We start from the raw sequence: 56,158 nt of genomic DNA on the forward strand, positions 1-56,158 counted from the left end.
AGGCAGGAGAATGGCGTGAACCCGGGGGGGGGCGGAGCTTGCAGTGAGCCGAGATCGCGCCACTGCACTCCAGCCTGGGGCACAGAGCAAGACTCTGTCTCAAAAAAAAAAAAAAAATTAGTATAAAATACAGCAATGTAATCAAAACAGACCCCTAACACACTTTTCTACGCAGGGCTTATGCAATGGGGTTTGGCAGTTGTGGAAAATCACAGTGAACAAAACTGTTCTCTCCAGTGCTTTTGAATTACAGTAAATTTAGGGAAATTAGCATAATAAAAAGAACACTGGATTGGAATCAAAGGTCTTGGGTTCAAGAACACACAAGCAGTGTCACCTTGAGGAAATCACAGCTTCTCTACACCTCATTTTTTTTTCATTATACTTTAAGTTCTAGGGTACATGTGCACAAGGTGCAGGTTTGTTACATAAGTACACATGTGCCATGTTGGTGTGCTGCACACATTAACTCATCATTTACGTTAGGTTATATATTACGTTACGTTACATTTACATTAGGTATACCTCCTAATGCTATCCCTCCCCCCTCCCCCCATCCCACGACAGGCCCCAGTGTGTGATGTTCCTTACCCTGTGCCCAAGTGTTCTCATTGTTCAATTCCCACCTTTGAGTGAGAACATGTGTACATCTCATTTTTAAAAATATGCAAAATGAATATAATACTAACTCTATTAAAAAGTTATTGCAGGCCAGGCGCAGTGGCTCACGCCTGTAATCCCAGCACTTTGGGAGGCCGAGGTGGGCAGATTACGAGGTCAGGAGATCCAGACCATCCTGGCTAACATGGTGAAACCCCCATGTCTACTAAAAATACAAAAAAAGAAAAATAGCCGGGTGTGGTGGTGGGCACCTGTAGTCCCAGCTACTTGAGAGGCTGAGGCAGAAGAATGGCATGAACCCAGGGGGCAGAGCTTGCAGTGAACCGAGATTGCACCACTGCACTCCAGCCTGGGTGACAGAACGAGACTCCATCTCAAAAAAAAAAAAAAAGTTATTGCAGGCGGGGTGTGGTGGCGCATGCCTGTGATACCGGTACTTTGGGAGGCCGAGGCTGGCAGATCATGAGGTCAAGAGATCGAGACCATCCTAGCCAACATGGTGAAACCCTGTATCTACCAAAGATACAAAAATAAGCTGGGCATGATGATGGGCACCTGCAATCCCAGCTACTTGGGAGGCTGAGGCAGGAGAATAGCTTGAACCCGGGAGGTGGAGATTGCAGTGAGCTGAGATCACACCAATGTACTCCAGCCTGAGCGACAGAGTGAGACTCCGTCTCAAAAAAAGTTACTGCAATAACCTTTAAATTCATGTGTGCATATACCTAGCAGAGAGGGTACTCAATGTTGTGTGAGTGTTGTCATCAACTCATTTTTTTACTTTGTCTTAAATATCACGACCTCCTCTAATAGCAAAAGCAGAGAGGAGTGATAAGCAATCTTCAGGGACTTTGTAGAACTTTATAGTAATCGGGTTGGGGAAAGAATCAATTTAATGACCAAATATATATATAACCAAGTTCATGGGTCCCAGGTTTCATGTCTGTATCCAGTGCCCTATAAACCACTGACCATCCATCTGATCCGAGGTAATTTGGGACCCAGGGCACATTAGCTTGCTAATTCTACCCCTAGAAACAGCCCTAAGCTGATTACAACCAAGGTAGCCTCCAATTCTCCAGCCTTCTGGTGTAACCCTTTAATATCCAAGAAAAGTGACCCGAGCCCCATTCCTGGTACTGCATAAATCCCGGTGCCCTCTTTAACGTGTCAGGATTTCTAAGGCATGGGATGAGGTCTGCACTCATGTTTTCCATCATTGCCCATTAAAATTTCTGCTCTCAACTCAATTGCCTGTTCACTGCTTCCCATCTCTTCTTGACAAAGCTGCTGTTTCCTCTCTGGTCTGATTCTCCGTGGCATGGGCACTTACTGAAAGTTGGGGGAATAATGGGAATAATTACAGCACAGAGCTGAAACATCTGCATGGCTTTAAATCCAGATGTTTCTTTTCCCTGAAACTTGTCTCCCCTCAGTGAATAGAAATTTCTCACCAACTATATAAATTTACATTCTAGACTGCAGCCAGGTTGCAGGGAACCATTCTTTCCAACTCTCCTTAGACTTTCTTCTTCTCTTCTCTTTTCCACAGCTACCAGCAGAGAAGCTCTAAATTCCTGTGGTATTAGAGAACTTTGAGTCCCTTTTTCATGCTCCCCCATCTAGACTGACACCAGGACCTTTAGCCCACTATTCATAGTACAATTAAGGTATTTTTTGCAGCTGAGGAAATTGTTCTCCCTAAGGAGTACAGTTTAAACAGAAGAAAGCTTTGCAAAAAGAAAAAAAAAAAAGAAAGAAAGAAAGAAAAAAAAGAACACACACGCACAGAAACACATACACACACATACACACACACACACACACATTCTTCCTACTTCATAGAATTTTGGGTAATATACTGTCCTATTATCACATATAGATAGAAGCCACTACACTAGGAGCCTCTGCCAAGGGAAAACATCCCTGGCAAGAAGATGGAATAGAAAGATTACAGACAAATGTTTTATTTAGCTTTCATTTTTTTGCAGAGGGAGAATTGTCTTCAAGGTTTTCCATTATCTCCAATACATGTTAACATTTGACGTTATGAAGAGCCCACAACCTAAGCCCAACCTTGGCAGTAGTGATAAAATGGAGAGCTAGAGATCTCTGAAAAAGGAAGGAGTCAACAAGTATCTTCCAGAGAGTGAGGTCCTGCTTTGCCAGGCAGCTTTTGAATAATCCAGATAAGTCTTTGCAGACCCAAAGTCGATTGGTTTTAAACTCCCCATGTCCGGAAGCCAACATGAAGAAGGCAAAAATAAGGAAAGCTATAGAAAACTTCAGCTATTTCTTATGCCATCTGGAGTTCCAATATGGGAAAAAGGTAATATTCTACTTAAGTATGGGAGTTGCTATAGTGGCCTTCATGAAATATCCCTAAACCTGACCAGGTATTTGCTGAAAAAATCTGATCACTCTCTCAGCCCTGGAAACCCGGCCACTTCTTTTCACTTCCACCGTTACCTTTCTAGTCAGTTGCTACGAACTTTCTCCCAGAGTTCTGCAATCATCTTTTATCTAATCTAACCACATTCAAACTGGCGCCCCTCCCATTTGTTTTTCAAACTGTAGCCTGTGTCATCTTTCTAAATTTTAACTATGATAATATAATGTCAGCCCCACTGCCACCTCCCTGCTAACAACTAAAACAGCTTGCTTAAAAACTTCAGTGACAGCCGGGTGCAGTGGCTCAGGCCTTTAATCCCAGCACTTTGGGAGGCCGAGGCGGGTGGATCACGAGGTCAGGAGATCGTGACCATCCTGGCCAACATGGTGAAACCCCGTCTCTACTAAAAATACAAAAATTAGCCAAGTGTGGTGGTGCGCACCTACGTACTACTCAGCTACTCTGGTGGCTGAGGCGGAAGAATCTCTTGAACCCAGGAGGCAGAGGTTGCAGTGAGCCGAGGTCACTTATTGACTCTTACTCTTTCTAAAGATGATAATAGAGATATCACTTTCTCAGGGAAACCTTCTCTCTATCCTCCTTGAAGGATCAGATGCTTCTAGCATCACAGTGGCAATTTCACTTTCATATAGGTGTTTATTTCATAAATTTCTGACCTTCTATTAGACTGTAAACTTTATGTAGATGAAGACAATGTCTGACTTTTTTTTTTACCATTATATTCCCATATCAAATGAAGAAGTGATTGAGTGAATCCACTTATTAATCAACAGACATGTTTTATGTACCTGAAAAATTAAGAAATATTCTAATTGTTTAATCACTTTTCAAATACCCATAATTTATGAAGCTCTTTATCATGAATAGAGGAGTGCTTTGAGTATAAAGATTAGTTATGATTTGGTTTTTTACTATTATCATCATTATCATAACTGGTTTATTGTCAGTATAATTGCCTTTGTAGCTCAGCACTTTATAACTATTATGACATTCTTGAATTATTTAGATTTTATATTTTCATTATTTATAAAATGTTTTCATGAAAACCAAATCCCATTGAAAAGAGAGCATACAAAGACTCCAGAAGTCCCATACTGTGGCTGGAGGATAATTTTAAAACTAAAGGTTACCTGTAGATTTATGGTAGTATTTCCAGAAGGTACAGGCCATTTGAAAAACTAAGGCCTTGAGAAAGATCAAAGCAACATTTATAGCCACTTAAGGAGTAACATTTTCTAATGATAAACTCATCATATTAGACTTGAATGGGACCCTAGAGGTCATTTACCCACATTTCTTATTTTGCACATAATAAAGCTAAGATTGGACTTCCATGAGGTCTTAGAGCCAAGGCAAGCCCTGGATCTATTTTTATGCAGCTCCTCTAAGACTATCATATTTCAAATTAACTGCAAACCTATCAAAATTGAGGGTCCTAGCTATTCATAGCCCACTGTCATGGAGCCAGTTGGGATGTAAATAACCTTCCAGGTTTTAGGACTTGAATTCCATATAGATGGACACTCATCTTTGCCATTTAATGCCTGTCTATATTTAGAAACTGGCTTTGTTATGTAATTCTATACGTGAAGATAAAGATACTTCAAGGTCATTTATATAAGTCACTTTCTCAAAGAAGGCTTCCACCTTAAATTAGAAATGTTCTGCCACTATGAAAAGGGTGAATTCCACTGTCACCCCAAGGTCAGTTTCTGTATCTGCTGTTTTCATCCACATCCAGATGCAGAACTCAATACCTATTTGATCTCACCCAAAAGAAGGTATTCACTCTAATGTTAATAAGCAACGCAGCCTTTATTGAAAATACGTAGGGGAGGAACAAAGGGCATTAATTCTCAGTTATCTCTGCAAACAACTCGAAAACCTTATCAGAAATTTCTATTCTTTTAAGTCCCTGCTCAGGCAAGCTGCTCCAGAGGTTTTGATTTTTTTTTCTCTCTCTTTTCCTTTGTAAAGAATACAACCTAATTTCTCCCCTGCCCCTTTCCACATTTTCCCTTTCCTCAAGAACATCTTCCCAGGCGCGGTGGCTCATGCCTGTAATCCCAACACTTTGGGAGGCCAAGGCAGGCAGATCACTTGAGGTCAGGAGTTGGAGACCAGCCTGGCCAAACTGGAGAAACCCCATCTCCACTAAAAAATACAAAAATTAGCCGGACGTGGTGGCACGCGCCTGTGATCCCAGCTACTAGGGAGGCTGAGGTGAGAGAATCACTTGAACCCAGGAGGCGGAGGTTGCAGTGAAATTGTGCCACTGCACCCCAGCCTGGGCAACAGAGTGAGACTCAGCAAAAAACAAACAAACAAACAAACACAGAAAACAAAAAACAAAAAAAACAAAGTGGCCAGGCGCGGTAGCTCACGCATGTAATCCCAACACTTTGGGAGGCCAAGGCGGGCGGATCACAAGGTCAGGAGATCGAGACCATCCTGTCTAATACGGTGAAACCCCGTCTCTACTAAAAATACAAAAAATTAGCCAGGCGTGGTGGCGGGCGCCTGTAGTCCCAGCTACATGGGAGGCTGAGGCAGGAGAATGGCGTGAACCCGGGAGGCCGAGCTTGCAATGAGCAGAGGTGGTGCCACTGCACTCCAGCCTGGGCAGCAGAGCGAGACTCCGTCTCAAAAAAAGAAAAAAAAGAAACAGAGAGAGAGACACCTATTCCTTTCCGACTTATTCTGTATTTTTTTCAGAGCAATGCATCTCTATCTTAACTACTATCTTTAAACTTTCATATCCAACTCATCAAAGAATTTTACAAAACAAAGGGACTTCTGGTTAAAGGTAACCACTTTTTAAAAAGCCATTTAGGGCCGGGCGTGGTGGCTCACATCCGTAATCCCAGCACTTTGGGAGGCTAAGGCGGGTGGATCACCTGGCTCAGGGGTTGGAGACCAGCCTGGCCAACATGGTGAAACTCCACCTCTACGAAAAATACAAAAATTAGCCGGGAGTGGTGCCGTGCTCCTGTAATTCCAGCTACTCGGGAGAATCGCTTGAACCCAGGAGGCGGAGGTTGCAGTGAAATTGCTTCATTGCACTCCAGTCTGGGCAACAAGAGTGAGACTCCGTCTCAAAAAATAATAATAATAATAATAAATAAAATAAATACATAAAAAGCCATTTAGATATTTTGTTGCTTGAGTGTATGTTTGTTTGTTTGTTGTTGTTGTTGTTGTTCTTTTGCCAAACACACACCTAATTCTCCCCTGGAGGAATACTGGCAATTGAAATACTCCCCATAGCAGTAAAAAGAAACTTTCCTATAGTGATCTGAGCTGATTCCTCCCAGGGCATGTTATTATCGTAAGGAGGTTTCCTAAGGTATTTTTGTTTTTAATGAATGTTGTAAAAATTTTAAAAATTCTTTAGAGGGAGAATAAAGCATAACAAAATATCTCCAATTTTTTCCAGTCCTTTGAATTCCTAGGAATTGGTGCCCACTGGGGGAAAAAATTCAGTGAGCCTCATAATTGAAATATGAAAAAAGCGATGGCTTTTCCTTCAGAAACCTCATTCTTAGAAAATGATCATAAAAGTTCAAAGTGGAGGCCAGGCAAGGTGGCTCATGCCTGTAATCCTAGCACTTTGGGAGGCCGAGGTGGGCAGATCACCTAGGTCAAGAGTTTGAGACCAGTCTGGCCAACATGATGAAACCCCATCTCTACTAAAAATACAAAAATTAGCCAGGGATGGTAGCTCATGCCTGTAATCCCAGCTACTCAGGAGGCTTAGGCAGGAGAATTGCTTGAACCCAGGGGGTGGAGGTTGCAGTGAGCCGAGATCATGCCACTGCACTCCAGCCTGGGCGACAGAGTGAGACCCCCCCTTAAAAAAAAAAAAGAAAGAAAGAAAGAAAAGAGAAAAAGAAAAAAAGTTCAAAATGGAAATACTTGTGCCTGGAATACAGAGACAAATTTGTTTCTGATTTCTTGTTTTGTTTCGTTTTGTTTTGTTTGAGAAGGAGTCTCACACTGTCACCCAGACTGGAGTGCAATGGCACGATCCCAGCTCACCACACCTACGCCTCCCGGGTTCACGCAATTCTCCTGCTTCGGCCTCCCAAGTAGCTGGGATTACAGGTGCACACCACTACACCCAGCTAATTTTTTGTATTTTTAGTAGAGACGAGGTTTTACTGTGTTGACCAGACGGATTTGGAACTTCTGACCTCATGCCCGCCTCTGCCTCCCAATGTGCTGGGATTATAGGCATGAGCCACTGCACCTGGCCTATTTCTGATTTCTTTAAGATATTTTTCCCTTAATGAAATGATTAGACCAGGTACGGTGGCTCAGATCCCAGCACTTTGGGAGACTGAGGCAAGTGGATCACTTGAGGTCAGGAGTTCGAGACTAGTCTGGCCAACATAGTGAAACTCCATCTCTACTAAAAATACAAAAAATTAGCCAGGTGTGGTGGTGTGCATCTGTAATCCCAGCTACTTGGGAGGCTGAGGCAGGGGAATCGGGTGAACCTGAGAGGCAGAGGTTGCGGTAAGCTGAGATCGTGCCATTGCACTCCAGCCCTGGCAACAGTGCGAGACTCTGTCTCAAAAAAAAGAGAAATGATTAACCAATTATCTTATACTTCTCTTTGCAAGTGGCACAGTGCAACACCAGCCGCCTTCATCCCATAACTTGATGACTATCAGATCCCCAAACCCTGGTGACACCATATATCAGGCCATCCAGAGAGTTCATGATAAAACTCGGAGGGAAAAAATATTTTCAAGCAAATGGTCTGCTGGCAATCACTGCAGTTAAAGAACCTTCTCTCATAAGTGTTCATGCGACAAGAGTAACAAGAAAAACAGATGATATCTACAAAAAGAGAAATTGTTTTTCATGCTGCTTCTGAAGAATTTTTGAATTCTAAACATTTTTGTTAAAAACAAAGTTACCTCTGGAACTCCTTTCATGCGATGTAAACAGTGCCGTCAATATTACTGTTTTCAAAAGCAAAGGGTAGGTCTCATGGAGTTTTAAAAACTGGGAAAAAAAATAAGTTAGATGACAAAAATTCACAAGTACTATTTTGTGCCACTCTTTTTCAAAATGTTTTCCAATATAATATTTTATTAGACAAGAAAATAAACAAATATTAATAATTTATGAAGATAAAAATAAGACCTGACCAGGTGCAGTGGCTCACGCCTGTAATCCCAGCACTTTGGGAGGCCAAGGCGGGGAGATCACAAGATCAGGAGATCGAGATCATCCTGACTAACATGGGGAAACCCTGTCTCTACCAAAAATACAAAAACAAAATTAGCCAGGTGTGGTGGCGGGTGCCCGTAGTCCCAGCTACTCGGGAGGCTGAGGTAGGAAAATGGCTTGCGGTGATCTTGTCACTGCTCTCCAGCCTGGGCAACAGAGCGAGCAACAGAGCGAGACTCCATCTCAAAAAAAAAAAAAAAAAGACCTGTTTATGCTTTACCTTCTTGTAGTTTAGAATTTAATATTGGAATATTTACATGTGTGTCCAAATATTTTAGAAAACTTGAAGATTATCGAGATTTTAAATTAAAAAATTTTGTTTGCTTCTGTTGATATTACTTCTATTATGGTACTTACATATAAATGAATCAAGTTTTCTTCTTTTTCTATGTAGAAAAGTAATTTTAAAATTTTATTTTGAGACCAACCTGGGCCACATAGCAAGGCCCCGTAACTATGATTTTTTAAACTTCTGTTTACTTATTTCTTAAAAATGTATAAGATTAAAAAGTATGATTTTAAACATTGAAAAATTTGAAATTCCAAACAAATTAAGTAAACATATCTTATTTCTTTATTCCAAGTAAATTAAGTAAATATATTTTATATATAAATCTCCAAAATAATAATATTTTGCATATTTTAAAAACCTTTGTTTCAGTGGTTTCTTATAGCATGACATTATTTCACAGTACCAAAAAACCTGAACGGGCCAAATTTGTTGATCAAGCAGAATAGCTCATTTGAAATGAGTCCTAAAGGCTTCAATATTCTATCCTCTGTAGCAACATAGGGTCATTCCTATTTAATTAGGTAAGCCAATGTATTTGCCAAACAATTAAGAACACAATTTAATTTGGGGTTTGGTAAACATCTAGGGATTCATTCTTTATGACCTCCACACTGAGTTTACTTTGTAAAGCAGTATAAAACTAATCACTTAGAACTATAAAATGTAAGACCTTTTTTAAAAAAAGATGTGTCTGGTCTTATGCATTACATGTACCTTCCATGTTGATGATGACTCTGTTTTACTGTCTTTCAAAACTCCGGTTTGAGTGAATTAGCTAAATTACAGCAGCAATGGCCGGGAGTAACCGACAAGCCCTGAGTGGCCATGCGGAGGGAGGTGGAGGAGATGCTAGGCAACCCTTGCACACAGCTGTCAGCACGTCCCAGCCGTCACTAATCTGTAACCCACCTGCTGACCCAGTACTGGGATTTTCCGCAGGAGAAACAATCATCATGTGATTTGAATCAAACTATTTAAAATATGTGTTGTTTTAAACCAGGGAGAGAGCAGGAAACCAACCCACCACAAACAATCCACTGCACTAGACTCATTTTGAGACAAGATGTTTATGTAAACCCCCAGGTCAAGATGCTAACTCCTAGTGAATTAACCTGTGATGTCACCTAGCCCCTCATATTGATTAGTCATTATTTTTACCCAGCGAAATGAGAATATGGGTCCAGAGGCCATGCACTTTCATACCCTGAGAAAAAGTCAAGTGTCCTCTTATTCTCAAATGCTTCCCAGACTACTATTAGCATCAGAGCATTGTGAAAAAGAGATGTTTTCAAATGACAACTGAAATGGACATTTCAAATTGGCTTATGTCTCTGAACCAGATAACAGAGTTAGAACAACAATCCGTGAAGGTGCATTTTGAATTTAAGTGCCAGATAGCTTGAAAATGCTATTAGATAGTTAAACACCACAAGTATAGATTCTAATATACCATCCTGAATGAATGGACATATTTTATTTCTTTATTTTTTCTACTGAGTTTAAGACTGATGGGGTAGGTGAAAACAAGCCTTTCAGAAATAAAGACTAATATGTTTAGAGAAGAAAGTCTTCCAGTACCTTATTAACACATTGCCATATACCCCTAGATGATCAGTTTGTGTTTTGAAGTGCTTGGTGTCACTCTTAAAGTTTTGCAACTCAGCTTTAGAAATGTCACCTATTTTGCGTACTGATCACATATATCACTCTAGTATACTTCCAAGGAAACTTAATGCTATCAAAAAAAGAGGGTTTAAATGTTTGGCTTTACTTTCAAACATGGTTTGGTTGGGCTATAGCAAACATAATCTAGGATACAGAATGTGTCCTATAGTACCATACCATTATACCTTCATGTAGCATCATTATCAGATCTATGAGCAATTCCTCATCGTCTACAGTCATACACATAGAGCTGGCACCTACAGGGCTATGGGCTTTATATTTCTACATACACACATTGGAATGTGAATATTACCTGTATTTGTGTGTATAGAAATTCCTCATTCACCCAAATTGTCTTTGTGAAACAGGCTTGTCTATTTAAAATAGAGTCAAGAGCCCAAACATATGCCACTAGACAGCAAGTTACATAAGTTTAGGGACTTTGCCTTACTGTCCATTGCTGTATTTTTTTAACCCAGAATAGTGTCTGGTATGTGATAGGAAATTGCCAAATATTTGTTTAATGAATGACTGTTATATTGCATATGCACAAAAGGTCATGCAATTTGCTCAGAGGAGAGTTCCCCAGGCCCAAATCTGGAGACTGCTTGTCTTATGCAAGATTCTAACAAGTTTGGTTATCTTGTTTCCTAGGCCACCAAAAATAAAAAGCAGCAAATTACAGGGACATGGGGGAGTACTGCTAGAATCAGGCATACTCAACATAATGAAAAATGCAAGCTAACATTCTATAAACTGGAAAAGAGAGAAAAACTATAAAATTTAGCTACAAGTCCTCAAAGAAAACACAAAAAAGTTTGTTTATATAACATTTGATTACCTCAGTGTTCCAGTATACATATAATGTCTGTATATTTCCAAACAAAACTTCTGTTTACTTTTGACATGCTTCTCAATGTTCTATAAATGGAATCATATTGTACAAAGTCTTCTGAGACTGGTTTTTATTATTCAAAATTATCTTTGAGATCAGTCTGTTTTGATGTGTCTACTTTGTTCTTTTTTTCTACTTATAGACCATCATTTATCCATTCAAATACTGATACACATTTAGATTATTTCCAAATCTTTGCTATTTCAACCAATGTTTCAATGAACATTCCTAAATATACATGCTGCATGTATGTGGTACAAGCACTATATATGGATACACCTGTATATGAATGTACCTATATATGGTGCAACAGATTCTCTAAGGTTTCTACTCACAAGTGGAATGGCTGGATTATAGAAAGTGCACATCTTCAGCTTTACTAGGTATTACCAGGTTAATTCTCTAAATGGTTGTACAACTTTTTACACTCATACTAGTAGTAGAGTTCAGATAATTCCACATTCTTGTCAAATTTTTTTAATTATCCAATTTTTAATGTTATCCATTTTGTGGGTATGGCATAGCTTCTCGTTGTGGTTTTTTTAATTTTCCAGGTTGTTAGTGAGATTGGACATCTCTTTGTATACATATTAGTCACTTTCTTTTCTCTTTGTGACAGGCCTCTTGTCATGTTGAGTACTTTTATATTGAGTAGTTAAGCTCACTTTTATTGATATATAGGAGGTCTTTATTGCATATTAATCCTTGGTGATTAATATTGTTTTTCTAAACGGTGCTCTTTCTTTTCACATTTTATGATAACATTTCTAAGCAGGAGGTTTTAGTTTTTCTAAAATACAATTTATCATATGCATACCTTCATGGTATACAACTTTTGTGTCCTGTTTAAGAAATCATTACTTACTTAAGGCTGGGCGCGATGGCTCATGCCTGTAATCCCATCACTTTGGGAGGCCGAGGCAGGCGGATCACGAGGTCAGGAGATCGAGACCATCCTGGCTAACACGGTGAAATCCCGTCTCCACTAAAAGTACAAAAAATTAGCCGGGAGTGGTGGCGGGCACCTGGTGTCCCAGCTACTTGGGAGGCTGAGGCAGGAGAATGGCGTGAACCCAGGAGGCAGAGGTTGCAGTGAGCCGAGATCGCACCACTGCACTCCAGCCTGGGTGACAGAGCAAGATTGTCTCAAAAAAAAAAAAAAGAAAGAAAGAAAGAAAGAAAGAAAAGAAAAAAAAGACAGAAAACATTGCTTACTTAAGTCATTAGATAATTTTTTTCTTCTAAATATTTTAGAGTTTTGCCTTTTACATTTAAGACACTGGCCCATCTACAATGGATTTTTATATATTGTATTAAAGAGACTTCACAGGGTTTTTTAAAAATAAACTTTTATTTTAGAATAGTTTTAAATTTATAGGGAGGCAATAAAGATAGTACAGAGAGTTCTCATATATCCCATACGTGGTTCCTCTATTTTTAAAATCTTCAATTAGTATGATACTTTTGCCACAATAAAAGAACCAATATTTGTATTTATTAACTAAAGTCAACATATGGTTCAGATTTATTTAGTTTTTATCTAATATCCTTTTTCTGTTTCACAATTACATACAGGATGGCACATTACATTTAGCCTCATGTTTCCTTAGGCTTCTCTAGATTCTAACAGGTTTTCAGACTTTCCTTGCTATTGATTATCTTGACCGTTTTAGGGGTGATGGTAAGATATTTTGTAGAATATCCCTTGATTTGATTGGTATAATGTTTTAGTTCCGATTAGTCCAAAGTTGTGGGGTTTGGAAAAGGAAGCCACAGAGGTAAAGTGCCATTCTCATTACATCGTACTATGAGTACATCCTATCAATATGACTTACCACTGATGATAATTTTGATCACCTGGCTGAGGAAGTGCTTGTCAGTTTTCTCCACTATGAAGTTACTCTTTTTCTTCTTTCCATACTGTACTCATTGGAAGAAAGTCACCATATGCAGCCCACACTTAAATGGTGGAAATTATGCTCCACCTCCTTGATAGAGAAGTGGCTACATAAATTATTTAAAATTCTCCTGCATGGAAGAGGAAATATCCTCTCCCATTGATGTATTTATTCAATATTTATTTATATCAGCATGGATTCATGGACATTTTTATTTTATATTTTGGGTCAACTATTTCTTCATTTTGCTCAAATTATTGTATATTTGACCACTGGGAGTTCTTTCAGTGAGCTGTGGTTTGGTGTCTGTCATTAATTTCTGAAAGTTCTCTGCCATTTTTACTTCAGATATTTCTTCTGTTTCATTCTCACTTTGTTCTCTTTCATATATTACAATTGTACTTATGCTGCACCTTTTGATAGTGTCCCACAGTTCTTGAAGGTTCTATTTTTTCTGTTTTGTTTTGTTTTTCCCTTATTTCTTCTCCTTGCATTTCAGTCTGAGAAGTTTCTGTTAACCTATCTTCAAGCTTATTTATTTGCTCCTTGGTCATATGTTGCATTTCCCTTTGATTCTTTCTTATAATTTCCATCTGTCTGCTTATGTTATCTATCTGTTATTGCAGGGTGTGGGGGAAGAGGAAAGTTCTGTAAGTTTCTCATAAAGACTCAATCTTTTAGTGGGTTTGTGACCCAGTGCTGTGGCCTTCACAAGTATTTCTGTCCCTCCTCCAGTGCTATAGCTTTCCTCACATCAACCTCTTTCTTCTCTGGATGCAATGTTCCCAATCCATGTCCTTGAAGCAATGCCCCTTGTTGACCACATCATATTTTGTTGTTGTTGTTTTAAGATTTGTTTTTTATCTTAGATGAGGGGTGTCCAATATTTTGGCTTCCCTGGGCCACATTGGAAGAAGAATTGTTTTGAGCCCCACATAAAATATACTAACATTAACGATAACTGATGAGCTGAAAAAGATCACAAAAATATCTCATAATGTTTAAAGAAAGTTTGTAAATTGGTGTTGGGCTGCATTCAAAGCCGTCCTGTGCCGCATGTGGCCCACAGGTCACAAGTTGGACAAGCAGGGATAGGTGTGAGGAAAACTTCCTTATTTGGGATAAGATTTCAAAATTGTGCTCTAGAAAATTCCTCTCACCTGGAGAGCAAGACTTTGGTATGAAGAATGCTGTGGGTATGTTTTAGAATAGACACTCTTTCCCTCTTTCTGCTAGTGCCATAAAGGGATGTTTCTTGGATCATCACTGTGAGAACTGTATGTACATTGTCATACAACAGATCTCTAGAACTTTTTATCTTGCAAAAGTAAAATTCTTTATCAGTTAAACAGTTTCCCCTTTCTCCCTACCAACAGCCCCTGGCAACTACCATTTTACTTTCTGCTTCTAACAATTTGAATATTTTAGATACCTCATTTAAGTGGAATTATGCGCTATTTATCTTTTTATGACTGGTGTATATCACTTATAATGTTCTAAAGGTTCATTCATGTTGTAGCATATGACAGAACTTTTTAAAAGCTGAATAATATCCCATTGCATGTATATAATACAGTCACTTTATCCATTCATCTGTCATTGATGTCATTAGTTTGCTTTCACCTCTTGGATATTGAGAATAAAGGTGCAATGTACACGGGTGTGCAAATATCACTTCAAGATCCTGTTTTCAATTCTTTTGGCTATAGATTTAGAAGTGGGATTGTTTGATCATATGATACGATGATTTTTAATTTTTCGAGAAACCTCCATATTGTTTCCCATTGCAGCTCTACTATTTTACATTTTCACTAACAATGCACAAGGATTCCAATTTCTTCATATCCTCTGTAACACTTGTCATTAACCATTTGTTTGATAGTAACCTTGTAACAGGTGTGAAGTGATATCTCACTGTGGTTTTGAGTTGCATTTCTCTGATGATTAATAATGTTAAGCATTTTTTCATCTTCTTGTTGGACATCTTTTTCAAAATTTTAAATTATTGTTTTTAAGTGTTTATGGGTGCATAGGAGGTGTATATATCTATGGGATACATGAGAGGTTTTGATACAGGCATGCAATGTGAAATAAGTACATCATGGAGAATGGGGTATCCATTCCTTTAGGCATTTATCTTTTGAGTTACAAACAATCCAATTACATTCTTTATTTTTAAGTATACAATTGAGTTATTATTGACTAGAGTCACCCTATTGTGCTATTAAATAGTAGGTCTTATTCATTCTTTCTATATTTTTTGTACCCATTAACTATCTTCACCTCTTCCCAGATCTCCACTGTCCTTCCCAACCTCTGGTAACTATCCTTCTACGCTTTATGTCCATGAGTCCACTTGATTTTATTTTTAGACCCACAAATAAGTAGGAACATGTGATGTTTGTCTTTCTGTTGCCTAGCTTATTTCACTTAACATGATGGTCTCCAGTTCAAACCATGTTGTTGCAAATGACTGGATCTCGTTCTTTTTTATGGCTGATTAGTACTCCATTGTGCTTATGTACCACATTTTCTTTATCCATTCATCTGTCGATGGACACTTAGGTTGCTTCCAAACCTTAGTTATTGTAAATACTGTTGCAACAAACATAGTAATACAGATATCTGTTCCATATACTGATTTCCTTCCTTTGGGTATTTACCCAGCAGTGGGATTGCTGGATCATACAGCAATTCAATTTTGAGTTTTTTGAGAAACCTCCAAACTGTTCTCCATAGTGATTATGCTAATTTAAATTCCCGCCAACAAGTGTACAAGTGTTCCCTTTCTTTCTTTTCTTTTTCTTTCTTTTTTTTTTTTTTTGAAGTGTTCCCTTTTTCTCCATGTCCTCTGCAGCATTTGTCATTGCCTGGTTTTTGAATAAAAGTCATTTTAACTGGAGTGAGATGATATCTCATTGTAGTTTTGTTTTGCATTTCTCTGATGATCAGTGTTGTTGAGCATCATTTCATGTGCCTGTTTGCCATTTGTATGTGTTCTCTTGACCAATGTCTATACAGATCTTTTGCCCATTTTTAATTGGAATAATTAGATTTGTTTTCCTGTAGAGTTGTTTGAGCTCCTTATATATTCTGGTTATTAATCCCTTGTGGGTAGGGTAGTTTGCAAATATCTTCTCCCATTCTGTGGGTTCCCTCTTCACTTTGTTGACTCTATACTTTGCTGTACAGAAACTTTTTAACGTGATGTGATCCCATTTGTTCATTTTTGCTTCAGTTGCCTGTGCTTATGGGGTATTGCTCAAGAAGTCTTTGCCCAGACCAGTATCCAGGAGATTTTCTCCAATGTTTTCTTGTAGTAGTTTCACAGTTTTAGGTCTTAGATTTAAGTCTTTAATCCATTTTGATTTGATTTTTTATACATAGCAAAAGATAGGGGTCTAGTTTCATTCTTTTGCATCTAGACATCTAGTTTTCCCAAAACCATTCATTGAAGAGACTTTCTTTTCCGCAGTGTATGTTCTTCATACCTTGGCAAAAATGAGTTCACTGTAGTTATATGGATTTGTTTCTGGGTTCCCTATTCTGTTCTATTTGTCTATATGTCTGTTTTTATGCCAGTATCATGCCGTTTTGGTTATTATAGCCCTATAGTATAATTTGAAGTCAGGTAATGTGATGCCTCCAGTTTTGTTCTTTTTTGCTTTGGCTATTCTGGGTCTTTTGTGGTTCCATATGTATTTTAGAATTTTTTTCTATTTCTGTGAAGAATGTCATTTGTATTTTGATAGAGATTGCATTAAATACGTAGATTATTAACCCTGTGGGCATTTTAACAATGTTGACTTTTCCAATCCATGAACATGGAATATTTTTCCATTCTGTGGTGTCCTCTTCAATTTCCTTCATCAGTGTTTTACAGTTTACAATACAGATATCTTTCACTTCTTTGTTTAAGTTAACTTCTAGGTAGTGCCTTTTTGATTTATTTTTCACATTGTTCAGTTTTGGCATATGAAAATGCTACTGATTTTTGTATGTTAATTGTGTATCCTTTAACTTTACTGAATTTGTTTATCAGTTCTGATAGTTTTTTTGTGGAGTCTTTAGTCTTTTCCAAGTGGAAGTTCATATCATCAACAAGCAAGGATGGTTTGACTTATTTCTTTTCAATTTGGATGCCCTTTGTCTCTCTCTTGTCTGATTGCTCTAGCTAGGACTTCAAGTACTATGATGAATAACAGAGGTGACAGTGGGCATCCTTGTCATGTTGTAGATCTTACAGGAAAGGCTTCCAGCTTTTCCCCATTCGGTATGATACTATCTATGGGTCTATCATACATGGCTTTTATTATGCTGAGGTATGTTCCCTCTATAACCAGTTTTGTTTGTTTGTTTTTGTTTGTTTGTTTGTTTGTTTTTGACAGAGTCTCACTCTGTTGCCCAGGCTGGAGTATAGTGGCGTGATCTCGACTCACTGCAAGCTCCACCCCCCAGGTTCACACCATTCTCCTGCCTCAGCCTCCCAAGTACCTGGGACTACAGGCGCCCACCACCACGCCTGGCTAATTTTTTGTATTTTTAGTAGAGACGGGATTTCACTGTGTTAGCCAGAATGGTCTCGATATCCTGACCTCGTGGTCCACCCGCCTCGGCCTCCCAAAGTGCTGGGATTACAGGCATGAACCACTGTGCCCAACCTGTTGAGGGTTTTTTTTTTTTTTTTAATCATGAAGGATGTTGGATTTTATCAAATGCTTCGTCATTATCAATTGAAATGATCATATAGTTTTTATCCTTCATTCTGTTGATATAATCTATCACTTAATCGATTTGCATGTGTTGAACCATGCTTGCATCCCAGGGATAAATCCCACTTTTTCATAATGAATGATCTTTCTAATGTATTGTTAAATCTGGTTTGCTAGTATTTTGTTGAGAATTTTTGCATCAGTATTCATCAGAGATACTGACCTATAGTTTTCTTTTTTTGATGCGTCTTTGTCTGATTTTGGTATCAGGGTAATATTGGTCTTATAGAATGAGTTTAGAAGTTTTCTTTTCTGCTCTACTTTTTGGCATACTTAGAGTACTATTAATTCTTTTTAAAATGTTTGCTAGAATTTAGTAGTGAAGTCATAAGGTTCTGGACTTTTCTTTACTAGAAGACTTTTTATTATGGCATCAGTCTCCTTACTTGTTATTGGTCTATTCAGGTTTTGAATTTCTTCCTGGTTCAATCTTAGAAGGTTGTATGTGTCTAGGCATTTGTCCATTTCTTCTAGATTTTCCAGTTTATTGGTGTATAGTTTCTCATAATAGCCACTAATGATCCTTCAAATTTCTGCATTATCAGTTATAATGCCTCCTTTTAAACCTCTGATTTTAGTTATTTGGGTCTTCTCTCTCTTTTTTTTTTTTTTTTCCATAAGCTAAAGGCTTGTCAATTTTGTTTAACTTTCCAAAAAACAAACTTTTTGTTTCATTGATCTTTTGTATTTTTTTTTTCAATTTCACTTATTTTTGCTTGGTCTTTGCTATTTTTTTTTTTTACTACTAATTTTGGATTTTGTTTGCTTTTGCTTTTCTAGTTAAGATACATTATAAGATTGTTTATTTGAAGTTTTTCCTCTTTTTTGATGTATGCATTTATAGCTATAAACTTCCCTTTTAGTGCTGCTTTTGTTGTATCCCATAAGTTTTGGTATATTTTATTTCCATTATCATTTGTTTCAGGAAATTTTTCAATTTTATTCTTAAATCCTTCATTGATCTACTGGTCATCCAGGAGCATATTGTTTAATTTCCATGCATTCGTATAGTTTCTAAAATTTCTCTTGTTACTAATTTCTAGTTTTATTCCATTGTGGTCAGAGAAGATGCTTGACATTATTTCAATTTTTGAATGTTTTAAGACTTGTTTTGTGACCTAACATATGGTCTATCTTTGAGTATAATCCGTGTGCTGAGGAAAAGAATGTGTATTCTGCAGCTCTTGGATGAAATGTTCTATAAATATCTATTAGGTCCATTTGGTCCATAGTGCAGATTAAGTCCAATTTTTCTTTGTTGATTTTCTGTCTGGAAGATCTGTTTTTGGACATCTTATAAAGATCAGCTATAAGCTGATTTGGAGAAATCTTTATTCAAGTCCTTTGCCTATTTTAAAATTGTATTGCTTCATTTTTGTTGTTGAGTTGTAGGAGTTCTTTATATTTTCTGAATATTAACTCCTTATCAGATATACGGTTTGCAAATATTTTTCCCATTCCATATGTTGTCTTTTCACTCTCTTGGTTTCTTCCTTTCTTGTGCAGACTTTTTCAGTTTGATATAGTCTTATTTATCTATTCTTGCTTACACTGTCTGTGGATCTAATATGCAACAAATCAATGCAAAATCCAAAGTCATGAAGTTTTCGCCTATGTTTTCTTCTAGGAGTTTTATAGTTTTATGTCTTACATGTTGGTCATGTATCTATTTTGAGTTAATTTTTGTATGTTGTAAGGAGAACAGCCAACTTTATGCTTTGCATGTGGATTTTTCAGTTTTCCTAACAGCATTTGTAGAAGAGACTTTTTCCCACTGTGTAACCTTGATCCCCCTGTTGAAGATTTTTTGATCATATATCCAAGGGCTTATTTATGAACTCTCTATTCTGTTCCATTGGTCTGTATATCTGTCTTTATGCCAATACCATACTTTTTATTACTGTAGCTTTGTAATATATTTTGAAATCAGGAAGTATGAGACCTGTAGCTTTGTTTTTCTTTGTAAACTTGTTTTGGCTACTTACAATTCTTTAAAATTCCATATAAATTTTAGGATTTTTTTCTACTTCTGTAAAAAAAAAAAACTTCACTGGCATTTCGAAAGAAATTACACAGAATCTGTAGATTACTTCTGGTAGTATAAACATTTTAACAATATTAATTATTTCAGTTAATGAACACAAAATATATTTTTCATTTACTTATGTTTTTTCAAATTTCTTTCAGCAATGTTTTGTAGTTTTCCATGTATACATCTTTCACTTCTTTGGTTAAGTTCAATTATAAGTATTTTATTATTTTTGATGCTGTTATAAATGAAATTTCCATGTATACATCTTTCACTTCTTTGGTTAAGTTCAAAGTATTTTATTATTTTTGATGCTGTGGTAAATAGGATTGTTTTCCTAAACTCCTTTACTGATTATTCATTGTTAGTGTACAAAAACACACCTGATATCTGCATGCTGATTTCATATGCTGCTACTTTGCTGATTTTTTTTTTTTTTTTTTTTTTTTTAGATGAAGTCTTGCTCTGTCACCCAAGCTGGAATGCAGTGGCCTGCTCTGGGCTCACTGCAAGCTCTGCCTCCTGGGTTGATGCCATTCTCCTGCCTCAGCCTCCCGAGTAGCTGGGACTACAGGCACCCACCACCAAGTCCAGCTAATTTCTTTTGCATTTTTAGTAGAGACGGAGTTTCACCATGTTAGCCAGAATGGTCTCGATCTCCTGACCTCATGATCCGCCCACCTTGGCCTCTCAAAGTGCTGGAATTACAGGCGTGAGCCACCATGCCCGACCTCGTTTATTACTTTTAACAGTTATTTTATAGAATCTTTAGGGTTTCTATTTATAAGATCATGTTATCTGTGAACAGCGATAGTTTTACTTTTTCCTTTACAATTTGTATGCCTTTATTATTTTTTCTTAATCAACTGATCTGGCTAAGACTTCCAGTAATATGTTGAATAAAAGTGGTGAGAGTGGACACTTTTGACTTGTTTCTGAGCTTAGAAGGAAAGGTTTCAATTATTCACCATTAAGTATGAAGTTAGCTGTAGGCTTTTCATATATGGCCTTTATTACACTGAGGTAATTTCGTTCTGTGCTCATTTTGTTAAGTGTTTTTATCATGAAAGCGTGTTGAATTTTGTCAAATGATCTTTCTGCATCAACTGACATAATCATATGGTCTTTGCCTGTTATTCTGTTAATATGGTATATCATATTGATTCATTTTCATATGTTGAACTATCCTTGCATTAATTCAAGATAAATCCCCCTTAATCATGATGTATAATCCTTTTCATATGTTGTTACATTTGGTTTGCTAAGATTTTGTTGAGGTTTTTGCATCTATATCCATCAAAGATATTGGTCTACAGTTTCCTTATCTGAAAGTATTTCTGTCTGTTTTTGGTATCAGGGTAACACTGGGCTCTTTGAATAAGTTTGAAAGTGTTCACTCCCACTCTTTCATTTTTTGGAGGTTTGAGGAGTGGTGTTAATTATCCTTTAATTGTTTGGTAAACTTTTCCAGTGAAGCTATCTGGTCCTGGGTTTTTGTTTACTGGAAGGTTTTCATTACTAATTTAATGATCTTGTTGGTTATAGTTCTATTCAGATTTTTTATCTCTTCATGATTCAGTCTTGACAGGTTGCATGTTTCTAGAAATGTGTTTATTTATTTTAGTTTATCCAATGTGTTGGCATACCTAAATAGGCTTTTAAAACCAAAATTCCTGCTACTGGCAATATTTGAGATTATTTTTACCATGACATCATCAACTTTTTATATTTTACATATTTATTTTTACTTTTATATTTTTTAATTTTTACAGTTTTAACTGATGAAAAAAGTAGTAATTTTGTGACACTACTTTGAGCAAATGTGAACTGTTTTTTTGGTTTTTTTTGAGACCAAGTCTCACTCTATCGCCCAGGCTGACTTGCAGTGGTGTGATCTTGCCTCACTGCAAACTCCGCCCCCCAGGTTCACGCCATTCTCCAGCCTCAGCCTCCTGAGTAACTGGGACTACAAGTACCCACCACTATGCCTGGCTAATATTTTGTATTTTTAGTAGAGACGGGGTTTCACCATGTTAGCCAGGATGGTCTCGATCTCCTGACCTTGTGATCCGACCACCTCGGCCTCCCAAAGGTTTTTTCTTAATATTTGCTCCAAATGTCCTACATGAAAATCATCACTTTATATAGAAATGAGAGAATGTGATAATGGTGCTGTACACATACCAGGAAATGGCTTTTGAACAGTGCTTAAAAACGTATTTTTTGGGTATCAAATTTTCCTAAGTTACCCTCATCGAGTGCACTTTCTCAAGAATGCTTTTCCAAGTAGAAGTGAAGCAGAAAAAGTGGCTTTCTGGCAATTAAAAGGTGAATTATGACATAACAGATAACACAAATCAAATAAATTTCACTTGCTCTTAAATTATAGACACACATAAATTTATACACAGTAAACTCCTTGTCTTTAACTGCGATGCACTTTTGTTAGAATTCTTTTGTCTGAGTCAAGAGACCTAACTAGGCAATATCAGGAATGGAGTCACTATGGATCATGCACAGAGTAGATAATCCATAGATGATCTTTTGAAAACTATGTTTATACACTTAAATAAATATTCATATACAGAAAGAGAAGAAGGAAAGTAGAAGGCACATCTTTAAAAGTACATATTTATAAATTGAAAATATATCTTCAGGTCTAGGGGAAACTACCAACTATGGTAGCATGAGGTCAGAGAAATCTTCTCTTCATAAAGCAAGTATAAAACAGGACAAAATTCTTTGTCTCTACTAAAAATATAAAAATTAGCTGGGTGTGGTGGTGCACACCTGTAGTCCCAGCTACTCGGGAAGCTGAAGCAGGAGAATTGCTTGAACCAGGGAGGTGGGGGTTGCAGTGAGCTGAGATCATGCCACTGTACTCCAGCCTGGTGACAGAGTGAGACTTTGTCTCCAAAAAAAAAAAAAACAGACAAACAAACAAAACAACAGGACAAAATTGTCATAAATAACCTTATCAAGGATCTGTGAAGTGACCGAAAAGCAGACTACAAATTGAGAAACATTTATTCTAGAAAATTTCTAGAGCTCTTGGTTAAAACAATTGGTGCTTGTGAAGTTCTTGCCTGAGGATATTTCCATCCATGTTCTTCTCCCTGACTCATTTGATGATCAAAGCAGGTTGAGCAGAAAATCAGCAGCTTTAGCAAATATTATAAAGAAAAACAAGGAAAGCCCACAACTTTACTAGTTTGAGATAATGGTCTTATTTGGGGTAAGAAGTGCACAGACAGATATTTATATGGGGAGATCCTGGAAAAGAGAGCACCATTTACAGGCTATGGAAATGTTCTGACTCCTCATGTTTGGCTGGGAAACTACAGGTATGCACAGGGGAAACCTGAGAGAGCCTAGTTAGAAGTTAAAACAAAAAATGACTTGAAAAAGAGCTGATTTCGAATATGATCCCCAAACCACATGCATATTGATTTTCAGAAGGTAAAACTCTCATGGACTGGGGGTATTTGAGTACAACCTTTACCCAAATCATTGGCTGACCACAGACACAGAGATGACCCCTAGTCTAGTAATTTAGGATTAAAAAAAGTATAGTTTTAAAAAGCAAAAATAAGAATAAAAAGCTAACTAGAGATATCAGCAGCTCCCCATTTGGGGAGACATTTTGTATTTTAAGTCCAGACAAGGTACAAAAAAAAAAAAAACTGAAAAAAGCAGAAAAATCAGAACTCAGAGTTGGTATATTATCTATTACAGTCTATAAAATGTCCAATTTTCAACCAAAAATTACTAGACAATCCAAAAAACATGTGACCCACACACATGGGAAAAAAGTGGTCAACAGAGGCTGACTCTGAGGGGCACAACATTATCACAACAATGACTCAGTGAATAGGGACTCTCAGTAGAAAAATGCATACTATTTTAAAAAGAGGAATTTTAGAAATCTAGAATTAATAAAGAAATAACCAAAATGAAAAATGCCTAAGATAGGCTCAACAGCAGATTGAAGATGACAGAACAAGAATCAATAAGCTTGATGATCAATTAATAGATATTTATTCTAAAGAATAGAGAGAAAAGTGAATACAGCCTCAGAGACTGGTTGGTAATGTTGAGCATAACAGCATTCATTTAATGAAATTATTAAAAGCATAGGAGAAAAAGAAAAAGGCTGAGAGCCCTGCCAGTTTATTGAAGAAATTGACAAGTTGATCCTAAGAATTATATGGAGATTCAAAGGACCTAGATTAACAAATCAATTTTTAAAAATAACAAAGTTGGAAGACTTACACTAACTGATTTTAAAACTTTCCATACAGCTACAATAATCAAGATAGTGTTGTATTGGTCTATGAAGAGATATAACAATCAATGAAACTAAACAGACAATCAAAAATAAACTCTTACTTCTATGACTAATTGATTTTCAACAAAGATACCAAGATAATTCAATGAATAAAGTGTAGCCTTTCCAACAAATGGTGTTGAAACAGTTGGATGTTTATATGTTTAAAAAAATGTAAATGTAAACCTTAGATAAAAGTTAACTAAAAATGTAAGAGCTAACACTATAATCTTTATGATCTTTTGTTAGGCAAAGACTTCTTAGACATGACACCAAAAGCAAGATCCACAAAAGAAAAACATAATAAACTATGATATCAACAACTAAAACTTATTTTTCAAAAGACACCATTAAGAAAATAAAAAGACAAGTCACAGACAAGCTACAGATATATGATTTGATTATGTGCAAATTATATATCTTATAAAAGAGTTTTATATATACAGAAAACATAAAGAACTCTTGCAACTCAATAATACAAAGAGAAAAAATAGTTTAAGATTCAAGTAGATATTTTAACAAAGAAGACATTCAAGTGACTAATTAGCTCATGAAAAAATGCTCAACATCATTAGTCATTAAAGAAATGCAAATTAAAACCACAATGAAATGCACTGCACATCTACTGGAATGGCTATAATCCAACAGACTGATAATACCAAGCATTGATGAGGATGTGGAAAAACAGAAACCCTCATCGATTGCTGATGGGAAACTAAATGGCATAGATGCTTCAGAAAATAGTTTGATAGTTTCTTAAATAGTTAATCACATTTACCATATGCTATGATTTAAGTGTGTTGTCCAGAATTCATGTGTTGGAAATTTGGTCCCCAGTGTGGTAGAGCTGGGAGGTGGAGTCGTTAAGAGGTGATTAGGTCATTAAGAAGGATTAATATGGCTGCACACGGTGGCTTAGGCCTGTAATCCCAGCACTTTGGGAGGCCGAGTGATCGGATCACGATGTCAGGAGATTGAGACCGTCCTGGTCAATATGGTGAAACCCCAACTCTACTAAAAATACAAAAATTATCTGGGCGTGCTGGTGCATGCCTGTAATCACAGCTACTCGGGAGGCTGAGGCAGGAGAATCGCTTGAACCAGGAAGTCAGAGGTTGCAGTTAGCTGAGATTGTGCCACTGCACTCCAGCCTGGCAACAGAATGAGGCTCCGTCTCAGGAAAAAAAAAGGACTAATACAACTCTTACAAGACTAGATTAATTCTCAAGGGACTGAGTGAATTTGACGGACAGGATTAGTAACCACAAGAGCAGGTTATTATAAAGTGAATCTGCCCCTACTGCTTTTTCCCATTTACATGTGCCCACTTATCCTTCCTCTTCTCCATCATGTTCAATGCAGAACACGGCCCTCATCTAAACCTGACCAAATGTGGCTACCCAATTTTGGATTTCCCAGCTTCATAAACATTAGCCAAAATAAATCTCTTGTTGTTTTGAGAAATTGCCCAGTCTCAGATATTCTGTTATAGCAACCGAAAATAAACTGACACCATATAATCTAGCAAATTTCACTCCTAGATACCTATCCAAGAGAACAGAAGGCATATGTCCACACAAATACTTATATGTGAACATTCATAGTGGCACTATTAATAATAGACAAAAATTGGAAATAACATAAATGTTCATCATTTGGTGAACAGATAAAATATGGTATATCTATACAATGAAATACTATACAGCAATAAAAATGAATAAACTTTTGATATATCTACAATATGAATAAACTTAAAAAAATTACAAAAAGTGAAAGAAGCCATGTACAAAAAATATATAGTGTAACACTTATCTTATATAAAATTTTTGAAAAAGACAAAACTATAGAGACAGAAAGCAGATATTGGTGGCCCGAAGCTTAATTTTGGAGTGGTGATTGACTACAAAAGGGACTAAGATATTAACAATTTTTTGATGATAGAAGTACTTTAAAACTGAATCGTTGGCTGGATGTGGTAGCTCACACATATAATCCCAGCACTTTGGGAGGCCAAGGCCAGTGGATCACTCGAGGTCAGGAGTTGGAGACCGGCTTGGCCAACGTGGTGAAATCCCACCTCAACTGAAAATACAACAATTAGCCAGGCGTGGTGACACACACCTGTAATCCCAGTTGCTTGGGAGCCTGAGGCAGGAGAATCACTTGAACCTGCCTGGGAGGCAGAGGTTACACGCCACTGCACTCCAGCCTGGATAACAGAGTGAGACTCTGTCTCAAAAAAAAAAAAAAAAAAAAAAACTGAATTTTTGTTATGGTTGTACAGTTTATAAAATTCCTAGAAATCACTAAGCCATACTTACAGTGAGTAAACCTATACAGTGAGTAAATGATGTATTAAATTGTGTACTTCTATAAAGTTATGTATATACAGTCAGCTTTTGAGTAACATGGATTTGAACTGCACTGATGCACTTGCACAAAAGTTTCCTATAAAAGTTACACTGAGTGTGACTGCTCCTCCTGCCTCCCTTCCCACCTCCTTCAGCTCTTCTGCCTCTGCCATCCCTGAGACAGCAAGACCAACCCCTCCTCTTCCTCCTCTTCCTCAGCCCATTCAATATGAAGACAATGAGAATAAAGACCTTTATGATAATCCAGTTCTACTTAATGAATAGCAAATACATTTTCTTTTTCTCTTCCTCATGATTTTCTTAATAACATTTTCTTTTCTGTAGCTTACTTGATTGTAAGAATGCAATATATAATACATACAACATACAAATATTTGTTAATGGACTGTTTATGTTATCAGTAAGGCTCCCAATCAACGGTAAGCTATTAGTAGCTAAGTTTTGGGGAAATCAAAAGTTATACCCTTATTTCTGACTGCACAGGAGCTTGGTGTCCCTAACCTCTACATTGTTCAAGGGTCATGTGTGTGTGTGTGTGTGTGTGTGTGTGTGTGTGTGTTCATTGTTTGTTAATGATCTTTTTGTTTTTACATTATCTCAAGGTAAATTTTAGAAATTCTACACCCTGCACTTCTAATTCTGTGTCTCAACCCCTTTCAAAGACTCATGACAATAGTCATCACTATAATCTTCCATTTCTCTACTGCTTGATCCACTTCTTGCACTTTAAAGTTGAAGCATCGCCCTTGCATAAGAAAAAGGGGATTCACCTACTACCTGAAAGACAATTTGAGTATTAATATTTTTCCATGTATTTCTGATATTTGTAGGATGGTATCATCTTAGCACAGATTTGAAAAGGTCTTAAAGAAGTATTACCTAATTTAATCTATAAACAACAATGAGTTTAGTGAGTAACCGAGGTTATATTAAAATTTGGGTCTATCTGACTATATACCTCTTGCTCTCAACCAGTGTCTTATACAGCACACTCCTCTTCCTCTTTTCATGTTTTGCCATGATCTTACTTGTATTTTCCCACGTCAAAAGAAAGATGAGAGAGAAAATTTTTCATCTAGAAACCCACAAGGTTGTAGCCTCACTAACCTGCAAATAATAGGAAATACCCTGAACTTTTTTTCAAATAGTTTTTTTATAAATAATGTATTAAGGCTGGGCCCAGTGGCTCACATCTATAATCCCAGCACTTTGAGAGGCTGAGGCAGGCAGATCATGAGGTAAGGAGATCGAGACCATTCTGGCTAACACGGTGAAACCCTGTCTCTACTAAAAATACAAAAGATTAGCCTGGCGTGGTGGCAGGCATCTGTAGTCCCAGGTACTCAGGAGGCTGAGGCAGGAGAATGGTGTGAACCCAGGAGCTGGAGGTTGCAGTGAGCAGAGATTGCGCCACTGCACTCCAGCCTGAGCAACAAACAGTACGAGACTCCGTCTCATAAAATAAAAATAAAAACATAAAAAATAAATAAATAAATAATGTATTCAAAGATTTTGAGCCACTACATAAATAAGAAAAATATACAGATTTTCTTATACTCCTTATACTCCTTAAGAAAAATATACAGATTTTGATAAGAGTTTAAATTCTGAGAGATTCAAGCCTAATGCCAAGCCTTTAGATTTCTACTGCTTCAATTCCAAAAAACTAGTGGATGGCAATTTTAGTGTACCAAACTCCACTGTGCTGTATGGTTTCTTTTCTCCTGAGTCAGAAATCTTTATTCTGCTTCATTTACCCTTTCTTTGCTCCTTAATGAATCTTGCAATCCAGTTTCCAGATTTTTTTTGTTTCCTTTAATAGGAAGCTTCACAACCATTTCCTGAGGACTTTTGCAGATGAAAACAAGTGGAGAACATGATTCTTCACTGATGTCTGGAAACTGCTCCTGAAATTGCCTCTGAAACAAGCAATTAGGTCCAGACAGCCCAAAAGACAACCTGATGGATAGTCACTGGGGAATTCCACATCTTTCCCATGAAGAAGATGATACCTAACCTGGAGTTCTGAGACTTCTTGAAGGCAGAGGGAGGTTTTAGCTACGACTGCTATCCAAAGTTGTCCTCTGTGGGAGATATACCAGGATCTGCACTCCATCATTTTCTAATCCCTCTAACAAGCTGAGAAACCCAGGGCTGATGTATAGAGAGACATGAGCCACTGTCAAACCTCCCTGAAAGTCTTGACCCTGGATTCACAAGAAGTACTGAAATGAGTTGAATTCCAGTCCCAATCCTGCTGAATGGAAAGCCTTCTTCTGTGAGGCTGCACCTGCATGGTCAACCCACTGGGGAGGGGACTGGTATGTGCTAAGATTTACCAGAACTCCCAAAGGCTCTTCAGGAGATATATAAAATGGGGTCAGTGTCTCGTTCAAGGTTTCCTTAGCAATTGCCTGTATTGTCTCGTCTAGTCTGCTGTGATATTCTGCTAATGGATTTTCTTCTTCCAGGATCTTCCTGCTGTAAACTCAATGGTGACCTTCTTAGAGAGTTGAGAGGCATGTCGAAGTTCTCTCAGCTCCTCTTCTTGCTTCTCATTTGGTTTCCCACTCAAGTTTGGACAACCACTGGTTAGAGTCACTGGCAAAAAAATCTGATCAGCATCAATGACTTGGGTCCTTTGAAAACTAGCTCTATGCAACTCTAACAGCCTGTCTTTGTGCTTGATATCCTTCTCCAGACCAGACATAATTTGAAATTCTTGATGACATAGAAAGTCCTTGGCAGAGTTGTCCACCTTTCCAGAATTCTCCATCAATGGCATAAGCTTCTTTAGCAGTTTCTGGCTCTCATTTGACTCATGCTGCAAAATATCCTGTTCTTCATGAGTACATACTGTTGTGACACAGAATAAGCAAGGGCTGGCACCCTCTTTTTCACAAACAACAGGCCCACAGATCAGACAGCTACTGATGAGCTTGTACTTCTGGCCCAGGCAATCACAAGGATGGCAACCCGGGAGCAGACTGCAAGCCTGTGGGTCCCTCTCTTGTGTGTAAATTGACAAACTTTGTCTTACACTTAAAGGAGTTGCTGTTCTCTCATGCCTTGGGCAAATTAAAAGGTGTTTTACCTCTGCAGTTGTGTCAGGTTCAGCAAATACAGGAACTTCCTGTCTGTCTCTCCCTTTCCTCCTACCCAGCTTTAGCTGGTCCCTTGATTTCTGCCCATCTAAAGTTTCATCTTTTTGGAAGCACTGTGCATGATCTCCTTGCTGACATCCAGGCTGAAAGTTTTCCCCAACTGCTGGGTGCACCGTTGCACCAGTGGCTCCTTGGATGCTGCCCCAGTCACTGCCATCTTTCCCAGACAGAACCAGTTGGGCTTAAAGCTTGTTTTTTTGATATAATTGAGTGCAAATATACAGTTTTTTTGCTCCAGAGGCCAAATTTTAACCTGAGTGAGTTAATATTCAAGTTAATTTCCAAACACCACAAACTAAGCACAACCTCAGCGAGAATTTAAAAAGACTAGGCGAATATCTTACTAATTTACATAGTTGCAGTATTTTGTTAGGTACAAATGAATTTCTCAGGAAAATTTTTTAATGTTGTATAAGAGTCTTGTGAAGTGGATATCATTAGCCTTGTTTTACAGATGTCAGGAAAAAAAAACCATGGAAGTAAATGGTAGATTTGTTTCCCAATTTCAAATTCACTCTTCTTAAAATTAAATTGTTAAATTGATTTAATGTTTACCTTTGAAAAGTTGGGTAAATAATAATGACTCCTTCTCTACTGGAGTATGAAGAAGGTTGAAATATCCCTCTTCGGCACTTCAACTCTAGGTTTTGACAGCAGAGAAGCTGTTTATACTGGAACATCTGGCAAAATCTGTTTGTTGTCTCATATCCACAATAGTGTGACCAACAGAGACCCAGTAGTATCTGGTCACTCCAAGTAGACTGTGTTGATCAAATGTTATTATCTTGATGTAGCTAACATGGAAATATAGCACAGTTACAAGCCCAAGAGGCTCTTTGGGAATGCCATTTATTTCCAAAAAAATGTTAAAGGCAAAATTTACCATGTACTATAATTTCTTATTAAAAACAAATACAGACCTGTGTCAGTTAATGAAAGGGAGGCATTCTAAAAAAAATGCATCATTAGGCAATTTCATCATTGTGCAAACATCAGAGTGTACTTACACAAACCTAGATGGTATAGCCTACTACACAAGTAAGTATATGGTATAGCCTATTGCCCCAAGGCTGCAAACCCATAAGGCATGTCACGGTACTGAATACTGAATCCTGTAGGCAACTGTAACATAATGGAAATACTTGTGTATCTAAACATATGTAAACATAAAATGGTACAGTAAAAATACAGTATTATGATCTTATGAGACCACTGTCATATGTTCACACTTAGTGACCAAAATGTCATTATGCAGTGCATGCACTGCACAAGTCAACTCTTTCAATTGAGAAGAATACTTAGAAAATATAAAAATCTCCACTTGCCATTGGACTGATTATTTGTTTGTTTATTCAAATGCTCTGGTCTTCTTTAGACACTGCCTATTAATATTTGAGTATTTCATAAGTATATACAATTTTATATCCTTTCTCCAGTTGTATGGCCAGCTTGTGCCTCACACAGACCTGTAAAATCCATTATTTCATTTCATCCTTTCAACAGGAATGGCTATGACAGAATGCAGTCACTGAGATAGACTTTCCTGTTAGATTAGGAAACTCAGGGTCAGAATATTAGTTATTTGCTCAAGTGCTTATATTTCTCCAAAGAGGCATAAATTAGTGAAGTCTTCACTTGACAGTTATAATTAAGGAATGATGTATTACTTAAGCTAGCAAATGATTATTCTATAAAATAAAAATCAAAGCAGGACATTGAATAATGAAGCTGAAAACCAGTTTGCCTTGCCATAGACATTATTTTAATTACTTGTTTTACTTATTTATCATTATTAATGGCTCTATTATTGGAGAAATTGAAATGTGCCAAATATTTACTATATATTTTACATGTATTATCTCACATGAGTTTATTCTTCCTATGAAAGAGTATGAAGATATGGTTATCCACATTTTAAATATGAGTTACCTAAGATTTTAACAGGGAGCTTTTTCAAAATCACATGACCAATAACATAATAAAATCAGGATTTCAAGTGTTTCAGATTCTGAAGAAATTACTTCTAGCCAGTAAGCAATAATATATCAAACACCAGAGTTCAAAACACCACACACCTATGTGCACCATCCACATACTTTTGTGCACATGTATGCACACACATCTAAACAATATAGAAATGTCAATTGTTTGGTATGTGAAATGCCTTTTTTTTCCTTGATGTTTTATTCCCCAAGCAGGCATAGCTGCTTTAGAATTATAATGGCTTCGCTCTAGGAGACCCATGGTACAAGGGACTGCAAAGACTCTAAAGGAGTTATTTCATTCCATAGGGACCATATTATGCATGTTATGAATGTTTAAGATAGAGTGCACAGTCTGTCATGTCAACTCTCATCTACTTCAATGACAGATTATTTTTCTTCCAGCACTGGTAGTTTGAATATATCAGCTACCAAAAAAGAGGACATTTTTCTTGGAGTTTAAACACACACAAAAATCATGATAGAACCACAAAATAGAATTCAAGTAGCATTAAAACTCTGACTTAAACCCACAAAAGCAAAGAAATGTAACATTTAGCCAAACAATTCAATAAGCATCACAGTCCTTAATTCACCCTGGATAGACAGTACTAGTTGCATACAACACACACAAACTTACATTTGTGGAGTATTATTATGTGCAAGATACTATGCTAAATGTTATACATGAATTATCTCATTTACTCTTCACCATAAGCTTGTGAGATAACAATGATGATTACTACTTTTTTCAGTATGAGAAAATTGAAGCTCAGAAAGGTAACATTAACTTGTTCAAGGGCACTCAACTAGAAACAGACAGAGCTGGGGTTCCGACATAGGCTTCAGAAACTAAGCTCATAACTTCCACGTCTATGTACACATATAACGTATTTGCATTAAAGCAGAGAAACCAAATTTTAGCACTAGGGAAATTCAAATTTACATGAAGCAAACATCAAAATGTCCAGAAGTCAATTTGTATGACAAAATATTCAAAAGATGATATTCATTCATGAAACATATTCAGGCTTCTAAAAAATCTTTGCTAGACTCTCGCTTCACTAGATGATGTCTTCAAATAACATTTGTCTATTTTTGCTTGAGGCTCTTGCTGAGATTAAAACAGTAGGGGGTGGGGGTGGAATGTTTTAAAAGGTTAAAGGAAGTATGTTTTCTAGTATACTTTAACCTTTTTGAAAATGGAAAGCCATATTTGATCCATTTGTGTCCTAGATTTACGTTGGCAAACAACTCTCGTCACTTGAGCCAACTCTAACCAACCCATGCACCTTGAAATTAATCCTGAGATCATGCCCAGAGTACAGTGATTGATTAGCATTGTCTGTCATGGCAGGGGCGTGGCAGCATGCATGACCTGTATTTGACAGCCCTGCCCTAGACAAACAAATCCACCCCTCCTGAAATATACTCCAGAGAAGTCTGTGTCTTCAAGCAGGCAAAGTAGAAGGGAGGGAGGGAGGAAAGAGGGAAGAAAAGGAGAGAGGAAGAGAAAGGCAGGAGGGAAGGGAGGGAGAAAGGAAGGAAAGGAGAGAGGCAGAAAGGAAGAAAGGAGGAAAGAAGGTAGATAGAAGGAAGGAGGGCAGGAGGAAGGGGAGAAGGAAAGAAGGAAGACTTAGGACAACTGTCTTGATAATTGGTTAAAGGATAAAGGAGTAAATTTTGACCTGAAATGTCCAGACTGATTAGCTCCATGGATAAAACTGACTTGGTAATGGTTGAACTTTGCACATATTTTGTTTTTGTATCACCTATCCATCAAGTATCTCCTTACTCTCCCACATAAGCAGCACACCCACCCTTGCCACCATAACTGGACTCAACTCTTTCCCGGTCCATATTTCCCTTCTCCTTTCCCTCTCTGTTGCTATAGTTCCTTAGTTCACATCATGCCTCCTTGATGAATCCTGCCACAGGTGGCCTAGGGCAAGATCTTAAAGGTTGTCTCTCAAGTGACCCCAAAGGGCTTCATTGTGGTGATTTTACCACAATTCCCAGGGAGTCCTTAAAGCTCTACAGATGAGGACACCAAGGTCACCTAGCTGGTTGGTGACAAAACTGGTGATTTAAACTCAACTTTTCCACATTTCAGATGTGCCTGATTATCACCTCCTAACCTGCCCAATATAATCTTTTTCTAGCAACTGGAATATTGGGCTTTATTCTCTAATCCATCCCTTTACTGTCTCTTTCTGTTTATTCACTGGCCTTTACATGTGAATAGACTATCTCTCCAGTGAGCCTGGGAAAGCTCCATGGGCTGAATTCTTGGAGAAGCAGTGTGAGTTGGGGAAGAAAAGCAAGGTTAGCCATCGGAAGACTGGGCCTCCACTTCTGGCTCTACAACATTCTAGCAAGGTAACCCCGGCTAAGTCATCTCTCTGAAACTGAGTTTCCTCATCCATAAAGTGGGGTGAATAATTACCTATTCTATTGCCCAGGGTTGTTCTAAGGACCAGTAAGGTGTTGTGTTTGCAAGCAGTTGGTAATTTATTAATACTATATGCCTGGAGGCACTGTTACATTCCTTTTATGCCCTGCTCAGCCTTAGTTTCACAGAAGGGGCAGATCTGGCCTCCTGGACTTTTGTACTTCAGCCTCACAAATGCTATTCCCTGAACAGACGTTACCCCTGAACAGACTGGGCTTTCCCTCCGGATCCCATTCCCTCTTCCTCACTCCATAAAACTCTGCACAATATAAATATGACCACTGATATAATATTGGTGAGGCATTTATTTTGTTTTCTAGCCTTTGTCAATGTTGACATTCATAAAGAAGAAGGATTGTTTTAATACTGACTTAATACTGTGTGGCATATGATGAAACAGCACTGCTGCCGTTTATAACTTTATTCTGAAGAAAATGTAGTCCCATACCTGCCAACATCTGAAAGCTATAAATAGTGAGAAAAATCGGGAAGCCTAAAAACTCCGTTGAAATGTATTGGATTTGGAGAGTTTCTTGGATGGCCAGAGTGGAAAAATATTTTGCTAAAAAATAGGGAGTGTTGCTCCGACTGGCATACAGGCAGACGGTTTAGTTAGTATTTACCCAGCCTGTGGCAAGGGAACACTCAGCTGTTTATTTCAGTGGAGGGGATGTTGGTAGACGCTGTTTGTCTAGTCAGAAATGCCCTTTGAGACTGCAAGGCTACCTGTGACCAATTTTCAACTAAATTTATCTTTGGACTTTGTGTAAGTAATCCAGCCTTCACCAAATCCATTTGGTCTTCTGTTTGACCATGTCACAGAATCCTTACTAAAAATCTCCCAGCTTAGGCCCACAATGATGGCTTCTGGTTATTCAGCCAAAGCTGAATTTGAGACTGAAATATGAGCTCTGGATAAGTAGACTGAGTTTTGTGTAATGTAGGAAATAGCTATCACTTATTAAATAAAATAGACTGATATTTAACCAGTCATTTTCAAACCTCTTTGCCCCTTGCTCCACAGAAGAATAAATAACACATACTATTATTGACCATTGATCATGGTAACTAGCTTCATTTCATGAAAGCAATTTATGTTTTACTTTATTTCTTACTTGAAAGTGCAGCTAAGGTTTTTAATAACTACTTTCATTGCCGTTCTGACACTGACATGGTGAACACTTGAAAAATGTATTATTTCTCACTTTCAAGCACTGCAAGTGCATGTTCTTTTGACAAAACACAATAGTTTAAAGGACAGAATGACTGTAATAAAGGGCAAAAATGTGTTTCTCAAATTGTGATTAAATAGCAATTACTCTTTGTTAATCAATTTTATTTATTTTCCTTGGCATTCATTTTCATGTGTAATCCCACAGTGTTTTGGGGGCATTATTATCAAGCTGCTCAGATTGAAAGATAGATAGCTCTTTTGAGCCTGGCAAAATACTCAGGCAAAGACTATATCTCCACGACAGTTCACAAATATTTGAGTAGGGTAAAAATCAGGCATAAAGATTTGTGAAGCAGGGCTATGATTTTTTTTTAACCTATTGTTTTTCTTGTATTCCCGTTTATCTCCACATCCTTGTTTCTGCATAATTAACCATTTATTTTCTCTAAAATTCCGTGAATAGTCATTATTATCCCATTTTATAGATGATAGAATTCTAGCCAGGGGAAATAAGATCCTAGCGCAGGAAGTTGCATGGCCAGGATTTACCCCCACACCCTCCCGTGACTCTGACTCCCATGTCTGGGCTCTTTCTGCCGGGCCTCAGAGTCTCACAAGGGCAGGAATCTGCAGCCCAAGCTTCCTGTCAAGTTGACAAATGTGTTAAATTCAAAGATAAAAGCCTCCATGTTAGGCTGTCAAGGGGTCAGTTCGCCTGAGCCTTAGCATCCTCCTTAGCTCTATTCCCATACAGAAGCTCTTCTTGAGCTCGTTGCTGCAGCAACAGAATTCAAATGTAGCGGGGAGCTACCACTACAAAGATTTTGACAGTGGGGCTGAAGCATATGTAGAATGGGCCCTGCTTCTGCAAGTCCCAGGGAGCTCAGTGTAACTTACATGTGGTGGCACCACACCAGAGTATCAAGGCATCCTAATGAAGAGCTACTGTCTGGTGGAGAATGTGCAGAGAAACCACTCTTTGGGACTAATCCATGTAGAAGGATTGGCAATTCCACACAAAAAGAAGAAGGTACACACTTCAAAAAAAAGAAATGTGGGGAATCCAGAATGAGAACAGCACTAAGACAGATGCTTTTATTTTCAATTTGCTGTCAATTTGTCTCCTATTACTTTTCTACTGAAAGCCTCATACTGTTAGTTTCAGTATTAAAAAAGAATAATCTTTAAATACTTAAGATTGTTTTTTCTAGACACTCATCATTGGAAGTTTTAAGATTATAACCCAGTATCTCTTCAGCTACATCAAAAACAATAATTAATAATAATAATAAATAATGACTCTGCTATCCAAGAGTCAGCCATTTATTTCTTTGCCTTAAATATCAATACCAAGAACCAAATCAAAGCCAAATATATTACCAGATACCATCGTTGTCTAAGTCATGGAAACAGAAAGAAAGCAATGTGAAAATCTACAAAGAGAAGAGAAAAAGAAAGTGAAGAAGTGCGTACAGAATCACAGATTGGAAAGTAGCAGAACACCATAGAATATTTTGGTCTTGGAGGCCAAGTAGATCTAAGCTCAAATCCCAGCTAAGAAATGTGAAAGATCTTGAGTATTCAGCAAATTATTTCACCTGTCTAAGCATCAATTTCTTCACTAATAAAAATAATATCCATCTCATAGAGATAGTATAAGTAATAAAGAAGAAAGAGTGGCAGATTTGATAATGATGTCTACTAACCTAGAAGAAAATATAAAATATCATCTTGTCCAACTCCCCATCCAGTATAGAAATCCTCTTTTTAGCATCTCTGTTCGAGAAAGGCTACCTGCTGACGATGGACTGTACAATCTAACAAAATGGCCATTCTCTCCATAGCTATACTTATAAGAAATTTATTCTTAAAATTAAACCAAAGTTTACTTCACCCTAACTTCAAAATAAGAACAATTCTTAAAAGGTGGGACTGAGACCTGTCATGATGCACCATTGGGAACTACTCTCCACCTGTTCTGGAGGTCGTCCTTGTCTCAGAAACAGCTACTTGGTCTTTGGTCCTTGGTCCTCGTCTCAGATATGGCTGCTCTGAGACTGACAATCACCTCAGTCCCTGAGACTTTTCTAACAAGAGAAGTTCACAGGTCATCCTTCTCCCATCCTGTAAAAGTGTGCAGTTCATTTGTATTAGTTTTTTCCACCTACAAAAGTCATAAGGAGTAAAAGCAGCAGCACAGTTTGAAAAGCATAGGGAAAAAAAGACTGAAATATTACTTCTACTGTTAACATGTTGGTGTCCTTCTGCTATTTTTCTTCCATGCATGAATATGTATTTTTCAGCAGAATGGTATCATGCTACATACATCAGTTTGTAGCCTTCTTACTATGTTCAGATAATTAGAAGACAGAGATACTAGGCTCAGAGGCTCATCATCTTTCAGGATACTGTGACAACAGACTGGTAGAGAAGTGAATAAATTAGACACCCCCTGTATAATCAAATCAAATTATAATTCAAAGATCCAGTCTTCTACCTATGAATCTTCATTACTGTTTGTAATCTTAAGAGTGCTTTTTAAACTTGTAAAACATTGGGAGTTTTTCAGGTTTATCTAATTAAATAGTAATTAATGTCAAAGAGGCATATTCTCATATTCATCTATAATATCTAAATGTCTGTCATATTCTCTGCTAAAATACAGAGACACTAAGACCCTGTGTTATACCTAGAAATACTAGTCTAATAGCTTCATCCATAAAAGAGAATTGGGTTAGTTTTGTAATCTTGGGGATTATCAGTGTATCTTGGTTGTTTATTCACAATAAGACAAGGCAATGTGGATAAGCAGGCCTAGGAACATGACCCAACAACCAGATGTGACAGGCCCTGGGAGAGTCTGGCTCCCAGGAGAGGTTCAACAGGGAAAGTGGGGTGTGGTGTCCAAGGCCTGCAGCAACTCTAATGTCCGCTCAAACATAATGACTGGGAACTTCTGGGAAAAGGACTTCGTTAGAATCATCTCTGTGTTCCTATGGCATTCCATGGAGAGTGGCATATCATAATAACCCTTCATGTTATTGTGTGCCTGTTCTATTCCCCACTCCGCTCTAGTCATCTTACCTGTGTAATCTCATTCAACATTCACAAAATCCCAATGAAACAGGAGTTGCCAACCACATTGTAAAGATAGGGAACTAAAACCCATGGAAACAATTAGTTCATAGCCATGTAGCACAGAAAGTATGGAGCAAGCATTCACTGATTTGTTTTATTTATTGAGTACCTACTACATACCAGAAACTGTCTATGGGTTGAGGATAGAGACCCTGCGCTCATGGTACTTACATTCTGGGAGGTCAAGGCAAGGGAAATAAACAAAGTCATCAAATAAATGCACAAGGTAATTCTAGAGGATATTAAGTGTCACAAAGACAATACAGCACCATAAAGTGCCAGGAACTAACTGGTAGTGGGAGAAGAGGACTGATTTAGACAGAGTAGTCAGGAAAGTTCCCCCAAGAAGAAACTTTAGCTGAAAATTTCATGAATAGAACAATCCAGGAATGTGATGATCTGAGGGAAAATAGTGTAAAGACTGGGAGACAAGAACAGACCTGACATGTTTAAAAAACAGAAAGAAGGCATATTAAAAAAAAAAAAAAAAAAAGTAAAGAGTGGTGTGCAATGATGACAGAGGTAGGCAGTGACCAGATTATCTAGATCCTTACAGGTCATGGTAAAGAGTTGGGATTTTATTCTAAACATGGTGAAAACTTTGTGGAAGATTTGAAACAAGAGAGAAATATGATCTGATTTATAACTTTTAGAGATAAAAAGCACAGTCTTACTCCAAAGCCCAGGCTCTTAATCCTGGGGTAATGATGTATTTTGAAGAGTTGGTGTCCAAATAATATGGAATAAAAGAAAAATAATGACATAGTTCAAGAAGAAGAAATGAGCCCAATGTGTGAGAAGGGAACTGGAATTCATAGTAAGCATAGTGAATAAGGACAGTCTGCATCAGACGGATGGATTGCTCAGAGGTTCCTGGTCCCAGCCATCAATCAAGGATCCAGACCCTAGGAGGAGTCATCTGACCAAAGCAAGCCAGCAACCAGCTCCTGGATGGACAAATGTACTGGGAAGATTATCAGAACAGGAACAAGAGGGAAGTGGATAACGAAGAAGCCCAGGATTTGTGGGTACTCACAGAAAAAGATAGGGAAGAAAGCCTCAGGATGAGGAACTTGGAAAATAGAAAATACAGTTTGGGGACTGACAGGCAAACTCTGTGATCAGCACTGCCTTTTCTTCTGATCCAATTAGCTTCCAGGAAATACTGTGTAGAACTTGCAGACGTTCACATTCTGTTTGATATAGGTAGTGCTGCATCTCTGGATGAAATAAAAATGGAGAGGGAATTTCTTACACTGGGGAAACAAGAAAATACAAGGCAAAGGAAATTGGGAATGAAAAAAGCTCCAAGTTTAGCATGATTTTTTCTCATTAACCTCTGGTTCTTATTAATCATCTCCTTAATTTTCTCAAGGCACACATCATGCTTATTTAATTGACTGTTATAAAATTTTGCAGGATTATTGAAGTTACAACCATAGGTAAATTGAGTGCTATAAACTCAATGTAATTTTCACAAAGCTAATAAACTTGTTCTCCCTTTTGTATCTTTTCTGCTCTGTTTTCTCTCCCTCTTTCTGTGTCTCTCTCATTCCTTCATTTTCTCTCTCCCCCTTGCTCCCTTCTTCCCTCTTTGTATGTTTGTATGTACATAAGTTAAATAAAATAACAAAAAAGTTTTCAGGGAATCAGGATGAACTGGTATTTTCTGTGAGTTTATCTTTAATATTTCTTTGAATATGAGAGCAACATTTGCCTTTCTCTAGGTTTGAAGCACATTTTAAATTATCCAGAAATTCTTTTTGAAAAATCACTGAAAAGAATGTCTGCTTCGTGGCTCACTGGTGTTTTCTGTAAGTTCTTTCATTATTTGGTTATAACTCACTTGGATCTGAAGACACGAAACCATTTAAATCAACCAGATAGTGGGTTCCCTCACTATCTCTCATGGACTTGTGTTTCAGTTTCTTCTTGATGATGTTTCTTTTGTTCTGTTTCATTTGAAGAGCCTTGCTGGAGAACGTAAAAGGAAAATAGGAGCTGAGGAGTTCTGCTTTCTGTGTGTCATCTGTTAACATTGCACCATCTGCCCTGGGCAACTGGCCTATTCCTTCCTCGTTTTTCTGGGTAGTAAACAGATTTACTCAAAGGAAAAAAGAAAGGGGAGAACAAAGGGTGTGCTGCATCAGAGGTGGGGGATGGGAGTGGAATGACACCCATTGGTGCAAGATCACAGGCTGCTTACCACATGCCACTGTTAGACCCCAAATCTACTTGCTTGCTCCCATATCTGTTAAGGCCTCTCTGCACAGCTCCTACCAGAGATTTTTAAGAGAAAATAGGGGTAATAATGGACAGCAGTTGGCTTTATCTGTGACTGCCATAACCACCATAGAGAGAGATCAGTCTTCATCATCTTTAGCTTTCAAAACCTGACTCACGCAACTCTTCTGTGCAACCTTCCTTTCGCCAGTACCCCCTACTTGTGTAGATCTGATTCCCAAAACTCACAGCCAATCCTTCTCTTCTCTGTGCTGCATCTGTAGGTTGCACAGATGCTACTATTAGCCTCATCACACTGCAACATACTGTTTTTTTTTTAGTATCTATCTCTTAGTTGACTGATTAGTGTGCAAATTTGCTAAAACTGCTATACCAAATTGTCATAAATTGGGTGGCTTAAACAACAGAAATGTGTAGTCTCACAGTTCTGGAAGCAGCAAGTCCAGATCAAGGTGTCAGTAGAGTTGTTTTTCTGAGAACTGCGAGGGAGAACCTGTCCCATGTCTCTCTCCTCGCTTCTGGTGGTTTGCTGACAATCTTTGACATTCTTGGCTTCTAGGGGCATCATCCCGATCTCTGCCTTCATCTTCATATGACATTTTCCTGATATGCATATCTGATTCTTTGTGTGGCATTCTTTTTGTAAGAATGCCGGTGGGATTAGGGGCTCACCCAACTCCAGGATGACCTCATCTTGAATTTTAACTGCAGTGACCTGATTTCCAAATAAAGTCATATTCCAAGATACTGGAGGTGAGGACTTCAACATATAAATTTTGAGGGGACATGATTCAACCCATAGCAATCAGGTTCCATGTTTAATTCATGTCATACTTGACATCTACTACACTGCCAAGTCTTCGCCTGAAATCCAAGGCCCTCAAAAATATACATTTAATTGGCTTAAATATCTCTTCCGCTTTCAGTATAGATGCAGGCCAAATTGAGTATATGAGTTAAATTTTTCTTTCTCAGAGGTAGCACCGTTAGGAAACCAGAAAAGCTCTGAAAACAGAAAAGTCTCTGATCTCAAGAGCCTTATTCTATTTTATGATTTCTTGATGGTGCTACCTCTTAGAAAATGAGTGTGGTAAATACTACAATGGCGTGAGCCCAAGGTGTAGTGGGAAGCCACAGGCCATAAAGATTGAGCTGAATCTCCAAAGGTAAGGTTGGTCCCCTGCTATGCGCCGGATAATGGGCTGGATGTACATTTATGTACACATGTCCTAAATATGACAATGTACATCCAGCCCCTTATCTGGTGCATAATAGGGGACCAACCTTTTGCTTTGACTCTCTTGGCCTAACTCTTGAAGAATGAGGCCCATGAAACTTAAATCACATTCATTCTGCAGATCCCTGCAAAGACAGATTTCCTGCTCCTCCTTCAGTTCACTTTATCCTCTAATAGAATTCAAGAATGATGCAATGTAGATGTGAACAGGGCACAAGACTCTCTTAAAGAGGCTCACAGTCTGGTGGGAGGACGAGTGTGGCAAATATTACAATGGCATGAGCCCAGGGTACAGTGGAAAGCCAGAGGCCATAAAGATTGAGTTAGATCTTCAAAGGTAAGGAACAGTGAGCCAGGTGAGGAGGTGGGCAAAGATTTTCTAGACATTAGGCATAACTTTACAGAATTCCAGAGGTCAGAGAGCAGCAAGCCATACCAGCATCTTAATTCATTTGGGCCACTATAACAAAAATGTCATAGACTGGGCGGTTTAAATGACAAATATTTGCTTCTCAAAGTTCTAGAGGCTGGGAAGTTTAAGATCAAGGTGTCAACAAATTCAGTGTCTGTTGAGGGCCCACTTCCTGTTTCATAGAAGGCCCAGGATTTTTATTGCCACATCCCCACATGACTGAAAGGGTGAGAGAGCTCTCTGGAGTGTTTTTATAAGGGCACTAATCTCATTCATGGGGATTTCACCCTCATGACTTAATCACTCTCAAAGGTTCTGTCTCCTAATACATCACCATGGGGTTGGTATTAGGATTTGGAGGTGGGATCATAAATATTCAGTGCATAACACCCACTGTGCTATTTGAGTACAGCCGTAAGAGTTTGGGGTCAGATCAAGAGTATCAGGCAAGTCATGCTAAGGAGCTTGGACTTTAGGTAAGAACTGAAGGGTTGTGAGCACTGGACTAGCACTGCCAGATTTGTGATTTAGAAAGATCACAGATGGCCAGGTGCTGCAGTTCACACCTGTAATCCCAGCACTTTGGGAGGCCGAGGTAGGTGGATCACGAGGTCACGAGATCGAGATCATCCTGGCCAACATGGTGAAACCTCGTCTCTACTAAAAATACAAAAATTAGCTGGGCGTGGTGGTGCACACCTGTAGTCCCAGCTACTCGGGAGGCTGAGGCAGGAGAATCGCTGGAACCCGGGAGGTGGAGATTGCAGTGTGATGAGACCATGCCATTGTACTCCAGCCTGGTGACAGAATGAGACTCTGTCTCAAAAAAAAAAAAAAAAAAAAAAAAGAAAGAAAGAAAGAAAGAAAAGAAAAGAAAAGACAAAAAGACAACAGGAATTTACGGATCAGAGGATCAAGAGAGGCTGTGGAAATTCTCTAAGCTCCGCTGAGATCCCCTGGTATCCTTGGTAACATCTTCTGTGCACCACCCTCCAGCCGCACTTTTGCTTGCATGCCCACATCCACCTCACACCTGAAACTTTCCTTTGGCGAACACTTCTTGGCATTGGAGTGCCTTGCCCACAGGCATAAAAAAACCCAAAGTGCCTAAAAGTTCACTTTCCACACACCACCCCCACCACCACTAACCCCTCAAATCCCACAGCCTTTAGAGAGGGATTATAAAATATAAAATCTTAAAGCCCAGTTGCTTTGATCATGCTTGGGACAAATCCCAAGACCCAAGTTACATTCCAGTATTTTCCATGGGCTCAGGCTGAAGCTACTCTCTGGAACATGCTGCCTGAAACTGCACCCTTCCCTATCTTGCTTCCCTCATTCCTTTCCCAGGTTCTCCTGGAAGCACGTCCTTCATAAATCACTTACACATGAAACCTTCCCCTGAGATGTCCTTCAGATGATCCTGTACTAAGATAGAAGATTGAGAGCTATTGAAAAAACTAGAGGTGTCCAGAGCTTAGTAAGTGACTGGATGTGGGAAGCTATATTATTAACTGAAAGAAAAATTATTCAGTGAAACTCAAACTGTTTATAAACAAGTATGTGAAAAAGGACAAATACTACTCAAGTAGAAAGTTAATTTCCTAAGTCCAATTTTTACTCTTTCTTTGACTCTGAGGGAAGAAAGAGTTTTTGCACCATTCAATTGCTCCAGCACCCTATTTTAGGACACAAATAGGGTGCTGTGGAAATCCATCTTTCTTTAGAAGAATTTTAATATAATAGCCTTTGTATCAAGTAGCTAAGAATGGATTGGAATCCCAGCCAGATTCCCTGGCTGCTTCCTCACTGCCTGCCTCTTGCTTGCGATACCCCCCTCCCTTCCTTGTGTTCCCTGGGTCTTCTCCAAATGTCTCGGATTCTTCACGCCCCAGGAATGGGCCTGCACAATGTTCTGCACTGACTGTTTTCGTTCTGGTCACCCCCCTCCCATGACTGTCCTGAGCAATGTTCTTTCTGTCCTTTTTGTCTTTTTTAAATATGTGAGTGAACAAATGTGGGACACGTGGTAACATTCTAGGAAGTCTGAGCTCGCGAGGTAGGACTCTAAAGCACAGAGAAAGATGTCTGTTGTTACTGGTGGATTAAGCCTCAGACTCTGTAAACACATCTTAAGCATACATAGAGTTTACGATTGCAATCAAATAAAACTTACAGCAAAGGTAATGTGATACAAATGTAATGACAAGTATAATAAGTATTAGTTTGCTATGTGTTAATCTAAGCAAGTCACATAAATGCCATTCAATACTTTTTACATCGGCAACGTAAATATGTCATTTTTATGCTCCTTTTAGAGAGACTGTAATCAGTATTCAGGCAAATCAACAATTCCCCAATCACACACAATTTAAACAACAAAGTTCCTAAATTTTACTCCTCAGTAATTATCACCCACCTACATTTAAGGGCCTATTTTATGCCGAGCACTGTGCTAGGTGCTGTAGACACAGGGAAAATGACAACATCATCTCCATCACCAAGCAGTCTAGGTCCTCACTCCCAGCCCCTGCACCTGGGACTAAACATTTCTGGGTTCCACTCCTACTCTCCCAGTTCTCTCATTGCCAGATTTTGCCCTTCATCAGAACATTCCCCTGCACAGTAGCTCGTGGTCTCTATGCTCAAACTCCAACCTCAGGCCTCAAAGCTATAGAAACTGTAGCTCATATCCCCACAGCTTATCTGATAGGTAAGGCAGGGTGCCAGCAGAACTGTTACTGCAGTGATCTTGGGATACAGCACATACAAACAAAGAAAGAAGGCACAGTGAAAGGGCTTCAGACAAGTAGGGGTGGAAAGTACACAGGAGATGGGGCAGGGCTATGAGAATAGCAAAGAGCAGGCACGGGACAGAGAGGGGTGGCTTATCCTCTCTTAACATGGCTTTGGCAAGTCCCTCTGGGCCCAGGAGCCATCCTCACTGGGAAGGGGTTAGGAGGGTTCTTCCTTCTGAGCAGAACTGAAAAGAATCCCGCAGTGAGGGCAGAGATGATAAAACAAATAATAGTGTGTACTAGGAGCTTGCTAAGCCCCAAATCCATGATTTTGTTTAATCTTCAGAAGCACTCTGAAGAGTTACTACTGCTGTTTAGCAGATGAGAAACCCAAGATTTGAAAACATGACCTAAATCAAAATCAAGCAGCAAGTGAGTGGCAAAACAAGGGTTAATTCAAACTTCAAACCCAAAGTTCTTTTCTTTTTTTTTTGAGACGGAGTTTTGCTCTTGTTGTCCAGGCTAGAGCGCAATGGCGCGATCTCAGTTCACCACAACCTCTGCCTCCTGAGTTCAAGTGATTCTCCTGCCTCAGCCTCCCAATGCTGGGATTACAGGCATGCACCACCATGCTCAGCTAATTTTTGTATTTTTAGTAGAGACGGGGTTTCTCCGTGGTGGTCAGGATGGTCTCGAACTCCCAACCTCAGGTGATCTGCCCGACTTGGCCTCCCAAAGTGCTGGGATTACAGGTGTGAGCCACTGCACCCGGCTCAAGCCCAAAGTTCTTAACTGCTTCATTCTACTGTCTTGGTGAAAGACACCCAGATCTTGCTGGGTATCTTGCTTAAACTTACACCAAACCATAGTATGACTTTAGACACAAAGATAGGACACCCCTCCTTATCACTTGCTTTTGGGTTATTATAATGCAATTAAAGAAAGAATATTTTATATAAAAGAAGTTAAGGAGAGTATTTAATGTAAATAGAAATGCTGAGAGGAAAGGTCATTGAAAACAGGAGGGATGAAAAGCAGTCAGAAAGCAGATCAGCAATGCCAAAGACACAAGTCCCTGAGCTGACCCTTTTACCAAGGCCAGGGTTATTTATATGCGGCCAAACACAGGCAATCACAGGCTGGATCCACGGGTTCTTCATGCTTCATCTGGGCTCCTGGGCCTCAAGCCCTGGTGCAGAGCCCTGCTGAGGAACTTGGCTGTAGACATTGGGGTAGGCATTAGGCATAGGGAGGGTTTTCCAAGGAAGAGAAGAAAATCCACCTTCTTCCTTTATACCATGTTAAGACTTGCTTTAGGGAGAGGCTCTAAAGAAACAAATGAGACTGAGATCTGAATTTCCAAATAACTAGTCCCAAATTCTTTACCTCTCGTGCTGAGAAATAGAGATGGTGATTTGGATTTCACTTACCTCCATCCCCTTAGGTTAGAAAGATTCAAAACATTGCCCTCAGTTAAGTCACCAACCTGTTTCATGGATAGCAGATGGACACTAATTCAAAAATTCAACTAAAATTTTTGGCTCAGTTCTTGTGCCTCCCTTACAAGGTCTTCAATCCCTCATCCTGGTGAATTTATCAGAATCCAGCACATTGCTGGGAACCTAGCCAGCTTAGATGTACGAATTGTCAGCACAGCTCTTTTAGGAACAACTCACATTTACCAAGCTTATGGGATAGACACATAAAGCTGATGCCAATTTATTATGTGTGATGGGCAATGGTCATCACTGGGACTGAAGGACTTCAAGTTTATAGGTATATTTCTCATGGCGGGAGAAATGTGTGCCAAATCACATTGCAAAGTTTGCTTGGTGGCCTGGAAATCAGAACAAAGAGACTTCAAGAAGCAAATAATTGCATGAGGTTGAGATGACCAGACGCAACCATTCCACAGCAGAGTGGTGTGTTGGCGGACCCTTCCAGGATGCACGATCCTTGGATGTGTAGACAGGCACTGGCAAAGTTGCATCCAAAACTCTTTTTTTCTACTTTCATGGTTAACCAATGCTTTTAGTTGTCTTTTTTGCCTCTTATATATGATAATACACTTCATTCATTTCAATCAAATCTTGACCTAGGAGTCACTTTATCTTACTTAGGTAACTTCCTTTCTCAGTTTTTATCTATCATTTGTTTATCTTAAAAGTAAATTTTCTGATAATCTTATTTTGCTCTTGGAGAAACCCTCTCCACGCTTGTAGAAAAACCCTCATGTAAACCCTTATACACTGGCAACACTATGCATTTTAATATCGTTTGTGAACAGAAAGAATATGAGAGGCAGAATATTAAGACCAAATAACTTTCCCTGGGAAACAAAGAACTAAATAGTTGTAGAATATATCTATACTTTATTGCTCATTCATTTACTCATTTGTCATTCCACAGCACTATTAGCTAGACATCTTCTAGACACAGGGAAATAGAAATGAACAAGACAGACAAAGTCTCTGCTTCCATGGGCCTTAAATTCAAGTGAGAGTCAGGGAGACAGACCGCAAACAAAACAAAATAAAATAAAATAGGAGGAAGTGGCAAGTGCTCTGATAAAAATAAAACATGTTATGGAGTGATTGGGTAGGGTGGTCAGAAGAGTCCTCTCTGAGGGAATGATGTATAAACTGAGCCCTATATAGCAAGGTGGAAATAGCTGTATGTGAGTCATGGAAAACAGCATTCCACACAAAGGATACATCTGGTGCAAGTCATTCATCTATCTATTATGCTAAACATCTCCCACTTGTGAGAATTTCACAAAGATTTCTAGAGGCAGAAATTGCATTATAGATATTCTCTAGAACATTGAGGAGTTAGAGCCTGAATTTTAGATGCCTGTTAAGTCTGGATATCTGGGTATAATTTCCATCCCTGGAAACTATAAATGTTGAGACAGAGCAATTTTAGCAATTTTCCTATATTATTCACCAATCATTACATATGATAGGTGATTAAGATGTTAAAAGAGGGCCGGGTGCAGTGGTTCACGCCTTTAATCCCAGCACTATGGGAGACCGAGGCGGACAGATCACGAGGTCAAGAGATGGAGACCATCCTGGCTAACAGGTCTGAAACCCCATCTCTACCAAAAGTACAAAAAAATAGCCGGGTGTGGTGGCGGGCACCTGTAGCCCTAGCTACTTGGGAGACTGAGGCAGGAGAATGGCGTGAACCTGGGAGGCAGAGTTTGCAGTGAGCCGAGATCCCGCCACTGCACTCCAGCTTGGGTGACAAGGCAAGACTATGTCTCAAAAAAAAAAAAAAGATGATGAAAGAGAAGTGCATATTCTTTGGCTGTTTTCCTGTTGTTAAACTCTTCCCTCCTCCACCAATAGCCTTAAAAGCTTGGCGTGAAGCCAAATTACTTCCAATGCATCTACCAAAGTGTCGATATTGACCATTGATGCTTTCACATATGCATTTAACTTTCTGAACAAGAAGAGACTTGCTTGATTAGATTTTTGTTCTTTCATTAACTCTTGGTCCTCACAACAGTACCAAAAAGAAACAAAAGCTATCAAGTTTTGGTGCCATACTTCAATAGATATTCTTTATCCAGATTCTAGCCTCCGGATTTTAATAACTGGGGTCACGCCGAGTTCTCATTTCTCACATAAAATTGCAGGAGACAAGGAAGAAAAACAAATACTAGAAAAACAGAGTAGATACATTTTTAGTGCTCTGAGTTTTTTATGTCAATAATATCTGGTATTCAGCTAAAAGCAGCCCTTGTGAGAGGAAAGGGAGTGAGTATTTTGTCATGGTCAGTCCACACAGTAACAATGTCTTAGCCTGTGGTTTGTGGGTTTCCTTTGGTGTATTCTGTGTCTCTAGATACTTTGCTGTTGTTTCCTAATTTAAAATTCAACATCTGAAAATGCTCTATGTTTTCCTAAGTATAAGAAAATACTTCAGATGTTCTAGCTTAATACCAATTTGTTATTAAAAACAAAATTCAAACTCGTAGTTTAGATGCTAAGTTCACAAACATCCAACATCTTCATCAATTGTAGTCACTTTTTTAGGACATTGTCACTGTCATATTAACATGTGATGGAATTCACCACACACAAACCTCTCCAAGTATCTTCAAGAATGATATTTTGATGGCAATTAACAATTGCCACTACAATGATTGAACCATTCTAAGATTCTATGTTACCAGAAAATAGGCCATAAACCTCCAAGTTCTTCTGTGCACTCATCCTTTTTTTTTTTTTTTTTTTTTTTTGACAGAGTTTTGCTCTTGTTGACCAAGCTGGAGTGCAGTGGCACTATCTCGGCCCACTGCAACGTTCGCCTCCTGGGTTCAAGTGATTCTCTTGCCTCACCCTCCCGAGTAGCTGGGATTGCAGGCGCCCACCACCACACCTGGCTAATTTTTTGTATTTTTAGTAGAAACAGGGTTTCACTATGTTAGTCAGGCTGGTCTCAAACTCCTGACCTCAGGTGATCCACCCACCTCAGCCTCCCAAAGCGCTGGGATTACAGGCATGAGCCACCATACCCGGCCACTCCTCCTTTACTTCTACATAACAAGATGTAATTTTGTTTACTCTTCATTAGAGCTTCAACCACAGTGACCTGAAATTTTGCTGGGCCTGTACTTGTATTTGCATCAGTTATATAAGTCATCCTTCCCTACTTATGTGCCTCTCTGACTCCTCCTTGAACAGCTAAAGTGTGATAAACAGCGGCAAAGGCTTTCTAAATCTACTCTGGAGTACTTAAAACTGGACTTTATATAAGAAGTAACAATGTCTTCATCATTCTTTCTGAGAACTTCACAGGAAATTTAAAATTCTTCTTGCATAACATTGAAATAATCAGACTGTCACTTCAGTCAGGTAATTCAATTTTGTATTTAGCAATTAAATAAAAATATTTAAACCTAACATTTACAAACACACATGCTTGGTCAAACAGACTTTATCTGAATCTTCAATAATTAAGCTGCTTTATAAAATATCCAGATTTTCGGCCTTGGAAAAGATACAAGCATTTCAAGACTAGAGAACTGTGAGAACAATAGAAGTGTTTCTAAATAAGTGTTAAAAGTGAATATTCAAATTAGAAAATTAGAAACTCAGGTATCAATTTAAAGTATCTATCTAAATTGACAGGGCCTCACTCTATAGCCCAGGCTGGAGTTCAATGCCACAACTGTAGCCCACTGCAGTCTCAAATTTCTGGGCTTAAGTGATCCTCCTTAAGCCCTCAGCCTCCTAAATAACTAGGACTACAGGTGCACGCCACCATGCTCAGCCAATTTTTAAATTTTTTTTGTAGAAATTGGGTCTTGCCATGTTGACCAAGCTGGTCTAAAACTCCTGGCCTCAAGCAGTCCTCCTATCTTAGCCTCCCAAAGTGCTGGGAATACAAGCATGAGCCACCACACCCAAGCATCTCCATTTTAGAAATTTTAAAGCTAGGCTATTGCATTAGCTCTCCTGTGCTTCAACTGATTTACTAAGACCTTGGAGAAGTCCGTTTTCTTCAGAGGCAACTTATTTCCATTTGTGAAACAAGAATGGGAAACAGCTGTAAACAGATCTGTCTGTAAAGCTCTGAAATTACTTCAAATGAAGGAGTCACATAATCAGAAGACCCCCCTAGTAGTGTTGTTTTTATTAGGTGACCCCAGAGAAGCACTTTTAATGACTACAATTCAATCTCCTGTTAGACACCGGAAGATACTGTCAACACAAACAAGTATTGAACTCCAGTCTGGGCAGGTCTATCTCATTCGTTGCCAGGTTATCAGAGCGTTTCTCAGGAAAGTGCTTTGACTCTTTCAAGGGAAGTGATATATTGAATGGGAACTTAGTAACCCATGTGAGTAAGTACACACTTTCAGGCGCCTCAGCAAATAAGAAAAACACTGGGCCACTAAAGACAACTTGTGTCTGATCCTGTATTCTTGCCTTTAACATCAAGCTACCTGCTGTGGTTTCTGAATAAGTTTTTCACCAAAATTCTTCTGGCTTCTCCCCTGAGAGTAGCTCAAAATGCTTAAATGTGTAAAGGCTCTTTATCTACCCCAGCCCTACCTTTATCTACCCAGCCCCTCCTTCTGGAGTTCATTTTCCCCTGCACAGAAAGTTGACAATCAAACTATCCAATTTGCGGAACAAACAGGTTTTCTTATTTGACAAGTAATCCTCATTCTGATTCATACGTCCAATACATTATTGTGTTCTCAGTATATATGGATTTGCCACAGGTTAACAAACACTGATTGAGCATCTCCCGTATGCTAAGCATTTACCATCATAGAGTAAGGTTGTCTCCCTATGATGCCTTCATATAACACTTTATGTCTTTCAAGTAGAATTTAGATTTTTCTGCCTTATCCACTGAGTGTTGTGGTAAACAGAATTCTAGTATGACCCGGAGACCCTCACTGTCATAGGATCCTTTCTTCTTGAGCGTGGAAAGAACCTATAAATACTATGGGATGTCACTCCCATAATTAGGTCACATTTTTTGTCATAGTAAGCCTAACCTGGCATAATCAGTGAGATCTCAAAATGGACAGGGCTCTTCCTAGTAAAAGGGATTCAGAGTTTCAGAGGGATTCTGCATTGTTGGCTCTGAAGAGGGAAGAAGAACATGGCAAAGACCTGAGTGACTTCTAGGAGCTGAGAACAGCCCCAACAGTCAGCAAGAAATAGGGACTTCAGTCCTACATTGCATGGAACTGAGTGAGCTTGGAAGAGGACCCCAAATCCCCAGATCAGAACCCAGCTCAGGCCTAGCACAGTGGCTCACACCCTGATATGGTTTAGCTGCATCCCCTTCCAAATCTCATTTTGAATTGTAGCTCCCATAATTCCCATGTGTCGTGTGTCATGGGGGGGATCCGGTGGGAAATAATTGAATCATGGGAACAGGTCTTTCCTATGCTCTTCTCATGTTAGTGAATAAGTCTCACGAGATCTGATGTATTTTATAAAGGAGAGTTTCCTTATGCAGCCTCTCTTGCCTGCCACCATGTGAAACATCCCTTTGCACACAGAAAAAGTGCCTTCATAAGATCCTCAAATCAAGTGAGCACTCACAGTAGCTGATTTTAATTTCACATGGCTGAAAAAAAACACTGGAAGAGTGTAGGAAAGACAGTCTTGAATTACCAATGCTACCCCTCCCCCATCCCACAGCAGTGACTGCATGGCACAAAGAGAGAATCTGTGCAGTTAAGAAAGGGAGAGTATATCAGCTGTGAAACATTGCATTGAATTAAGTGCTGCCCTGTCACAGCAGAAAGCAAATCTGGGCTCGACTCAACCGATACTCGCCCACCTAGGGTATATATAAATCAGCCGTAGCCACAGTGGAATTGTTCATCCTAGAAGTCGGAACTTGAGTTCTGGTAAGTATTGCCACCACAGGCTAAAGTGTCCTGGGGCTCTAAATAAACTGGAAAGGCAGTTGAGGCCACAAGGACTACAACTCCTAGGCAAGTCCTAGTGTTAAAATGAACGCACAGACAGTGGATTTGGGGGGCACATGACCTACATCATCTGGGCTGGCTAACGGAGTGCTTGAGCCATCTCCCTCCCAACCCCAGGCAGTGTAGCTCATAGCAATGAAAGCGACTCCTTCCTTCTGCTTAAGGAGAGGAGAGTGAAGAGTAAGGAGGACTTTGTCTTGCATCTTGGATACCACCTCAGCCACAGTAGCATAAGGCACTATTCTGAGCCATGAGGCCCTCCTTCCAGGCCCTAGCTCCCAGATGACATTTCTAGACACACTCTGGGCCAGAAGGAAATCCACTACCTTGAAGGGAAGGACCCAGTCCTGGTAGGACAGATCACCTACTGACTAAAAAGCCCTTGGGCCCTGAATAACCAGCAGTGACACCGAGGTCGTATGCTGTGGGCCTTGGGTGAGACTCTGAAACTTGCTGGCTTCGTGTGACACTCAGTACACTCCCAGCTGTGGGAGCTACAGGAAGAGTCTCCTGCTTGAGAAACATGGAGGGAAAAGTAAGGGGACTTTGTCTTGCACCTTAGGTACCAACTCAGCAATAGAGGGTTAGAGCAACTCGCAGGCTCTTGGAGTCCCCACTTCCAGGCCTTGGCTCTTGGACGCATTTCTGAACCTGCCCTGGGCCAGAGAGGAGCCCACTTCCCAAAAGGGTGATTCCCAGACCAGGCAGCATTCACCAGAAGCTGACTGAAGAATCCTTGGGCCTGAAGCTGAAGGGAATATTGGCAGTGGTCTAGTTGTAATCCCTGCCTGCCTGTGGTAATTATGACCACAGGGCGAGGCTCTTCTGCCTGTGGAAAGGGGAGGAAAAAGTGTGGACTGCATCTTGTGGTTGGAGCGCCAGCTCAGTTGCAGAACAAAAAGAACACCAGATAGACTTCTGTGATTTTTAACTCCAGTCCCTCGCACCCAACCAGCACCTCCGGACCCACCTGGGCTCTGGGAGAACTTGCCTCCCTGAAGGGAAGGAAACAGGCCTGGCTGGATTTGCCAGCTGCTGACTGTAGAGCCCCAGGGCCTTGAGTGAACATAGGCGGTAGGCACTTAGTGGTTACAGCAGGCCTGGAGCAAGACCCAGTGCTATGCTAACTTCAGATCTGACCCAGTGCAGTCCCAGTGCTGGTAGCCACAGGGTTGCTTGTGTCACCCCATCTCTAGCTCCATATATCTCAGAAGAGACAGAGAGAGAGAGAGAGAGAGAGAGGGAGAGAGAGACTCCGTTTGTTTGGAGGAAGTAAGGAAAGAGAACAAGAGTCTTTGTCTAATAATCCAGAGATTTCTTCCAGATCTTATTCAAGACCATCAAGGTGGTACCTCTATGAATCTGCCAGAACCACAACATTGCTGAATTTGAGGTGTCCCCTAATGCAGATATGGCTTAGATCACAACACCCAAGTCCTTTTGAATACCTGGAAAACCTTCCAAGGAAGGACAGGTACAAACAAGCCTAAACTGCAAAGACTACAATAAATAGTCTTTGTATTCTTCAATGCAATGCATTCTTCAATGTAGGAAGAATGCCTAGACACAGGTGAATATCTACAAGTATCAAGATGCTCCACAATAACATGGCCTCACCAAGTGAACTGAATAAAGCACCAGGGACCAATCCTGGAAAAACAGAGATATGTGACCTTTCAGACACATAATTCAAAATAGTTCTTTTGAGGAAACTCATAGAAATTCAAGATAACAGAGAAGGAGTTCATAATTCTAGGAGATAAATTTAACAAATAAAACAATTAAAAAGAATCAAGCAAAAACTCTGAAGTTGAAAAATGCAACTGACATATGAAGAATGCAGCAAAGTCTCTTAACAGCATAGTTGATGAAGCAGAATAAAGAATTAGTGAGCTTGAAGACAGGCTATTTTAAAATACAGTCAGAGGAGACAAAAAAATTAAACAAACAATGGAGCATGCCTACAGGATCTAGAAAATATCCTCAAAAGGGCAAATTTAAAAGTGATTGGCCTTAGGCGGGGTGCAGTGTCTCATGTCTATAATCCCAGCTGCTTGGAGCAGGAGAATCGCTTGAACCCGGGAGGTGGAGGCTGCAGCGAGTCAAGATTGTGCCACTGCACTCCAGCCTGGGCAACAGAGAGACTCTTTCTCAAAAAAAAAAAAAAAAGAGTTATTGGCCTTCAAGAGAAGGTAGAAAAAGAGATGGGGTAAAATGTTTATTTGTAGATAAAATAACAAAGAATGTCCCAAACCTACAGAAAGATATCAATATCCAAACATGAGAAGGTTATAGAACATCAAGCAGATTTAATCCAAAGAAGACTACCTTAGGTATTTAATAATCAAACTTCCAAAGGTCAAGGATAAAGAAAGGATCCTAAAAGGAGCAAGAGAAAACAAACAAGCTTATAAAAAGGAGCTCCAATGTATCTGGCAGCAGACTTCTCATTGGAAGCCTTACAGGCTAGGAGAGAGTGGCATGACATATTTATTTACATATTTGTTGTTGTTGTTATTATTATTACTATTATTATTATTATTATTTTGAGACAGAGTCTCACTCTGTCGCCCAGGCTGGAGTGCAGTGGCGTGATCTCCACTCACTGCATGCTCTGCCTCCCAGATTCACGCCATTCTCCTGCCTCAGCCTCCCGAGTAGCTGGGACTACCGGTGCCTGCCACTATGCCCGGCTAACTTTTTGTATTTTTAGTAGAGACGGGGTTTCACCGTGTTAGCCAGGATGGTCTCAATCTCCTGACCTCGTGATCCGCCCGCCTTGGCCTCCTAAAGTGCTGGGATTGCAGGCGTGAGCCACCTCGCCCAGCAGCATGACATATTTGAAATGCTGAAGGAAAAAAATATTTACCCTAGAATAGTATATCCACAAAAATATCTTTCAAACATGAAGGAGAATAAGACACTTTCCCAGACAAACAAAAGCTTAAGGATTTCATAAACACCAGACCTGTCCTACAAGAAATGCTGAAGAGTTATTCAATCTGAAAGAAAGACATTAATGATCAGTAGCAAATCATCTGAAAGTGCAACACTCACTAGTAATAGTAAGTGCACAAACACAGAACATTATAACACTGTAACTGTGGTGTGTAAACTACTTTTATCTTAAATAGAAAGATTAAACAATGAGCCAATCAAAAATAGTAACTTTTCAAATAAAATGTAAAAGAAACAACAAAAAGTTAAAAAGCAGGGAGATGAAGTTAAGGTGTAGAGCTTCGTGTATTAGTTTTCTTTTCCCTGTTTGTTTATGCAAACAGTATTAAGTTGCTATCAGCTTAAAATAATGGGTTACAAGATAGTATTTGCAAGCCTCATGATAACCTCAAATCAAAAAAACATACTACAGACACACAGAGAATAAAAAGCAAGACATTAAATCACACCAGAGAAAATCACCATCACTGAAAGAAAGAAGGAAGGAAGGAAGGAAAGAAGGAAGGAAGGAAGGAAAGAAGGAAGGAAGGAAAGAAGGAAGGAAGGAAGGAAAGAAGGAAGGAAGGAAGGAAAGAAGGAAGGAAGGAAGGAAAGAAGGAAGGAAAGAAGGAAGGCAGGCAGGCAAGAAAGAAAGAAAGAAAGGAGGAAACCAAACAAAAAACA

The 56,158-nt window shown here is 38.9% G+C and overlaps 1 pseudogene; it reads right to left on the reverse strand.

Moving 5' to 3' along the window:
- Positions 1–28,707: 28,707 nt before the first annotated feature.
- LOC105531261 lies at positions 28,708–33,531 on the reverse strand (annotated as a pseudogene).
- Positions 33,532–56,158: the final 22,627 nt, after the last annotated feature.

This window comes from Mandrillus leucophaeus, unplaced genomic scaffold, assembly GCF_000951045.1.
Source record: "Mandrillus leucophaeus isolate KB7577 unplaced genomic scaffold, Mleu.le_1.0 Scaffold876, whole genome shotgun sequence".
NCBI lineage: Eukaryota > Metazoa > Chordata > Mammalia > Primates > Cercopithecidae > Mandrillus > Mandrillus leucophaeus.